This window comes from Notothenia rossii (genome assembly GCF_949606895.1).
Source record: "Notothenia rossii genome assembly, chromosome: 1".
Taxonomy (NCBI): domain Eukaryota; kingdom Metazoa; phylum Chordata; class Actinopteri; order Perciformes; family Nototheniidae; genus Notothenia; species Notothenia rossii.
In genome coordinates, this window is record NC_136912.1 from 32,301,190 (window position 1) to 32,369,993 (window position 68,804).

At 41.2% G+C, this 68,804-nt stretch overlaps 3 protein-coding genes and 2 long non-coding RNA genes across 8 annotated transcripts; 2 read left to right on the top strand and 3 right to left on the bottom strand.

Annotated features, from left to right (window-relative positions):
- Positions 1-959: 959 nt before the first annotated feature.
- LOC307020332 lies at positions 960-2,840 on the top strand. Its single transcript, XR_013802840.1, has 3 exons — positions 960-1,038; positions 1,605-1,710; positions 2,063-2,840. It is a non-coding gene; the product is annotated as an uncharacterized lncRNA (long non-coding RNA).
- A 10,133-nt stretch (positions 2,841-12,973) lies between these two features.
- LOC307043308 lies at positions 12,974-16,433 on the bottom strand. The gene is made up of 2 exons (XR_013809328.1): positions 13,672-16,433; positions 12,974-13,259 (listed from the first exon to the last, which is right to left on the bottom strand). It is a non-coding gene; the product is annotated as an uncharacterized lncRNA (long non-coding RNA).
- Positions 16,434-29,153: 12,720 nt separating this feature from the next.
- wiza (WIZ zinc finger a) lies at positions 29,154-42,950 on the bottom strand. 2 transcript variants are annotated; one of them, XM_079684291.1, is made up of 9 exons: positions 42,829-42,950; positions 40,264-40,336; positions 36,806-37,219; positions 35,483-36,205; positions 34,576-34,917; positions 32,411-32,625; positions 31,925-32,096; positions 31,666-31,825; positions 29,154-29,997 (listed from the first exon to the last, which is right to left on the bottom strand). In XM_079684291.1, the coding sequence occupies exons 2-9, from the start codon at positions 40,274-40,276 to the stop codon at positions 29,841-29,843; spliced, it is 2,196 nt and encodes a 731-aa protein (XP_079540417.1). In that variant the 5' UTR covers positions 40,277-40,336; positions 42,829-42,950; the 3' UTR covers positions 29,154-29,840. The 2 variants fall into 2 exon arrangements, with proteins under 2 accessions (XP_079540417.1, XP_079540416.1); XM_079684290.1 differs by lacking the exon at positions 42,829-42,950 and adding an exon at positions 41,761-42,817.
- Positions 42,951-43,855: 905 nt separating this feature from the next.
- On the top strand, positions 43,856-51,293 carry prdx2 (peroxiredoxin 2). Its single transcript, XM_079668841.1, has 6 exons — positions 43,856-43,981; positions 44,890-45,007; positions 48,302-48,455; positions 48,867-48,989; positions 49,961-50,091; positions 50,908-51,293. Exons 2-6 carry the CDS (start codon positions 44,905-44,907, stop codon positions 50,988-50,990), a joined length of 594 nt encoding a protein of 197 aa, XP_079524967.1. The 5' UTR covers positions 43,856-43,981; positions 44,890-44,904; the 3' UTR covers positions 50,991-51,293.
- A 935-nt stretch (positions 51,294-52,228) lies between these two features.
- LOC307031588 (transcription factor JunB-like) lies at positions 52,229-54,010 on the bottom strand. Of its 3 annotated transcripts, none has more exons than XM_079668817.1 (2): positions 53,758-54,008; positions 52,229-53,519 (listed from the first exon to the last, which is right to left on the bottom strand). In XM_079668817.1, the coding sequence occupies exon 2, from the start codon at positions 53,479-53,481 to the stop codon at positions 52,564-52,566; it is 918 nt and encodes a 305-aa protein (XP_079524943.1). In that variant the 5' UTR covers positions 53,482-53,519; positions 53,758-54,008; the 3' UTR covers positions 52,229-52,563. The 3 variants fall into 3 exon arrangements, with proteins under 3 accessions (XP_079524943.1, XP_079524942.1, XP_079524941.1); XM_079668816.1 differs by having other exon boundaries at positions 53,776-54,003; XM_079668815.1 differs by having other exon boundaries at positions 52,229-54,010.
- Between the last annotated feature and the right edge of the window lie 14,794 nt (positions 54,011-68,804).

Genomic DNA, 68,804 nt, shown 5'->3' on the forward strand with positions numbered 1-68,804 from the left:
GGGGTTGCCTATTGCGTGACAAGATAATGAAAAATCCAGCACTATCTTCATTCTTCTCGTCTTACCATTGTATCATCCAGTCTGCATCATTCCCACAGATGATCGATCTCATCAATTTAAGTAGCTTTTTGCCTTCATTTAGCCTCATTTATCTGTGCACATTTTACTGATTACTGATGGAAACAGTGTTGAGTCATTGATCTGCAGCAATATACTGAGCTGTGTCATAATAATATAAACTACAGTACCATGAATTGCAGAATTTCCCTTCTGACTTATTGTATTGGTTCTGCTGCAAAGACCTGTCTTTCTTCAGATGAAAGCTTTTTAGAAAGAAAAGGACAGAATCTTACAGCTTGATTTGCTTTAATTTGGCATTCATGCATGTGATTCATTCTTTACAGTAAATTAAGGGAGCAAAACACTTCAAGCTAACCTCCCTGTTATTTTTTTAAATTAATCCATTGCTTATGATTAAGTGTTATTTTGGGGGCTGATCTCTAAAGTTCAGAGTTTAATGATGTGACAACATTCCAAGTTAAACTGTGGGTGGGAACTCCTGGTATTATTTTCTATTTTTAACTTAACTTTCATGCTTTACTTGCAAGGGTCTTTGTTTTCTACGGTGGCCGGCAGGTGCAAACGAGGAACAACGGCCCAAAACCATAGACTGCTCAAAACGCATACATAAGCAGGAAACACCTGCAAATAATGAAATGAAAAACAAACAAACCCTGAAAACAAATACAACAGAAAAACGCTGCATTTACAGAAATGATGCAAACTAAATACAACACACAAACCCCAAAAACAAACGCAACAAAAAAACGTTGCAAATGCCAAAACGATATGCAAAGTCCAAAGCACGTACAAATCCCAAAACACATTAAAAAAAAAAACATCAGGAAGTGCTCCAGGCCTCTAGGGGGCACGTTACGTGGAACAGATTGATGTCTGACCAGACATAGAGAGAACGAACAAGAGTGATGGAAATCGGGAGGAAAGAAAGTTCATTTAAGTGGAGAAAGATATAAGAAGGTAAGTTTTGTTTTTATACATAGAGCGTCATATTTATATAGCTAGCGTTAGCTTTCCTGAACTACTACAACAGCTGAGGAGAGGAGAGCTTTACGTGAAGAGAAGATAAAGTGAGGGAAGAACATTATTAAAAGAGATGACAAATCAAGTGCAGGCAAATAACCTGGGCCATAGTGAGAACCGCGAAATAAGGACATTTTAATTCTTAGCAGTTCGTTTATATGTATGTATTTGTGTATAGATGTTGCAACTATACAGAGCTTTAGCAATTGCCTGTAACTATGGTCATGCTAATAAAGCTATTGAATTGAATTGAGAGAGAAAGAGAGAGAGAGAAGTGACAACATGTGAAGAGGGACAAAGTAATGACAGGATAGTAATGTGCATTAGACATGCTCAAGAACAAATATAGAGAAGATATTCAAGGAGAGAGAGAGAGACAAAACACAGATTCAACGGTAAACACAGATGTATCTTTCTATTTATTTAGCTAACCACTATTTAGACTATGTGTTTTTGATTGACTTGATTAAATGGATTTACTACATCAATGTATGTCTTTTCAGGCTGCCATGTTTTGTCCTTTCTGTGGCCAACATCTGGGGACAGTTCAAGTGTTCTGTTGCTCCTGTGGCAAACATGTACAGTTTTTGGCAGAAGTTGAACACAACAGTAAGTTCACTTTTTTTATTGTATCTGTTTCAAATGCAAGAAATAAGGATTCAACACACTACTCTGTTTAGAATACTAATTGGCAGATGCATACACTATTTATCAGCATGAAGGACACATTTTTTCATTGTCTGTTTATGTGAAATATGTAGAAGCCATCATTAAATTGTAGACCAATGCATGATTAAATACACAACACAGCTTATATTATACATTCATAATTGTGTATTAGTTCTATCTTAGAGAACATTATACATTTAGAATCAGATTTTGAGACAGTGAGCGGCTGGGAAAGTCACACCGCCATGGGGCACAAACAGTTGCTATGACATGGTGTTTTCTTCCTTCTCAGGCATTCCATAAGGAGGGTCAGGAACTCACGCTTGGGACCACCAGTGTCCACTCCATCCTCAGTTTGTCCCTCATCATCAGTGAACTTAACTGACATCTCATGAGAGGGGTCGAATGAGGCACCTTTGAAGCCGCGGATTGCTGCACACTTTGGCTCTATTAATATTGAACCTGCTGCAAGATGTATTTGTTCTTTTTGCAGAGAGTTCTGCAACAATGTCCTCCGCAGTCAGGTATCCTGTGCTGGGAAAGACAAAGTGATGTATTGTAATATTAAATGATGAAGCTAGTAATAAGATTTACAGTATAGAATACAAAAATTAAGTGGTAATTGTAACAATTAATACCGTTGCTCCATTTTGTCTTCTGGCTCAGACTGGCTATCAATAATGATAAGTGCATACCCATTTGTGTAGTTGCTGCAGTGAGAAGACAGTTGAATAATTATTTTCAAATACATAATATATGCATGACAGTCATATTGACAAAAGGATGTCGATCCTCTTCCTGTTTTTTTTCAATACATTGGGTTCTAAACTGACAACAGTAGTTTTGTCATACTCCTGCACAATCCTTGTAAACATTTTAAATGGATGCAACAAACAATATCTGATCTTTGAAAAATATTTGTGGGTGTTTTTTGTATCGTCTTCACTAAGATGTCAGATATTGTGAGTGTCATTTGGAAATGTATGAAAGTATAATTGTTCTGCTTCCTGGCAATGTTACCCACTGTGATTGGAGGCTATACAAACAAACAAATGTAAAATAAAGATACACACCACACAACTGTGTCACGATGCAACTGTCAACCTTGTTTACCTATAGAAGTGGTTCTGACCCGGGGCAGACTGGACCTCTTCCTGGAATGGGGTTGGTGCTCTATCCTATTTTTACACAGGAAATAAGTGCACACAAAGGTATTTATTGATTTCATGTTCACAAATTCAAACCTACATGGTATAATTACATTTTTAATTAGTCTTACCTGATCAGACGCTGGTTGTGGGTGCCTGAGAGGTCTGATAAAGGTAAACAACAAATATCTTCAAACTACTGTACTATTAAAACATTCTGCTTCTTGTGGCACAAAATAATATGTTGACAATGTTTTATTTTACCCTGGCAAACTGTTGTCCATTCGTGGAGTGCTCAGTTTTGGAACATTTGGAATTTCCCACACCTGCATACACACAAATGACTGACTGAAATCAAAATAAATTCACTTTAATTAAGAATAGATGCCACGATAAATCCAAACTGACCAAGGTAAATTATATTGTTGACCGTCCTTTAACTCTCACATTAGGATTTGCATTGGGGCACAATAAACCAACTCCTCTCTGCACCTAAAATATATCTATATGATGTCAAGAGTTACATTTAGGTGCACAGTGCTGTCTCTTGACTTGCAAACTCTTTTACCAAACAAGCTAACGCTAGCTGGGTAAATATGACGCTCTTTGTATCAAAACAAAACGTACCTTATATATCGACTTTTTCCACTTCGATCAACTTTGTTTCCTCCGGCTTCAATTTGCAGCACTCTTGTTCGTTCTCTCTCTTTTTTTGTTATTTGCCTGCACTTGATTTGTCATCTCTTTTAATAATGTTCTTCCCTCACTTTATCTTCTCTTCACGTAAAGCTCTCCTCTCCTCAGCTGGTGTAGTAGTTAGGAAAGCTAACGCTAGCTATATAAATATGACGCTCTATGTATAAAAACAAAACTTACCTTCTTATATCTTTCTCCACTTAAATGAACTTTCTTTCCTCCCGATTTCCATCACTCTTGTTCGTTCTCTCTATGTCTGGTCAGACATCAATCTGTTCCACGTAGCGTGCCCCCTAGAGGCCTGGAGCACTTCCGGAATGTTTTTAAAAAAATGTGTTTTGGGATTTGTACGTGCTTTAGACTTTGCATATCGTTTTGGCATTTGCAACGTTTTTTTGTTGCGTTTGTTTTCGGGGTTTGTGTTTTGTATTTAGTTTGCATCATTTCTGTAAATGCAGCGTTTTTTGGTTGTATTTGTTTTCAGGGTTTGATTGTTTTTCATTTCAGGATTTGCAGCTGTTCCCTGCTAATGTATGTGTTTTTGGCCGTTGTTCCGCGTTTGCACCTGCCGGCCACCATAGTTTTCGGCTGCAGCAGACAGCTTTTTTAAAGATTATTTTGACCAGATGGTTAACATAAAGGAGCATTAAGCAGTTAAAGAACCAGATAGTTAGTTAGTTAGGGTGCATTCACACCTAATAGTCCGCTCTCTGGTGCGCACCAGACCACAGTTTGTTACATTATTTCATTTTTCAAAAGGTTTGGTTTGCGTTCACACGGGCAAAACTCAAACGGACTATAAACTTTAAACACAAGTCATGTGCTCGGAAATGCTGTCCAACCATTGGTCAGACATTAAGGGGGTGAAAACGCAAATCCCAGCAATTTCTAGCGGAGCCTCCGCCATGGAGCATCGGCACTTTCGGCAGGTTATTTTCATGCTGCTGTTAATCTGCAGATCAACAGACACTAGCGGCCCGCGCATAATATATAATCAGACAACGTCCGTTAAAAAACATTATTACATGGCTTTGTTGAATACTCGATTCTGATTGGTCAATTCAGAACACGTGACACGTTGTTAATCCAGAACAGACAGACCGCTGTCAAGGATGTATTGACCGTTGTTAAGGACGCTCACATCTTCACAAAGAAGTCCGTTCGATTTAACTGTATACAGTTTGGCTTTCTAACTGACAAGACAAGAGCGACAAGAAAACAGCGGAGAAGTAACGGGCAGAAACCCTCCTTTTTACGCTGCGGTCCAGACATAGACATCAGACGGCGACACATATTCAGTTGCCAGTTACTTTGGCATTAGGGCAGGGATATCTAGATACTTTCCAAGGTTTGCCATAAAGAATTGTGCTACTTTTAAAGCAAGCAACGATGTTTTCAAATCTGTAATCAAAAAGCTCCTCAAAAACGCTATCGAAGCAGTTCCTGCCGTTGCTACGTTAGTTCAAACAGTAACAACGGACTATTTTTCTTAGCGGATACATGTCCATTTAAATCAATACATACAACTATTTTTTAAATCAATAAAATCATTTTCTAAATCCACAAAAGCATTTCAATTAATATTGGGAGTCATGTCGTTACTTTGTTGAGAATGTGGCAATGTAATAAGCGGGATCATGTGCAGCGACTTGGTCATTATGGGGAAAAGAACACCTTCATGCCGATCTAGATCGCTCCGCTTCGCGTCGGGCTCCTGATCAGCCTGTCTGTGTTCTTTTCCCCATAATGACCGCGCCGCTGCACATTATCCATGAGAGACGTTCTGCAGTAAGGAGGGGCGTTTCACCGACGACAGGTGTTCTTACTTTTATGTAGCTGACGGAGAATTTTTACTTTACACAACACTGTTCAACACTTAATTCTGCTTTACTCTTTAACTAAACAACCGCTGATGTCTTGAAAGACTCTTTCGCTAAAGATGTTTGAAGATATCCGCATTCTTGTGACACGTAAATACTGCGCTTCCTATGTTTCGGTGCGGATTGCGTTCACACCAGCAATGAACCGCTCCAGAGTTCGCAAGCAAGCGCTCCGAGACCACCTATTTTAGCGGACCATAGTCCGGTTGTTTAGTTCACTTAAGAGGTCTCGGACTGTGTTCACACCGACCCAAATGAACCGCACCAAGCGGCTAAACGCACCAGGGTTTGATTCAACCGGACTATACAAGGCAGGTGTGAACGCACTAGAGTTGGTGGAGACCAAAATGAGAGTTTAAAAAATTTGAAGATTGGTTACACGTTTTTATTATGTTCCTACATGTGTGCTGAACGTGTACAACAGTTTGATAATCACTTTGCCATATTAACCATGGATGTATTAAGAAAGCTTGTGTATGCTTTTCCCAAATCGTCAAATCAGCTACAGCTGGTTCTCTTTTCAGTATAGTCTATATATTCATATTAGAGCTCCGAATCTTAATATCCATTCATTACGGATGACGTGAGTGATACGTAATTGTCTATCAATATATAATTGGCAAGTGAAACCACTTTACAAAAAAGAAACTCTGGAGAAAAAAAACAAAGACCAAAGAGGTACTATCCTTGAACTAGTGCAGTAGCCTACTGCTCTACTCTCATATTTGCGGGACAATAAACCCAACAAAAACTAGAAAACAGAAAGGGAAAAGTACAGATGCACTGTGTGGGGGAATCTGTCCTCCTTAAGGGAATATTGTGAAGCCACAAGTCGTGTGATAAAAATCCATCTTTTGCCAAGCCCCTAAAGCCTACTATAAATCATTCCGGAGATGCTGGAAGGATTTAATTCCAGACACTGGGTCATAGACAAACTGGATGAAGGGAGAGAAAGCGTTGTTCCCTCTTTACCCATATGTACAACAAATCAAAAGTTATACAATTCATCCTTTACCTCTTTTCAAGGAAATAACTGAATATGATTGATGGCTGGATATCAGGAGGACTTTTTTGCCAAATATTTTAGCTTGAAATAGTTTAAAGTTATTAGGGTTTTCCACATATTGCTTTATGTAATTATGTCCGAAGAGATAATCTAGTTTAAGCGAGCAGTGATCAGAGTTCAGGATTAAACAAAGATTTAAATGGTATTGTGATCCGCATCTGTACTATGCATTTTGCCATATACCATAACTCAGTCTTAGTATCATTGATAAGCTATGAGGTATGATATATGAAATATTGCTCAGCTTTATGGAATAGCGAACTGTCGAGTATGTTTTCATATGATTGTGGGTAATAGTCACCGAAAATGTAATTTAATTTGATGAATGTATGAAATCACATCCAGGTTCAAGAGTTATGATACATTTGTTTGCTTTTTTCACAGGAATAAAAAAAAAATGTCCACATATTGTGCCTTGCACAAGAGATACATGAGAAATGTAGGTAAGGATTGGGGATTCAAATTTGGAAATGGTATCTTCCATATCAATGAATACGATAACATTTCAAGAGTATTGAGCAATTTTCTGAAATTCGATTGCCATGTAAACAGAATTCTGTTTTGATATTCCAACATATACCTGCAGCAAATTGACATGACATGACTTATGACATTTACACAGAGCTTTTGCTTCAATTTGTACAGTAATAACATAAATCAAACCAATGATGTAACATATTGGTTACTAAACCTCCCCTGTTATTTCCACCTTTTGGCCATTACTTTATTGCTCTTTTTTTTTAACTAGACTAGAATGTCACAGCTGGGCAATTAATGCAATGCAGCATTTAAGAGTGTTATTAACACACCTGTCTTAGAAAGGTTGTGCTATTCCACACCATCTCAAAAACCCTTTATAGTCAGACATTTAAAGACGTAATATTCAATTTTACGAGGTTCTTCTGCTAAAAACCATTAAAACCATGTGGGAAACCATTTTAAAACACCATATCAATTAACAACACATCCATTTCTTTAATAGCTTCTTAAAACCGATAAATGTCACTTTAATTCAACCATAATTAACGGGAAAGTTAATAGCATTTTCCGAGTTATACCGTTTCCAGGTGACAGCTCCACATTCAACCGTCCAGATTTGTCAAGAGTAGGCTAATAAGGATTGTGCTACAAGGATTGAATTGTTGTGCTTCCAGATTTAAAATCCATGGACCACAGTCAGAAACCCAGAGTTATTACACAAGATCTCCCTAATCCCACAGGCCTGGAAGACAGATGTGCTCCTAATGTGGGCTCTCACTTCAATGAGGGCTTTGGAATAGATGCCATGAGTCCCTTGTGTGTGTGATTAGACAATCAGGTGTTGAAAGCTGTGAGCAACAGCCTGCTCAGACAGGTGGGATCACTCGCCCACTAAATTCCTGGAGGCTTGCGCGCCAGCAGAGGAGCAGACATCAGATTTATCCATCAGTGACTGAAGGCCGGCTAAAACACTGCCCACTTCTCTTCAACAGTAAATTACAACAAGCGAGACTCCAGAGGTTGTCCCTGTGACGTAAAATTGAGACACAAAATTCTATTTTGTGAAACAGAAGAACAGCTAAATAAATGCAACAGCCTCCCAAGAAGAGCTCACCTCTCTCCAGTCATTTAAGTTAAAGTTGGTTATTGAACCTGAAGCTTGTTGCTTCTGCCCTCCTCGACTACGGTCTGGGAGCCGACAGAAAAGTTCAACACACAGATGGCCAGTCCGCCCCTTTGTAGCGTATTATTTCGATAACAGATGAGCAGATCGCCACTGGGCTTTCAACTAAATACACAGCCACTCAAAAACTGCGGTATTTGTACAGCTCCTTATGGGTACTGCAATTAGTGAAGTGCTTTATTCCTCTGTGGTGAAACGATCAGCACTGAACCACGGAGGAAAGCGGCAGAAAGTCACCTGGAGATAAAGAGAGCGGGGCTGCGTTGCATGCATGGCTTCCTTCTGCAGGTAACGGGGAGACGCGCTCTGGCGGCGGTCTCGTTCAGGATCGGAAAATACAATTTCAATATTTTGCACACTTATTCCACTTATTCCTAGTGTGCCACTGGTTACGGTGCCGCGTGCCAATGCTGGCACGCGTGCCAGGGGTTGCCGAACCCTGATCTAGATGAATGCACCTGCCAATTGCCTGGTCAAGTTAGATGCTGCGTATCACAGTGCACTGAGATTTGTGACAAACTGTAAAGCATTAACCCATCACTGTACCCTGTATGCAAGGGCTGGTTTGCCTTCACTAACTGTACAGAGGTTCAGTCACTGGTACATTTTTATATATAAAGCCATGTTAGGGAAACTTCCATCCTACATCTGCTCCCTGATCTCACGGCGAATTGTAAGTGATCGCATGCTTTAGTTTTATTAAATGTGCCAACTGCTAGGACTGTCTTATGGAAGATAGCATTTAGATGCACAGCTCCACTGTCTTGCAATAGTCATCATTTGAAATGGAAACTGAGCAATCTGGTGCCACTAAATGTTTTTAAAGCTTGGTTGAATGCTACTCAATCGGAAGCTGTTGGTACCTGTTCATGTGGATAGTTATGTAAATTGTAATCCCTGTAATGATGCTGTAAGATGTCCTTTTGTTGTTCTGTTTATGTTTTTTTATTTTTCATGTGGAACCTACTTGAGCAGGTCTCCCTTGAAAAAGAGATCAATGATCTCAATGGGATACACCTGGATAAATTAAGGTTTGAAATGAAATGAACAAGTCTCGAGTGAAAACATAGCTCAACTTCCAGGTCATCTTTTTGGCCTCAAGTTTGACGAATGCTTTCACTAGGTGGACATTTCACCATCTACTGTATTTATAACTCTAAAAAATAATATTTTAAAAACATATTATCTTGGTTTCTTCTTTTCTAAGGTTACTTGTTCTGTTGTCTTATATAATACCTGTTTTTCATATTTATTTTCTTATTAGCATTTATATGCATTGCAAAAGCACAAAGATGTCCTTTAGATTAAGACATAATTTCTTGTCTGAACAACAAGAAGAGCGGGGAGATGGAGATCTATAGGATTTCTGAAGTGTTGTTACAAGTATAGTCATACAAAAATGTAATAATAATGTTTTACAATGTTCTTAACAGTTTTTAAGGATGTTAAACTACTGTATATGATGTTTTGAGAGACTCTGCCCAGACAAAGGAGGCAGTTTGCTTTTTATTGTTGTGTGAAGAGTTAACCAATTTCGAATTTTCCTCTTCATCTCACTGAGGGATTCAGGCTCCATCTAAAGAGCAATAAAAGACGGAACGCAGAATCCATATGGGTACTCGGATTAATGACCCCTTGTCAGCACAACGATGACTGTAGCCCTTAAAAGTGGAGCACTTTACATTAAAAGCCACACTACCATTGTGGACACAAGGGAGAGCAGCTCAGAGATATTTTGCCATGAAGTCAAATCTCGACTTTTAGAGTCACCGATTGGAGTAAGAAACACTTATCAACAATACTTTTATGGACTCAGGAGCACGGAAACATATTTGTGTTCGGGGGGTTGTGGTTGACATGAACAATAATCCGTAAACATTAATATCCAGAATGTTTCCTTTTTTTTCTCTTACCGCTTTCCCCCATCCGAATAAGCGTCTGTGTGAAACCGAAATGTTATCTATGACTAGGAGCATGGCATTTCTAAACATAAGGGAGATCCTGTTTTAGTACAACAAAGCAGGGAAGAAAAAATACGCCTCAATGTTTACGGAATGTGTAAACAGAGGAACCTTTTCTAAGAACTATGGGCGCCATCAGAAGCAATCTGCTACAAAGCGTGTGAAGAAATACGGCCAATCAGGGTCGGCTCCAGAACAAATCGAATGGGGGGGCAATCATTTACCACGGGGGGGCACACACATGCTGTAAAGTCTCTTGTCTCTCACACACACACACACACGGACAGACGCACACACACAGTGGCGATCCACTAGCAAAACATACATCCAGTAGGCTATTAACCTTACTGTTTTTACTAACAGTAACCAACTAATAATTTTCATAAAGTGCATATTTATTCCAAATTCACAATATATATACAGGACTGTCTCAGAAAATTAGAATATTGTGATAAAGTTCTTTATTTTCTGTAATGCAATTAAAAAAACAAAAATGTCATACATTCTGGATTCATTACAAATCAACTGAAATATTGCAAGCCTTTTATTATTTTAATATTGCTGATTATGGCATACAGCTTAAGAAAACTCAAAAATCCTATCTCAAAAAATTAGAATAGTTCCTCAGACCAAGTAAAAAAAAAAGATTTATAACAGCAAAACACAATCAAACATTTGAAAATGTCCATTAATGCACTCAGTACTTGGTTGGGAATCCTTTTGCACGGATTACTGCATCAATGCGGCGTGGCATGGAGGCAATCAGCCTGTGGCATTGCTGAGGTGTTATGGATGCCCAGGATGCTTCAATAGCGGCCTTTAGCTCATTAGCATTGTTGGGTCTGGTGTCTTTCAGCTTCTTCTTCACAATACCCCACATATTCTCTATGGGGTTCAGGTCATGGGAATTTGCAGGCCAATGGAGGACAGTAATGCCATGGTCAGTACACCAGTTACTGGTAGTTTTGGCACTGTGGGCAGGTGCCAGATCATGCTGGAAAATGAATTCCTCATCTCCATAGAGCTTTTCAGCAGACGGAAGCATGTAGTGCTCTAAAATCTCTTGGTACACAGCTGCATTTACTCTGGGCTTGATGAAACACAGTGGACCAACACCAGCAGCTGACATGGCTCCCCAAACCATCGCTGACTGTGGGAACTTCACACTGGATTTCAAGCAACTTGGATTTTGCTCCTCTCCAGCCTTTCTCCAGACTCTGGCGCCTTGACTTCCAAATGAAATACAAAACTTGCTTTCGTCTGAAAAGAGGACTTTGGACCACTGTGCAACTGTCCAGTGCTTCTTTTCCTTAGCCCAAGTCAGACGCCTCTTCCGTTGTCTTGAGTTCAGAAGTGGCTTGACCATGGGAATACGGCTATTGTAGCCCATTTCCCGGACACGTCTGTGAACAGTGACTTTTGATACCTGGACTCCAGCTTCAGTCCACTGTCTTTGAAGCTCCCCCAAATTCTGGAAGCGACTCTTCTTCACAATGCTGTTAAGGCTGCGGTCATCTCTCTTGGTTGTGCAGCGTTTCCTGCCACATTTCCCCCTTCCAACAGACTTTTTGTGGATGTGCTTTGAAACTGCACTCTGTGAACAGCTTGCTCTTTGAGAAATTTCTTTTTGTGTCTTACCCTCCTGATGGAGGTTTTGAATGACGGTCCTCTGGACAGCAGTCAGATCAGCAGTCTTCCCCATACTTGTGATTTAGTTTACTGAACCAAGCTGAGTGTTTTTCAAGGCTCAGGAAACCCTTGCAGGTGTTTCGAGTTAATTAGACGATTCAAGTGATTCGTTGAACACCCTACTAGTATACTTTTTCATGATATTCTAATATTTAGAGATAGGATATTTGAGTTTTCTTAAGCTGTATGCCATAATCAGCAATATTAAAATAATAAAAGGCTTGCAATATTTCAGTTGATTTGTAATGAATCCAGAATGTATGACATTTTTGTTTTTTTTAAATTGCATTACAGAAAATAAAGAACTTTATCACAATATTCTAATTTTCTGAGACAGTCCTGTATATCCTTCCAGTAATAAAACATAATGCACAATGGTACACAGTATCCAAAGTCTTTAGGCACTGGTTAGAGGCATTCATGTAAAGCAGATCGCCAGAATCCAATACTGGTAAAAACGTTACAGAGATCAAATGTTTCCTTGTCTGAAAGGAGAAACCTAATTTTAAAACAACATTTTCAGTGTGTGACTTGAAAGATAAGTTCTGATCCATAATCAGTGATGCAAATTAGTCGCTTTTCGGCGCCTCCCGCTTTTTTAACGCTGCTTTGGGTGACTTGTGTAATTCATGGAGAACCGAAGAGTTTTCGTTGGGGGGGGGTCCGTTAGTCCGTCCGTCCGACTGACGGACAACTTCTCACTTCAAAGAAGAAGAAATCTAGATCGCAAAATAATTAAACAAGCGAGTGCGTGTTTTTCCTGGCCAAGGAAAGGTTCCTTGAACACAACACGAGCGTAACGTGTCTTCACGTGGTTATGTCTCGTCTGAAAGGAGTGTAGACTAGACTTAAATTCTTACGGAGAGCACCGGAACGCCGCTCCAGCTCTTCAAAAATTGCAGTACCCATAAGGAGCCGTACACATGCCGCAGTGTTTGCGTGGCTGTGTCTTTAGTTGTAAGCACAGTGGCGATCTGTTGTTATTAGCATCTGGTTAGCTAGCTATGCTAACGAAAACGAAGAGCTTTTCTACAACCAGGTGGAAGAGAGCTCTCTCCTGAGAGGCTCAAATAACCTCAGTTCAATCAGGAGAGACGTGATGTATGGAATACATGTTTATTATCGGGTCACATTATATAAATGAAACATAATGATGACAATTTATAACAAGTGAATGAAATGGTGTTTGGCGATTAGGCCCAGGTTTTGTAGGATGTCATTCGGGAAGGGAAGAACCGTTTCCGATGAACCCCCCTGGGTCTAGACACTGGTGGTGGTGATAAGTGGTTAGGTCCGGTTGGAAGGGAGAAGGTTGAGCTTGGCCCTGAGTTGGAAGCAGGAGGCGAAGGGGTGGAGGAGGGTTGCGCGTTGACACCTGGAAGACAGCTGATGGAAAAGGGGAGAGCATATATAGAGGGATTAATAGGTGCGATGATTAGGCTTGTGAATGGAGGGAAGTGATAGGTTAGCTGAGGAGTGGGGAGTGGCGCTCCCTATCCTTTAGTGAAGGGAGCGAGTATTGCCATGACGCGCAATACGAAGTGATAGGTCTTCCTGCCTGAACTTGCGCTGAGCTTCATTTCAATCAGGATAGACGTGATGTATGGAATACATGTTTATTATCGGGTCACATTATATAAATGAAACATAATGATGACAATTTATAACAAGTGAATGAAATGGTGTTTGGCGATTAGGCCCAGGTTTTGTAGGATGTCATTCGGGAAGGGAAGAACCGTTTCCGATGAACCCCCAAAAGAAGTGAAGGTATGAAGTACTGAACGTGATGAAATCTTACCTTGTGGGATGCAGTGGAAATCTATGGATGAAAAGAGAGGTTAGTACATGTGGGGATTTAGGCATCCTCCCTGGACGTACAGGGCTTCCTGGACGTACAGGGCATCCTGGACATACAGGGCGTCCTGGACGTACAGGGCTTCCCGGACGTACAGGGCTTCCCGGACGTACGGGGCATCCCGGACATACGGGGCTTCCCGGACATACGGGGCATCCCGGACATACGGGGCTTCCCGGACATACGGGGCATCCCGGACATACGGGGCATCCTGGACATACGGGGCGTCCTGGACATACAGGGCATCCTGGACGTACAGGGCATCCCGGACGTACGGGGCAACCTGACTTCGCAGGGACACATTTTATACAGACCCGAAGGTTACAACCTGGACGTACAGGGTTAGACATGCAAGGATAAACATGAGCCGCGGGGCGAATATACGTGCTGACATGCTAAGAACCACCACCAGTTATATGGATACGTACCAATTTGAAGGTTGGAGAGACCTTTGGATAGCCAGCACGGCACTGGCGTTCGGACGAATGTAGGATGAGAAGCGGTTGTTGTAGGGAAGAGGAACAATTACCTTGATTGCGGCAGGTTTGCTGCACCTATCCTGAACGAGCCCTGAAATGCTCTTAAGACACCACCACCAGTTATATGCATGTTTACCAGAGGTAAACTGGAGAGATCTTGGATAGCCGGCACGAGCCGATGCCCGGCGAAGAGGGAGATGTAGACAATGTAATGCGGCTGTTGGCTTGAGTACAATGATGCATGAATATCATGCCCTGCTTAACATAAGCCATGTGAGCATGAACCAAATATATGAGTGCAATATGAGCAGCATGAAATAATATTTGCTTAGGTAAATGCTGAGACATGACCCATGATATAGGCAGGGCTCAACGCTAACTTTTAAAAGTGGTTGCCAGGCTGGCAACCAGGCATCCGCTTTTGGTTGCCAACTGAAAATACGGTTGCCCTTTTTGATACCTTATATTTTAAATAATTAAGATGCTATACAGTTATACATCCGCTTAATAATGAACATGTGACACGAGAATGTTCAAATGCTTTACAATAAGTAATTAACGCACTTATTTGAACCTAAGTGGTAGTAAACTTGTCCACCCTCAATTGCTGGTATACAAAATACCAGTAGTGCTGCTGTTGTCCTGTCTTCATAGATCCCTCACAAATGAATTGAGCAAGTCACCAGTTTCTTGATCATCCGTTGTCTCCCTTTCAAATGTGGGTTTTCTTGACCTTTGTGCTGACCCCCACCATAGACCCATTGGCCCTTCAGCATGAAGTCTTGGATTGGCCAGACTAATACATTTCTAATGTTAAATAAATGAAAACCATTCATAGTTAAACATTTGATATTAATTATTGATGCTGTAAATTACCTTTAATATGTCTAACTATATTTAAAATGTGTTACCTTTTTATAGAGTGATTATAATTTAATGCAACCATTTTCTATGGTAAAGTTTCGTTTTGCACTTTTATTTTGTAGTAATAAGATCGGGACTCTTATTTTGAAGGAACTTTTACCGGAAGTGAATAGAAAACATTCCTCTTTGTTTTTCGTTCGGGTTTTACCTTACGCTCCATCAGTTGAATCACTTTGAACATTCATTGGAGAAGTTGAGGTGTTGGCTGAACTTTTATCACAGTCAAGCAACTTATTTTTGCTTCGCCATTTTGTTGTAAAACAAACACACGGCGCACCGCGCACGCGAGTAAACGTGCATCGCTTCTGGCTCTGTAATCACGCCAATGCACGTGCAATTTAAGTATCAGGTTCCGACTGGTCACAACAATTAAATATCACTCTTAAAAACGAATATGAACATTTATCTATTTTGGGGTGCACGTTTGCTGTCCTTATTTCTTATGTTAAAAACTGGTTGCCACTGATGGCAACCAAAGTCCAAGAAGTGGTTGACATTTCCAAATGGTTGCCAATGGCAACCGTTACTATCGAGCCCTGGTATAGGACTAGCTTAATTAGCAGTTTAATTACGCCACGGTGAGACGTAGATGCTGATGTGCTGGTTGGGTGATTAGACTGTCTTCTATCATCTTACATGAACATCTCTTTCTCCCTGAAAGAAACCCCCCAAAACCACGGATGGGCAGCATCCGTGGCTGTGTGAAGCTTGAAACTGCGGTACTTACTGAGCATTGTGACGGGTAGTAGTTACCCGAACTGCATAACTCCATGCTGTAACGCGTTACACCCGACACTGCCTGGAACTCACCTTAACCCTAAACTAAAGCAACGATATTCTCTCTTTTTTCCCCCTCTCCTTTTTCTTCTTCTCTTTCTCTCTTCTTCTTCGTTCTTCTCTTCTTTTGCTTTTCTCCTTCTTTCCTTTCTCTCTTTTCTTTCTTCTCTTTTCTTACCTGTTTTAGCGGTGAGGCGCAGGGAAAGGAGGCGAGCCTGCTGTGCGCTGAACCTGCTAGTAGTGATGTTACGTATTGCGCCGAGGCTTCGGAGCGTGTGTCGAGTAATCCCCAATCTTTTTGTGAAGCATGTATCGAGGCTTGTATCATTTTGGGCCAGTGACGTCATCGATGACAAGCAAACCTCGCTGCCTGTCGATACCACGTGACTGCTTCGGGAAGCGATTCATTTGAACCGTTGAGCCACAACGCTCATAATACCCATGGATGTATAACAAAACCATATTACCCCTCCTGTACCCGGGTCCGCTGGTGACACGATGGAATTAAAAGAGCTCAGACCCTCACTTATACAGGACTGTCTCAGAAAATTAGAATATTGTGATAAAGTTCTTTATTTTCTGTAATGCAATTAAAAAAACAAAAATGTCATACATTCTGGATTCATTACAAATCAACTGAAATATTGCAAGCCTTTTATTATTTTAATATTGCTGATTATGGCATACAGCTTAAGAAAACTCAAAAATCCTATCTCAAAAAATTAGAATAGTTCCTCAGACCAAGTAAAAAAAAAAGATTTATAACAGCAAAACACAATCAAACATTTGAAAATGTCCATTAATGCACTCAGTACTTGGTTGGGAATCCTTTTGCACGGATTACTGCATCAATGCGGCGTGGCATGGAGGCAATCAGCCTGTGGCATTGCTGAGGTGTTATGGATGCCCAGGATGCTTCAATAGCGGCCTTTAGCTCATTAGCATTGTTGGGTCTGGTGTCTTTCAGCTTCTTCTTCACAATACCCCACATATTCTCTATGGGGTTCAGGTCAGGGGAATTTGCAGGCCAATCGAGGACAGTAATGCCATGGTCAGTACACCAGTTACTGGTGGTTTTGGCACTGTGGGCAGGTGCCAGATCATGCTGGAAAATGAATTCCTCATCTCCATAGAGCTTTTCAGCAGACGGAAGCATGTAGTGCTCTAAAATCTCTTGGTACACAGCTGCATTTACTCTGGGCTTGATGAAACACAGTGGACCAACACCAGCAGCTGACATGGCTCCCCAAACCATCGCTGACTGTGGGAACTTCACACTGGATTTCAAGCAACTTGGATTTTGCTCCTCTCCAGCCTTTCTCCAGACTCTGGCGCCTTGACTTCCAAATGAAATACAAAACTTGCTTTCGTCTGAAAAGAGGACTTTGGACCACTGTGCAACTGTCCAGTGCTTCTTTTCCTTAGCCCAAGTCAGACGCCTCTTCCGTTGTCTTGAGTTCAGAAGTGGCTTGACCATGGGAATACGGCTATTGTAGCCCATTTCCCGGACACGTCTGTGAACAGTGACTTTTGATACCTGGACTCCAGCTTCAGTCCACTGTCTTTGAAGCTCCCCCAAATTCTGGAAGCGACTCTTCTTCACAATGCTGTTAAGGCTGCGGTCATCTCTCTTGGTTGTGCAGCGTTTCCTGCCACATTTCCCCCTTCCAACAGACTTTTTGTGGATGTGCTTTGAAACTGCACTCTGTGAACAGCTTGCTCTTTGAGACATTTCTTTTTGTGTCTTACCCTCCTGATGGAGGGTGTCAATGACAGTCCTCTGGACAGCAGTCAGATCAGCAGTCTTCCCCATACTTGTGATTTAGTTTACTGAACCAAGCTGATTGTTCTTCAAGGCTCAGGAAACCCTTGCAGGTGTTTCGAGTTAATTAGACGATTCAAGTGATTCGTTGAACACCCTACTAGTATACTTTTTCATGATATTCTAATATTTAGAGATAGGATATTTGAGTTTTCTTAAGCTGTATGCCATAATCAGCAATATTAAAATAATAAAAGGCTTGCAATATTTCAGTTGATTTGTAATGAAACCAGAATGTATGACATTTTTGTTTTTTTAAATTGCATTACAGAAAATAAAGAACTTTATCACAATATTCTAATTTTCTGAGACAGTCCTGTATAGAGGTCGGAAAATGTCATAAGTATAAATAGATACAAGCATAAATAAATGTAGGAATAAAACATGAATAAATAAATGCAGATAAGATATATCCAGTGGTTTTTTTTGGGTAGATTCAGCGTGTGGGCTGTGGCTCGCTGGAAAGCAGCCGACCCACGACCGCAGGGTTTGTTTATAGAAGCTACAGCTAAATGAGATAATGCAGTTAATAAATGTATTCCTGATATGGTTTAGCCTTCTCAGGCTACAACGTGGTTAAGTTTATGAATAATATTAAGGAATACGAATCCCTCTTTGCAATGTTTACCAGCCTCCTATAGGCTTTTCAATCACAATCGTTCAACTGGAATGAAAACAATATTGTTAACATGAAAATAGGATTTTATGTCCGTTGTTTAGAGTTATTCTAAGGCTTTACTCATTGGGAACTCGGTATGAGATAGAGCGCAACTGTTGAGATTTCCAATTTGCCTGTTTTACACGCTTTGACCAACAGGGGTTTATGTTCAAATGAAGCCCATGATGAAGCCTCATGACATGAACCCTTTGCGAACCAATTGCTGGAAAGCTTCAAAGCTTCATAAGGCTTCATCTCGCCATCACTACCTGCTTGCCACCTAAGACGCACTTAGAGACCAGTACTGCTACTGAGCCGGGAGGAGAAGTAGCTTCGATGAGATGTAGCTTGAGCCCTGCCTGCCTGCAAGAGGGGTTGTGGTTGAAGCCGGAAGTGGGTGAAGCTTCGCAAGCGATGAGGGCCCGTTCCGCGTGAAGGCCAGAAGCGCCGCATTTGAGCGGCCCTGATGCCAGTGATGCCCTCTCGAGAGACTGAAGGCGTGTGTCAATTGTTTGCCTGAAGTAGCCCATTTCCATTAAGCCGGAGGAACTTCCGTGGAGCTCAGTATCCTTGTCTTTTTCTTCCACATCCGGGTTTGCGGGGTGGCCGGCTAGAACCGCTAGCCAACTGGGGAACGCCCCCTGTAGCTTAATCCGCAAGACTGCGGAGCCGATGGATTAATACCCGGAGCTGGGACGAAGCCCTGCTGCTGCTTGCGCGTTGACACCTGGAAGACAGCTGATGGAAAAGGGGAGAGCATATATAGAGGGATTAACAGGTGCGATGATTAGGCTTGTGAATGGAGGGAAGTGATAGGTTAGCTGAGGAGTGGGGAGTGGCGCTCCCTATCCTTTAGTGAAGGGAGCGAGTATTGCCATGACGCGCAATACGAAGTGATAGGTCTTCCTGCCTGAATTTGCGCTGAGCTTCATCTCAGTGAGGTTAAGACACACCTTGATATGATCATTATAATTATTAATGAGACATTAGAAACTAAATGAAAAACAGGTATAAAATACTATATGACAGTAACAAAAAAGTTGTTAAAAATAACAAGAATAGAGTTTAAAAGGGGAGTGATTATTTGTAAAATATCCAGAAAGAAAAATCTGCTTACAGTTCTGTTTCAAATGGGTGTTGAAAGATGTACCCATAGATCTGCTCATGTTGTTCTCAAAGTGCACCAGATTGATGCTTTTAACTTCAATATTTAAAAAAAAAATCTTCCCGGGGGAGCATGTCCCCGGACCCCCCTAGAGAAGGTTAGGTCCCCCCCACTTAAATCATGTTCACATGGATACTAAGTACATTTGCGCACATCTTGTGTCCATATCTTTCTGTTTTGGTGGTCATGCTGCATGCACGAGTCATGGTAAGATATCTGGATTAAGAGGTTGCGTTTTCTTTGCACAGCATGAAAGAAAGGCCAAATGAATTGTCTGTGATTTTAGTTTTTTTAAGCAGAGGTTGAGTTCAATAATTTGTAGGGACCTCGGAAGATGTTGTAAAAACTGAAAGGAAAAAGGTTCCCCACCCCTGCTGTAAATAATAATAAAAACTCTTGATTTATAACTTAAAATATCTGTCTCCTATTGATCTGAGTATATTATAAATAATAGCCAGTTAATTGAAGCATTATATTACAGGCCTTTGTCAGATGGTATATTACGCTGTTTCTTTCTGCTTCGAATAGTTCTCTCTTTTTTCACCATACCCGTGTTTGCATCACTGCATAATAAAAAAAAGATATTTGTATGTAGTGACCCTTTCAATGTCAATGTCAGTCCCTTGAACAGTACAAATGTTGGGGAGAAAATAAGTTAACTTTTTGCCATTGGAAAATATAATGAGTTTGGATTTGTCTGCATTTAATACTAACTTGAGTTGAGATAAATTAGATGGAATAACATCAAAGGCGGACTGGAGGAAATCAAGACTTTGGTCTATAGAAGAGGATGAACAATAAATAACAGTATCATCTGCATAAAAATGGAAAGCAGCCTTTGATAAATTATTACAGAGATTATTTACATATATGGTGAAATTATTGGTTCCATCTACTTTCAGTGTTTAAAAGGAGTCTCCTATTTCCTCCACGATAGCCTAAGTCACCACATTGCTGAGTGTACTTATGAGTTCATTTTGCATTTCGTGACAAGTGTAAGTGGCGTTTCGAGGGATTGATTTCACTACATCAGCCAATTTGGGGTCTTTTTTATCGTATAGTCCAGCAGGGAGAGGAAAAGGCCACTGCCCCCCTCTGACATGTTATCAAAAGCCTCTATCTTCCCTCGTAAAGGCAGGTTTTCCACCAGAAATCAATAAGAGAGGAGATATAATACCTGTTTTTTTGTAGTAGGTCTGCGTTAACAAGTGTAGAAATCTCCTTTCCAGTGCTGGCATGCCTCTCTCGCTCCTTCCACATTGCATAGCAAGAGAGATGCTCCTTTGAATTTGCATGTTTCTGAAATCCCTTGTCTCTCTCCACCGCATTTTTCCAGTTACGGAAGCCAACAGACATAAATGCATCCATTCTCCGGGTTTTGCTAGACTGCCGACAGCAGAAACAAAATGCAGCATCGGCCTTGACACTGTATTCAAGCCAGTCTCGGTTGTGATACCAAGCAGAGACAAACAGTGAGGATGCTGTAAGGGTACTGTTTTAAGAAGATTTGTTTGGGCTGATCAGTTCCAAGATCATCTATGGGTTGTTGAATTCCAGCGCTAACGTTAGCTGCAGGAGGTGGATGGGCTTGGCTAGCAGGTTGGCTGGTCGAAGAGCACGGCTCCAGCTCTTCAGAGGTGGTGCCGCCGGCGATGCTGGAGATGGGTGCATTATTCCCTTCGTTTTCAGGAGTTGGAGGAGGCCGTGTAGCAGCTGCACCTTGCAGCCATTTACGTATATCCATTACTTTATTACTGTCCGACAGTCCGAGCATTAGCTTCGTCTCTCTGACTTGCTAATTAAGCGCGCATTTTTTAAATTAATAACAACAAATCAAAGGCCGGGGTCATTGGTCAAGAAACACACCAATCACCAGTGAGCACACCTCAGGCTGTGTTTTTTATTTATATTCTTTATTTCTGATTTATTTCACACAAAAAAGATTTAGTGGAAACGTTTTCACTTATAATATGATAAAAAAATAAATTAAAAAAACGGCAAAGTGGCAGGGCTTGCCTGGCCTGGCAGGGGGGGCACAGTGACTCATTTGGGGGGGCATGGCCCGCGAATGCCCACCCATGACGCCGACCCTACGGCCAATACAAACTCCTTTGAACTTATTCAACACAGTGCTGTTCCCACGTTCTTCCATCAGAGGGAATTATACTGCAGTGGGCTTGAAATAATAAGCCATCCTGAGACACAACAACAAAGATTTCACGAGTGGTCCGTTATATCTCTCACAGGCTCCGCCCTCTACTGGACTCTATGGGTACTACCTTATCATGCAAGCATTCTCCTACTGAGACTTCTATAGACGTAGCCTGCCCCGGGCGGGTCTACCTGAATGCGCGCGCATCACACCGTATAAAAGGAGGCCTCGCCTCCTGACTGTCATCCCTTTCTCTTCAGCGAGCAAGAAAAAACTAAGAAGAGAGACGAGAGTTTGAAAAGTTTGGAGAAGTTGAATCATGGACTCACCACTTTTGGAGCAACGGCCCTGCCCTTCGTGCCCAGGCTTGATTGCAGGTGCCGACCTCCACCTTCGAGTGCCTGGGGTGTGACCACACGGCGGCCGGCCTGGGCCAGTTTCCGTCCTGGGCCAGTTTCCGACCTGCAATGCCTGCCGCCCGATTCCGTGGCTCAGCCGCCGCCGCCTGGAGCACTTCCAGGAGCGGTATGTCGCGCTAGAAGAGACGGAGGACCAGGATCTCGACGTGGTTAAGATGGAGGAGCAGGATACCCCGTTCACCGAGGAGGAAGACGACGACGACACCTCGGCGTCTGATGTTTCCGGGGCCGGCCTCCAGGAGGGTCCACAGCACAGGTCTGTGCGGCGGGACTTCCCGGCGGTGATGACTATAGCGGCAGAGCGTGCAGGCTTTCCGCTCCCCCCACCGCTGCCACAGAGGCCGGTGAGCTGCCTCCGTGAGGGCTTCTGCGGCCCGGTCCGGCCCGTCCGGCGCAGCCAACCTTCGTTTCAAGGAGTCAGACATCTGGCCGTGTGTGGAGGCGACGTGGCGACAGCCACTGAAAACGAAGGCTCCGGTGGCAACATAGGCAAGGATTCTGAGGGTGCAGGGCCGCTCGGACACGGAGTGTCCCGGTGTGCCCCCCCTTGATGAAAGCTTTGCGGCCCATCTGCTTCCGCAGGCAGCTGGGTGGGCAGAGGGCAGGAAGCCTCTGCCCCCACGCAGATGGCCGCAGCGGCCAATAATTTTGGCTGTTGAGTGTGTCGCTGATTTCCCCTCAGCAGGAAATCCCCGCCTCCCCGCCTCCGGACGGGAGCGATTATTCGGACCACTGCACGGGCCAGGTGAATAATCTGGTCCACAGTATGGCTACCACAGCTGGACGTGTGATGTCCCTCGCCACAGTGGCGTCGCGTCACGTGTGGCTGGGTCTGACCTCACTGTCCAAGAAGAACCGGGATGATCTCCTTGGGGCCCCCGTATCCAAGGAAGGGCTCTTCGGGTCGATCACCTCGGTCGCCCAACGCTTCAGTCGCTTAGAGCAGGGGTGGGGAGCCTCCGGCCTCCGGGCTGTATACGGCCCGCGAGACCATTTGGTACGGCCCTCGAGGTCATTTATAAACACACGCAAAAAAGAAAAAAATGCAAGAAATCTAGACTGCAAAATAATTAAACAAGCTTGTTTTTCCTGGCCAAGTTCAGGGTCCTTGAACACAACACGAGCCTAACGTGTCATCACGTGGTATATGTCTCGTCTGACAGGAGTGTAGTTCTAACGGAGAGCACCAGAATGCGGCTCCGGGCCGGGACTTCACAAATTGCAGTACCCATAAGGAGCCGTACACATGCTGCAGTTTTTGCGTGGCTGTGTCTTTAGTTGTAAGCTGAAGGATTATTTGAATTATTTGAAGTATTAAAGTAACGGGGTATGACAGGAAAGTAAAATCTGGTATATTCATTTTGGTGTCACCTTATATATGTTCATGTGTGTTAAATTTGAAGGGACAAAGTATCTTTTCCCTCCCCCAATATATTGAGGTGAAGTCCTTGTGTATGGAGAGAGAGGTGAGAAGGGGACACCATATTTGGGAATAGTGCCAGACGCTGGAATGTTTCCCTCGTAAAAGAAGGGTGTGTTTACACAGGCTTGAAGCAGATGTGTGTGTGTGTTTTCATTGCAGTAAATAGATCTGCTACATGATTACTGGTCAACTATACCTCTGTTCTTATTCTTTCATGTGTGGGTACTAAATGGCTACAAACATTGTGGAGAAATTAGCTTAAACATCTTTTATTACTCTATATGAAATGGAAGCAGTTTTTTATGACAGGGACGAGAGAGGTGGGGGAGGTAGCGCATTCCGAGGAGTTTCAGCATGTCAATTGTCAGGGGAATCGACTTGTTTTCAATAGAGGTGTGTGGTTAGTTACTTTGTGTTAATAATAGCAGTATGTGTAAAGGAAGCTGGAAATATACAATGTGAAACCTTTTATTTGAAGTAAAGATGTGAACAATAGCTCAAACAAATGGAGGGGCTATAGGACAAATGAGTGTGTTCTCCATAGGTAAGCCTGTGTGAAGTTTGACTATTTGAAAAGCATCTCTAATACTGCTTAAGAGCATAGGTAATGTGTTCCTCGTTGTTATTGATATGAAAGTAATTAACATGTATTACGTATATTTAGCCAACTATAACAACTATATCTTAAAACATACTTTTAACTTGTGTGTGGCAGTCAGGAGGCGGGAAGATGGACACAGGGACAAAGGGCCATAAAGGAGATGTGTGTGTGCTGGCTACAAGCTGCTGTGTCGCACTGATTGGGTGCGACAGGCCATGTGTTGGTCTCTGCCAATAAGATGACCTCTGGAGGAAAGCACGTACACCTCCTCCTCCTGTGTTTTAGTATGAAAGCCTGTGTTTTCCTTTGGTTCGCGCTCTTGTTTTTCACCGGCCGTTCCTGAGACCTGTCTCACACGGTGGTAGAAACCTGAGCCCGGAGTACTCTGCAGAGTGCTTCGTGATTTCTTTGTATTTGTATCGTTACTGTATATCATTAAAGCGGGATTATTGTTTAACTTGTATTCTGGTGTTTCTTAATCCCTCCCTTCTCCCGAATTCACCCAGCTTGTCAAACGACACGCGGAGACGAGGTTGGTTTTCAACATCCTCTAAATCTCCAACAAAGCCCAGTGGCGATCTGTTCATCTGTCATACTGATCATACAGTCAATAACTTTGTTGTTATTAGCATCTGGTTAGCTAGCTATGCTAACGAATATAAGAAGCTTTTTCTCCAACCAGTGAGGTAAAGGCACATCTTTATATGATCATTATAGTTATAGAAAAATAAGAGATTAAAGTAAACAGGTATGTACTAATATGGCAGTAATACTAATATGGCAGTAAAAAAAAGTTGTTATTAATAAACAACAATACAGTTTAAAAGGGGAGTGATTTGTAAAATATCCATAAAGAAAAAAATCTGCTTACAGTTCTGTTTCATATGGGTGTTGAGAGATGTATCCATAGATCTCTTCATGTTGCTCTCAAAGTGCACCAGATTGATGCTTTTAACTTCAACATTTAAAAAAAAATATGATGATCCTACTGTGGTTACACGATCATCTTTTAAGTCAAATAAAAGTTATTGCTTGTATCCCAGTCTAAATGTCGTTTCTCTCCACAAATCCATCCACACTTCCACATAATGTTAACCGTACAGATTCCCCACTCGCTGCCCCAGTTTTAACTCCAGTAAAGGAGGCAGCTAGTGGGCATGCGCAGATGAGTGATAAACCGCGCTATGCGGGTCAGTGGGCATCTGACCCCCCTCCCCGGGCGTAATGCGCTTACGTTTTTTCCGGACTCGCTGGAGGGTCCCGGGGGATGTGGTGCGCACTGGGCCCTTACAGGGCTGGAGGGCTCGCCTCGCCTGGAGTGGAGTGGAGAGCCCTCCACACTATAGTCAACGCACATAAATATTAACTAGGCTAGGGGAAAAAAGGTAAGATAAACTTGTTGAGACCTAAAACTAGTCTTTGCTGCTGCCTCAAAGAGGAGCAGGGGGGAGAGGGAGACAGGTGAGGCTGATTCAGGAGCACAGACTCACTCACAACTATAAATGAACCAAAAACAAATAAATAAACAAGTTTCAATGTTTTTTTCATATCGGATATGGTGTGTTATTGGTTATGGCCATGTACTTATGATTGTATGATTATTTAAATGTATATAGTTCTGTTTCATATGGGTGTAGTCTCTTTATTTCCCCCTCAAAATGCACCAGATTGATGCACATTCAAGTCACGGACAAACAGACTCAAAAACAGTTTCTACCCCTGGGCCGTCAGGCTGCTCAACCACCACACATAATGCAATAACCGTAACCATTCTCACACATACACACACTTTTAATGCACTTTATATACTATTTTTATATCAATATTTTTAACTATTTATTCCCCCGTATGATAGTATGTTGTCTTGCCGTTTTTTTTACTGTTATGTATTTGTTTGTATTTTTTGCACACCGGGACAGAGTTGCACTCTGAATCTCGTTATACTCTGTGTATAATGACAATAAAAGGCTTTAACTTTAACTTTAACATTTAAGTCCAACATTTTTTTTTAAATCTTACCGGGGGAGCATGCCCCCAGACCTCCCTATAGGATTTGAGGTCCGCCCCCACTTAAAATATGTTCACATAGGTTCCTAAATCGATTTGCAATTTTTTTTAAATAGCAACCCATCTCCATATGTTTATTTTTGGGTTGTAGATTTAAACTAGAGGGCTATCACTATGGGCAGCAACGCTGTAAACATTGACAAATAAATCCAGCAAAATGGCACAAAAAACAGATAGTGGCCTGGCTGGGTGTATAATTCCCGGCTTGACTTATTGTCCCAGTCCGGCCCTGATTGACGCATGACAACACATATGCTCAGGGTACCTATGACGCGCCGCAGCGATAGACTAGAACGGAAAAGACATCGCATCCGCCCACTGTACCCATAGAGTCCAGTAGAGGGCGGAGCCTGTGAGAGATATAACGTTGGGTTACGTATTGTAACCCTTGTTATATAAGTACAGGCGGAGCCCTCTACTCGGGGCACTATCTGTCCTATACCGCTCGCTGAAGAGAGGTGTAGGATGACAGTCAGGAGACAAGGCCTCCTTTTATACGGTGAGATGCGCTCGCATTCAGGTAGGCCCGCCCCGGGGCCGGCTACGTCTATAGAAGTCTCAGTAGGAGAATGCTTGCATGATAAGGTAGTACCCATAGAGTCCAGTAGAGGTCTCCTCCTGTGCTTATATAACAAGGGTTACCATACGTAACCCTTCGTTTTGTAACATGAAACTGACACAGACAGTTTTACAACTAAACAAGCTTTTTTTATTTTTTATGTTTTGATTAAGTTAAACTTTGGTTAGAGAGCAGGGCCTCCACCACACCTATAATCACCTGCTACTAATACCGGTCAACACATCCAACCTTGTTTTTACCACAACCCACCCTCCATATTTCCCTTCTATTTCGTCCATTCCCCTGCCTACCCCATCCTTATCCTACATCCCTTCCTACATCCCTAAATCTATTCATCCCTCCTTACATTTCTTGATCCATTCATCCCTACATCCCTTCATCCATTAGTCCCTACCTACACCCATTCAACCCCTCCATACATCTCTTCATCCCTCCCTCCACCCCTCCCTACATCCCTTCAACCCTCCATACATCCCTTGATCCATTTATCCCTCCCTACATCCCTTCAACCCTCCATACATCCCTTGATCCATTTATCCCTCCCTACATTCCCTTAATATGTCTTTACAGACACAGCATGTGCCAAAGGTTTGGAAGGATGCTGTGGTAGTCCCTTTTCCCAAATCCAGAGGCCCCAAAACTCTGAATGATTTTAGACCAGTTACACTTACATCCATTCTAATGAAGACATTGGAAAAGCTAAACAGAGCAGAAATCTTAAGGAAGACTGAGCATGCACTCGATCCCATGCAGTTTGCTTTTAGGCCACACAGATAGTAGAGGATGCCACGTTCACCTTACTTAACTTACTTTTTAAACACTTGGAGGGAAATGGATCTCATGCATACTAGACTTTTATTTGTTGATTTTTCCTCTGCTTTTAACACAATTCAACCTCATATTTTAATTGGCAGACTTTTAGAACAGTTTGAAATAAGCAATAATCTTATGGGCTGGATTCTTGACTTTTTAAATAGAACACAAAGAGTGAGGGTGAATGGGACCTTATCTGATCAAGTCAGCTCCTCCACTGGCTCCCCACAAGGATGTGTCCTTTTGCCACTATTATTTATACTTTACACTAATATGTGTCAAAATAGGACTATTTTAAAAGTATGTAGATGACTCTGTAATTTTTAGGCTCCAGGACAATGAGACCAACCACGGCCCTGTCATTGACGACTTTGTCAGGTGGTGTGAGGAGTCCTATCTAAAACTGAACATAAGCAAAACCAAGGACATGATAATTGATTTTGGAAGACATCCCCACATACATGAAGTCTTAACAATCCAGAATCAGAAAGTAGAATTTGTGCAATCACACAAATATCTCGGGACAATTATTGACTCAAAATTGAGCTCTGATCCAAACTGTGAAGCTGTGTGCAAAAGGGGGCACCAGCGTTTGTAGTGTCTTAGGAAACTGTCCTTTTTTAACATTGACAAAACCATGATGATCATGTTTTATCGAGTCAATTATGTATTTTTCACTAATGTCATGGTTTGGTAACCTGATTTTAAAGAGTAGAACCTCTCTGAGTCAGATCATAAAGTAGTCCAGCAGACTGATTGGTGAGCCACAGCTAAACCTGGAGACCATGTACCTCAGGCAGTAGACAATGACTCCCACCCTCTGCACTCTGAATGTAAGCTTTTTCCTTCGGGCCGGAGGTTAATTGTCCCAAAGAGTAGAACGAAGCGGTATAAAAACTGTTTTATCCCAGCAGGTATTGCACAAATTAACACATCATAGGAGTGTCACAAAGATGCCTATTTATTTAATTATGAATTTTGAATGTCCATGTTTGTACTAGTGTTTTTCTTCTTAAATGTTCTTGAAATATTTTGAGATTTGACGGAGCAGGGTGTACTTGTACTTTTTACTAGTCCTTTTAATAGAGATGTGTCTTTTGTTTGTGTTTGAGTGTGTCAGGATGGATCCCTTGTCTTTTTCTCTGCAAACTAAATCTATCTACGGTTACAAATAAAGAACCTGAACCTGATCCCTCCCTACATCCCTTCAACCCTCCATACATCCCTTCATCCCTACCTACATCCCTTGATCCATTCATCCCTCCCTACATCCGTGACTCGGACTCGACTCGGACACTCCTTGGGTGACTCAGACTTGGACTAGACTACGACTCTCCCTTGGTGACTCGGACTTGGACTCAAAGAGTGGTGACTCGAGAGTGACTTGGACTCGTGAATTAGTGACTTGAACACAACACTGATTGGCGTTATTGAGCATGACTCTGGCAGCTGGTAGAGAACAGGATGTTTGTCACTGTACATTGTTGATTGATTTGTATTTGTCTTGAACTTGTGAAAAACAAGAAAAACCCATACACTTTATGGTTGATTACAAACGCACAGTTTAATAACATAGTGTTAGAAAAAAAACGTACATCTGAAGGAAATACTAGAAACACTGGGTCTCTATGGTCAAGACATTTGAGGCTTTCAGTACATTACATTTATAATAACCTTCAATATTTTCTTTTCACAAGTTACATTTTTGGGCCTCATTTTCAGTGTTTGGTTGTTCATAAAATATCCATTTGCGAAGAAACAAGTCTTCCGGATTTTATTGTAAAAAAATAAATGTGTAAAACAAGACTCAATTGAAAAGCACACTAAGGAGATAATATTTATCACAGTGAAATCAGGATTATTCTCTCAGTGTGGGAAATGACAAGTATTGAATCACATTCAAACACATTAACAACATCTTTACCAATGGTATGAATTATCAGCAGGAGGAAGAAAGCACAGCACATCAATAGGGATTCACCGGCCTTGGATATTTTGTCTAAAAAACATACGATAATGTGATCCAGTGGATTTCACCTGAGTTGACTATGTTCTGCTGCTATCCTCATAAGGCTCATGCCTGCCCTCTCTAGGACAAAAAAAATAAAATCTATTTTGCACTTTTTTAACTGTAAATGTATTGCCTCAAGTAGACATAAAGACTTCCTGACTCTGCCGTGACGTTTAAAAATGTTCACCTAGTTTAATGTGAATTTCATAAAGACTTTGGGACTACACAGCGACTGGATGGACGAGAGCTGGAGCTGCCAAAGGTGCAGCAGGTGGAGACGCTTTGCCTTTGTAGCCCAGGGACAGGATGTGTTTCTGCAGGTGTGTGATCCAGCGCTCCTGGACCGACAGAGGGCCATGAAACACTTCTTCACAGAACCTGAACATCAGCACAGAGAGAGGGATATGAGCTTAATTGCATATAATGAAGTGCAGCTTAGGCCAAGCAACATAAAAACAGTATATTCCTTGTCAATATCATTGCAAATGTATTGGGTTTCCACTTCAGTTACTTTAATGTTTGTTTAAATAATCTTATTCCACTTTAACAGTTTCATACTATTAAAGTGAATGAAATATTCAAACTTGCAATGGAAAATAAGGATTTGAATGAATTCCTCTCAAACGTTACACACATGTAAATGTAGACAGCACCACAGACATAGTGAAATGTAATCGCTGCATTTAATGTATACCATTATTATGAGCAGTGGGCGGCTATTATACAGCAACAGGTGAGCAGTGGGGGAGCTGGTGCATAGGAAGCAGATGGGACATCGCTAAGTACCGGTCTACTCTCTATACTTAGTTAGGCCCCATTTACAAGGGAACGCAAACGAAAATGAACCGAATTCGATATCAAAAAAGTCTTCCGTTCACACGCAATCAGCTCAATAAACGTGTCCGTTCACACGAGACCGCTCGATCCGCTGGAGACGCTGTAGTACATATGCCGGGCCTGTAAGTACTTCCGCCACAAAATACACCAAAAGCAGCGAAGAAGACCCCCCGAGCATGGTTGCCATGGTTGCCCTTCTGTTTATTCTCCGTGGTGGATTTAGCAACATGTAGTTCATGTAGTTCTCCATGTCCACTTGTTGCTTGTTGCTACTGACAGTAGCTACTGACCATGCTACAGCAGTGAGCAGCAGAGGTGGGGAGAGGCGGGGCTATGGCTTCATCGTTATCAGGAAAATGATCGTATAGGAGCACACAGAGCTGTTTGCCCCCCAGAGCGTTCCGTCCACAGATCTATCCACCTTGGGACCCGTTGTCGTTTGAGGGGTCAGTTTCCACGGTTCCGTTACGTCCTCTTGTGAACGAACGGACAGTACGAAAGAGAAAAGTAGCAGATACAACCCGAACAGTATCCATGTACACGGGGCCTTAGACTGTTCTGGGACTTGAAGCAGCAACCCCACGGTTCCTGAGCCAAGTCCCTACAGACTGAGCTCCATTTATTGTTTTCATGGAAATATCCTAGATGTCTTGTGCATAATTACATAATTCTTTCTCCAATATTCATATTTCGGGAAAATACACAAATAGGGATATTTGGTATCTTTGGACATTTTGGGATCTCCACAAGCCTTTAGAACAAAGCTCTGTGGGTTTGAGCAATATTGGCCTGTTTGGCATGAGTTTGTATACTCCAAGCAGGCTTACTCATTTCATCTCTATGTCACCCCGATCTCTATCTCAACTCATTTCCCATCACCTCTTTGCCTAATATTGCCATACATGCTCAAAAATACATATGTCCTTAAGCACTTAACAATACAATTTGCTGAAAATTATGCACAGTAGACTCAGTCTAATTTCAATATTAATAAACTGTTTGGTTTCCAGCTTGATTTGATTTATTTTATAAACCCTATGTTCCATTTCTATAACCCCTATTATTCAATTAATAAAACAAGGGAAGGTAGAATGGGATTCTATTCTAGTACAGAATATGGACATTTGAATAAATGTAAGCTGTCCAAAAAAAGATAGATACAAAATAATAAGGACTGTGATTATCTATATGTTGTTCTTTCCGACTGACCTGCACTTGAGCGAGTAGACTTTCCCCACCAGTTTGACCAGTGGTGTTAGTGGAGGTTTTGGCAGCATAGCAGGGATGCTGCCTGACCGTGGTGGCTGCTGGGAATTGGTGTCCCGATTTTCTCCTCCTGCAGGCACAACACGTCTTGGTGGATGGACCCCTGGAACCACACAGGAAGGTATTAGAGAAACATGCCAAATGTTGATGTTTCCTTTATTCAATTACAGTATTTCTGTATCCGGCTGTTTTGATTTCTCACCCCTTGGGAAGCGCTGGCCAGGGTCGCTGCGATGGGCCTTAGGAGTTCGTGTGTGGCTGTGTGAGTGTCTGGATAACCCCGCGTTCTCTCTGACCCCTGAAGGCCTCAGGCTGCTGCCGGGCACAGAGTCAGAGTCTGTGGAGAGAGAGGGCGAAGCAGCACCCTTCTGGGACTAAGAGTAACAAGAAGATTAAGTAAATAAGAATTCAAATTGCTAAAAACATTGACAGCTTTCCTAAAGACTCTTTTCAAACGCCAGAGCCGGATATTATTTAATAAAACTTTAAAAATATAGCTTACATTAGCTTACTTACTAACTTAATTTTTAACTCTTAACTCTAGCTTTTTAGCTTCTTTAAAAAAAGATATTTTCTGAGGCATATTAAAGGCTTTCACCTCACATCATAATCATCTGTTTCATGTATTATTATGAGAATGTATCCTGTAAAAGGAATTAATTAATTCATATTTTAGAGCACAGCCTACCTTCTTGATGAAAAAGTCTCCTGAACGATAGCGGCTGGTTAGAGCTGCAACCTTGGCCGGCTCCCTCCGGATCAACTCACTGAGGAGATCGATGGGCGAGCTCGCGCCGTCCGTCTTCCATTCCATGATCCCCAGCTGTCGGAGGTGGGCCCGCGAGTGACTGGCCAGGGCCTTTCGGTTCTCAAAGCGAAAGCCACAAAGCTCACAGGATGCGTCTAAAACAAAGAAAAGATACTCTGAAATAAAAACAAGTATCTAAACTACTGATGACAGATTTGAAATGTATCACCGGTCCAGTGAGTTTGAAAAATAGTCTTATGGCGTATTATTACTAACATTTTTGGTTTAATCCTATGTATCAAACCTGCTAAATCTACAGTGATTTCCTCTCATCCAACCAGACCTTTTTGTTCAAACCTGCCTTGAAATGTACTTGGATGTTACTGCGTGCAGTGCAGTAAGTGGTTAAAGGGACAGCAGAGCAATGCCAACAATGCTGAGAGTGTATCAAGGCAGTATTGCATTGTGTCATGAAAAGAATACATGGAAAAGAGGCTTATCTTAAGGCTAAAATGCTGAGTTTTAAAGGATAAGGCTGGTGAAATTTTATACTTTACTTATATGGAAAGAAAAAACTAACATATTTTGGTCTGACTCTCAATACTCTAAATTCTCTATCATGGCTGTTGCACTCGAACACATCAGTTCCAAATTCAGATGTGAATCTGGCCACCTCAGTGTTAACAAACAAGAGTAACTATTGTATTTGTTAAGGACCATTTTCAGCTGCGGATCAACACACATTTGGTGCAACAATTACTTGGCGGCGCACACAGACTTTTTTGTGCACCAGCGAATCCTAAAATTAAAGCAGAGTCAATCCCTTGTCAAATGTTTGTTGAAAAGACTTTGACACATTGTCCTCAGTGATTGTAATGAAATGTTCAAACTCTGTTTACCAATATCTTGTCTTAAATGGGGCCTAGTATGTTTTTATTTTTTATTTTGTGCCTCTACTGTGACATGTTTACATCAGGGTTTCCGTTAGCCGGTAATTACCGGTTTTTAGCTGGTAACATTTATTAAAAACCGGTAAATTCAAAACCTGCCGGTCAAAATGTTCGGTAATAATTAGGGATGCTCCGATCGATTGGTCGCCAGTCATTATTGGCCGATATTCACTCTTAATAGTTTGATCGGTGCTCTCTATAAAGACCGATCAGGAGAGCTGGAACTGATCGATATTGACATAAGCGAGGGAAGTATAACTGGACCCGAGAGAGAGATCAGAGATCAGATCAGCTGCTGAGTCTGACGGAGACAAGCAGCTCTGCATAATCACCTGAAGCCCCGCCCACTGTTTAGCGAGCTGCATGAGAAACTGACGGCCTGTCAGGAGAGAGAGGGAGGGAGAGGGGAAAAGAGAGGATCCGTTTCTCCCGTGTTATTATTCAAAGTTAATGTAAACTTTTGAATAATGTACTTCATCTACTACAAGTAGTTTGTTTGAATGTAATAATTATGTTGTTTGTTGTTTGTGGAATCATTTATTGAAAAATGAATCTGAATTTTTCGTATGTTACGATTATAAACTGAAGCAATATAAAAATGAGCCCCATTAACTGAGTTTTAAACATCAGCATATCCGATCCTAGTCCGGTAATTACCTGCTAACAATTATTATTATTATTATTACATTATTTTTCTCATACTGCCTGTGCTGCAGCACCTCTTTTCACCCTCTGTCTGAAACCAGAGCCCAGTCTTCTCGGATTGTTTAGCTGGCCGGCCCTACTGTGATTGGTCAACGTACGCATGTGTTAAAACTCTAGCCAATAGAAGCGCCAGTGTGTGGGAGAGAAACTTTGGGATTTTAGTCTTTGCAGACCATTTACAAAAAACGATATAACACACTACAGGAAAGGGAAAATCCCCCAAAAGCAGGATAGGGCCTCTTTAATAAATAAAGTGTTATCGTATTCCATATTATTCATGTGAATATTTATGGCCCTAGGACAGTTTGTTTAGGATTCACACAGTGTCGTTGTTCATCTTAGTTAAGAGGCATGTAGTACAACAGTGAGGCTCACCATATTAAAACAACATGGCTGTTACAGTGACATATTAAACCTAACAAGTGCTATGAAAGAGAGTTAAGGTCTAACCGTTGAGTGAGGCCCAGCTCCTGCCCGACGAGGATTTCTCTCTCATGGAGTAATCCACAGGTGAGGAGGAGGTGTGGGCTGCTTCCCCTGACTGGAGGCTGTCCAGGGACCGTCTGGAGCCCTGGGCGGTCCATGAGGGTTTGCCCGAGGAGGCGGCAGTCACTTTCTTTCCTTCTTCACCACGCATCATGATCTCTTGGAGGAGATCGATGGGAGAAGATTTGATGGACCAGGAGAACCCGAGCTGGCGCAGATGGGCGCGGCAGTGGCAGGACAGAGCTTTGCGGGTTTCAAACAGCTGGCCACAGTAATCACAGAGGACTGTGGGCGGAGATTCTACACCTGTGGAGGAGACTGACGTTAAATAAAAGAGGATGAATCCAAACTGCGTGCACAAACAAACAAAATGATACATTATAAACATAACTGGTGATAACTTATCAACTGTTCAAAGACATTTGTAACACAAAAATAAGGCTTTCAGCCTCTTGAATATGAATATTTTCTAATGTTGTCAGTTTTTTGTCATATATTAGTGAGTATATTTAGCTTTTGGACAGACAAAACAAGACATTTGAAGACATCACCTTGGACGTTAAGGTACTGGGATGGACATGTTTTGCTATTTATGTCTTACTGTGTGCATTATGTATACTTGTGTCTGTTGATTTTGTGTATATAGGTATATACATATTTGTATATATATTTGTAATTTGAATTTGAGATTGTGGGATACGGTATTTCGATCTCTCTGTCTGTACACACAAACTGAAAGATTGACAATAAAGTTGAATTAAAATAAGCAGATAAATCAAAGTTATTGTTGATTGCAGCCCTACCTGAGAGTATGAATCAAAAACTAAAAATGTTAAGTTGCCAACATTTAATTGAGATCAGTGGCCCTTACCTGTGATAAGAGTCTTTGGCAAAGCAGGTGTCTTCTGCGTGAAGGACTCGCTGTTAGTGCTGGATCTCTGCGCTTCAACAGACAATTCCACCTCCACGGGCTCCGGCTTGGGCTTCCTATGAAGGGGGTCCACCGCTAGCCGAAAGCCTTTCTTAGCCTTTGGGGCCATAGGAGTCCGAGGGTACTTTGCAGGGCTTGGGGAGAGGGATGTGGAGGGGAGGGACGCTGCAGACAAGCTGGTTGTACTGTTCCTTTGGAATTTGGCTTCTAGCATGCCGCTGCTGACCAGCTCCTGGATGGTGTCAATCGCAGAGCTTTTCCCCTGTAGGTCAACCACTCCCATCTGACGCAGGTGAGCGCGTGCGTGGATTCCCAGGCCTTTACGATTCTCAAACTCCTCCCCACACAGAATACAGGTAAAGTTCTCCGACGGTTTTAGCCGTTTGCTGGATGGAGGTGATTGAATAGAGGGCCGTTTGGAAGAGGTGGATGTGGAGGGGCTGTTTGAGGTGAGCTCCCCCGGTTTCCCCTCGCTGCTGATGGGCTTGAAGTCCTCCTCCTCCATAATCTGGTAAAGCAGATCAATTGGGCTTCCCTTGATGTCGCTCTCAGGGATTCCAATCTGGCGCAGATGGGTCCGAGCGTGACCCGACAAGCTTTTGCGTGTCCCGTACCAGCAGCCACAGAGTTGGCACACGTGGACCTCATTTTTGGTGTCAGAAGCTGCAACAACAATAAAAATGATAAGGGAAAGGATACCAGTCTCGAGACAAATATGTTGACGTTTTTCTCAATCGTTTTGACCGATTCTCTTAATTGTAAATTCACCTGTCCCAACTGTTTCATGGGACTTCAAACGTTTCTGGTTGCCTCGCCAATGTTTTTTGAAAGTTTTTTGGTTAGACGCCTGAAATAAGATCTGTGGTCAATACAAGCTAAAGAGATTTTCACGTTTACTTTTACGACATAAAATATGCCTATTTGTCAATGTCTTATTTTTTGCAATATTCTGAAATCACTCAGAGGGAGCCCTTGCAATGCTAACTTCCATCGGACAACAAAAAATGTCATTACTGGATTTATTAGGAACTGGGAAAGGCCGATACCCTCCAATAACGTAGTACACACAGAAACTATTTGTATGGTTATGTATACAGTTAATATATTTATCCAAGGTGCTATGTGAACTGCATACAGAAAATTCACATTTGATCATTAATGTAAACACGAAAAGGAAAATGTGTAAAAAATGACATCACTTAGAAATAATAAAAACACTTAAAGAAAATTGAAAATTGAAATAAATCCAGAACTCAGCCGTACCTAAGCTGATGGGAGCGTCCGTTGCCAGTGGTGCCCACTTTGGCTTGGTGGGGTTTTGTTGCCCTGACGATGAGCTGCTGCCTTCTCCTGCTCTGTGGTCCATTTTTTGAGTCATGACTCTGCTCCCTGATTTGGAGGAGTCACTGCTGTCCTCTGGTGCGGAAGGTGTCCCGGTCTCCTGCTTGGTTGTTTTTTGGGGTGGGGTCGCCCTGGTTTCAGAGGAGTCTGCTTTAAAACCTGGAAGAGAGCCTCCTCTCTCCTGCATGAGCTGGTAGAGGAGTTCGATGGGAGCACCGCTGCTTTCAGACAGCGTCACACCGAGCTGCCGTAGGTGGAGACGGGCGTGGCTGGAGAGCCCTTTACGAGTCTCAAAGTAAGTTCCACAGACCTCACACATGACTGACAGCTGGGTCACTGTGGGGAAGTTCAGATGGGAGTTTGTCATTATAAATTAAATGGAAGCACTTTAGTCAGTAACCCAGAAAATAAAAGTGTGATGTTTGTTAGGTTGTGGAAGAGAGTAGGGCTCCGGAGGAGCCCTGCGTGATGCACTGACTCTCGGTAAATGAGTGTTTAAAAAAAAACATTAAAAAACTCCATAAACATAGCCCTACAAAGACCTTATAAAAACCCTTTTGAAAGCATTATAAAAGCTCTGTGAGAACAAGACCGTTTTAAAAGACTTGAACGGGGCTGGACCACGGAACGGCGGGTGAGTATGTTAAAAAGTAGATCTCCCCAACCCAGGGTCTCTGGAGGGGGGCGTGTACGTGTTAGTGTGTTTGTGTGTGTGGGTGTGTAGGTGTGTATACGTGTGTGTATGCGTGTGCAGGTGTGTGTGTGTGCGTGTATGGAGCTCGTCCCAATGGAATCAGTAAAAGACCTTAAATGAGAAGGGGATCTAAAATGGTTAATTTCAAATGGATTCTAGTTCTGTTAGTTAAAACCATGCATAAAATACATTTAAAAGTGAAAGTGCAAGTATTAAAACACAAGTGCAATAATAAAATAAGTAGAATTAAAACAATCTCCCCAATAATAAAAATTAATTAATTGATTTTTAATCATTTTAAAAGTAAAAGGAGTGTTATAATTAAACTAATAATGATAAGAGTGATAATAAGTCAAAGAGGGAAGGGGGGCACACCGGGTTAGTAAAATCGTATAAAAATGAACTAGATGTCACTGGAAAATAAAAACCACTAAGATCAAGGTCGTTTAAAAGATTCCTCATAGGACAGGTGCTTAGTTTGCTCTGTTTATTTAAAAAGGTGGCAGGTCGGTGAAGAGTTTCTCTCTGCGGGTGGTTTTTCTGGCCTCCAGGTAATACAATAAATTAAAAATAAATATAAATAAATGAATAAAAAGATCACTCCTCATGTGGCTTTGATTACAATCATAAGGTAAACACATGCACATATATACATTAAAGGGATAAAACATGTAATAAGTTCAAAAAACATAAATATGAAAACCATTAAGATAAATAAGATAGTGCTAAAAACATGCGTTAAAAATGGAGCACACCAGTAAAAAAAGTCCAGATGGGGAGGATCACTGAAATTAATTGGTTTGGAATGAATATAAAAATCTCTATAAATAATTAATAAATATAAGTGCTTTGATATACGACGTGGAGGGTGGATTCAAACAGGCTGACGCACCCGCAGAGAAGGAGATTAAAATCACCGATCTGCAGGGGAGAGAAACTGGGGGGAGAGGAGATCATGCAGGTTGTTAAGGTTATTAAAACATGTTTGAGTGGTGGGAGGCGGACCCATCAGTTGTACTTTTCGTTTAATCCGCCCGGGTCAATGGTGCCCAGGCGATGGATCCACCTCCGCTCCACCGCTCGCCTCTGACCCGTGCTCCAGCCACTGCTGCTCTCCAGGCCCATAGACTGCACATTCTGGAGGCCATGGAGTTTAAAATGGTTGTATAAAACGCTTGAGCCGTCCCCGTCTCTGATTCTGTATCGGTGTTGTTTTATTCTGAGGCTGATCTCATTGCGCGTTTCCCCCACATAGAGTCTGTGGCAGGCCTTGCACCTAATTGCATAAACAGTGTTTTTTGTGTTAAATAGTGCTTTAGTTGAGGTTTGTGTGGACCAGAAGGTCCTGGAGATTCTTATTCCTCCAGTACGCGGAGATCAGCCGGCACGGCCGCAGCGCGTCACAGTCCCCCCTAGCCCCCTCAAAATTGGCCTTCAGTTTGCCCAAGAGGTTGCTTAGACTCCCTGAATAGGTTGTGATGAGGGGGACGAGGGTAGGGCCGGACGGCCGGGCGGAGGTGACTTTGTACCTGTCTATGAAGGTGCGGCTGACCTCCGCCTTATTGCTTCTAAGGAAGCGCCTCGAATAGCCCCTAGGTCTCAGCGCGCTAAAGAGGATTCTGGTAGCCTCCTCCACATCCTCCGCGAGGGTGCATATCCTGTGGAAACGGATCAGCTGGGATTGAATCAGACCTCTGTACGTGTGCCCAGGGTGATAGCTGGTTTTATGGAGGAGTGCGTGGCGATCTGTATCTTTGAAGAAAACCCTGGTGGTGAGTGTCTTGCTAAGGTCGCTGGAGCTGTGGAATAAGACCCCAGTGTCGAGGAACTCCACGGTATGTGTATTTAACTGATGTTTGAGTTTTATTTTAGGCTGATGTGTGTTGAGGATGTCTAAGAATGTGAGGAAGTCCTGTTCAGTTTGGTGCCAGAGGCCGAAGATGTCATCCAAATACCGGAAGTACAGAAGGGGTTAGCCTGCGTAGGCTGGAGCATATTTCTGGCCCATCGCACAACCACACAGCTGGAGGTAATGGTTATTGTTAAAAATGAAGTCATTTCGGGTGAGGGTGAGGTGGAGCAACTGAATGATTTGACTGTCTGGTCTGGATGGGTCTGGGTTTTTATTGAAGGAGTTCTGGATGGTGGCGAGGCCAAGTGGGGTTTCAATATTTGTGTACAGTGAAACTATATCTATTGAAAAAATGAGGGTATTGCTGGGTACTGTGAAGTTTTTTATTTTGTTAACAAAGTCATAAGTATCTCGAAGGTAACTGGGATGGAGTTTGGAAAGGGGATTAATAAAATTATCTATATATTCTGTTATGTTGTAGGATTCTGAACCACAGTCGCTGATGATGGGGCGGCCGACCGGAACCACAGGATTAGGGTTGTGGATAGGGTTGTAATGAGCCAATTCAGATATTGCCTTGACTTGAAAACCTTTAATTAACCTTTATGAAATTGAATACAATTGTCAATGTTTGCTTGCATTGTTTAATTTTGTTTTTAGGACATGAGTTCTGTTTAAAAAAAAAAATGATCAAGATTAAAATGTAAATGATATTACAATCAAAGTCTAATCATAATGATGACCACTGAAATATATGTACAAGCACCTGCAGTGACAATGAAGCATGACAAATGATGTAGTTATTGGTAGTTAATTTAAAACAACGTCTCCTACCTGGTGAATCCATGGCTGCTGATAATGTTATGGGTCTCTCTTCAAGGATGTGAACGTTGATTCTCTGTGGATGCTGTGAACATAAATGAAAGAGGATTATCTAACTGCACTTTCATTTACATTCAATTTAAAGGATCTGCATTTCAGAATAATACAATAAAAAAGCGACTATGAAAACCCTTTGCATTTAGTATGTCATGTTTGATTTGTCTTTGTGCTGATTAAGCACTCTGCCGGGATTTAATAGGTAACAGTTTAGTCCATATGAATAATGTGGAGTGCAATGAAGAGACCTATATGCTACCTTGTGTTGTTGATGGCAAACTGTTTAGTCTAGTCAAGTGCGCTGTATTCAAGGCAAGCACATTTTTAAAGGGCCTCTCAGAAAGTTTGTTAATTGCAAATTGCTTGTCCCGTAAAGAAAGGTTTAAGGTAACGCGTAAGATATGCCCAGAATTTAGGTTTAAATAAAAAAAAGTGAAAAAAGTTGATCAACAGTATGTAAAGAGGTTACATTGTTGACATCATATCAATGTATTGTTTCGCAGAGATATCCACTGAAAGGCTAAGGGACTAGCACCGGCCTGCCCTGTATTCCAACTTAACAATGCAAAAACCACACCATGGTCATAGTTTTATATTATTCAATGATATGAGAATATTGATGAGCAAATGATAAACCCCTCCAATATTGTGAATCATATCGCCATAGCTATCAGTCGCATGTAGTTATTTTTCCAAATCAAGCAACCCTAGTTGCGTGCAGTCAGTCCTTATTCCAACATTAATGACGGAGAAGTAGATCTCCCCCTAGGGCCTGTCAATCACGTTGAAGGTACGGGGTCCTTCCTACCACAAGGATGCCAATTCGTCAAAAGGAGAGAAGGCGGCAGCTCTAGGAGACGGACCTAAAGTTAGCAGTTAGCTTGACTTCGGGCAACGCAAACCAAACAGAAATCCTTAAGGTACAGGGAGGACGAAACAAAATCATAAATGGAGAACAATCTCAACAACTTGAGATTCAATCCAATGAAAAAAAGTACACTGAGCAAAACGAAAAGCAGGCTATGCTTTCTTAATGGCCAATGCCATACGCGAAAAGCAATGTTATTATTAAGATTGGCTTCGGAGTTTGAGCAGTTTGGAAACAATGTGCATATTCTTCACTTCTTCTAGTTCGCTTTTTCAAGTGATGAAGGTTAATTTGAATTGTATTGATCCAACAGTAGAGGTAAAATGCTGCCCCCTATATCTTTGGAACATGTGGCCAGAAATTATACTTTGGACCTTTAAATTAATGGCGAAGATGTGCGATGAACATTGATAGGCTAAAAATAATAGCTATTGTCAATCAAAATGTTACAACATTAACAGATGAGAGCGTTAATAGGAGGGGGGGTGAAGTGAATTGAGATTCGGGTGTAATGTAATAATGGATAATAGAGGTTCCTATCGTGCCATGGCAAGAAAGCTGGTTATTGAACTTGTTGGCAGTACCTCTCTCTGCTCAACCAGGCGGGCGAATCGTTGCGATTGTTCCTGACGGCTCGCAGCTACTTCATTGCTAGCAGGTTGGGTTGGATGGTCTGCACCCCCAAACACAGAGGGAGCAGCCTCTGACTTCAGTTTATTGGTCCGGCGAACCACCTTTACACCCAACTGAAAGGCCTTCTCCTTCACATAGTCCTCATCTACAAAGTGCTCGCTACAAACCCTAGCTCCAGGACGAACTGGAGTACTCTCTCGCTTCAGTGCAACTACCCAACGACGAAGAACTTCTTCGCGCTTAAATGGTATAGCATGAAAGTGGACAATTTTTCCTTGGGTTTTGACTCTATAAAAATTATTGTTGCATCCAGGGGCAATACAAAAGTGACCCCCCTTGCATCGCTTTATAGTTTTGGGTTCCTTCTTTTCCATTTAGTAAGTGGTTGTCAGTGCTGCTGTCACTTGTTATAAATGTGGACTAGATTTAAGAGTAACAGCTGATGATAAAACAGTAGACAACCAACAACATGACGTCACAGGTTGACAACCATCTCAAAATGAAGCTACAATTGTTAAAAAGGTGAAATTAGATGATCTAATATGTTAACCCAGTTTAAATTACTGTTAAATAAATACTGTTTTTTTAAGACAGAATGCAACCTATCAATTATGCTAACTACATCAACTGTTTTTTTGTTTACTAACGTGACACGGTTAAAACCTCGCAATAACTTGGTGTTGCCCGTTAATAAATATATGTAAAGCTGTGTATTGCGACTTGTAACGTTATTCCCTGTTAGAGAAAAGTCCCTATTTCGTATTACATTTGTAACATCTCTCAGGCCGACACTTAATAGACCAACTATAGCATTGTGTCTTAAGCATCATGTAGTTAGAGCTAACTTAGGACGGTGCTGTAACATCCATTGTTTTGTTCTGCAAGCATGCTAACATTAGCTGCATGCTATCTAAAAAATAAATGTCACTTTAGCGGAACAACGATTAGCAACACATCCTACACGCTAGACTGGAAACAAAACTACAGTTTTTTTCAATTATAGATCAAAGTAAATTTACCAAAACGCTTGATCAGACTGCCTCAGTAACGTTACATCAGTTTTTTTCCAGACACTGACAAGCTTAGCGGAAGTATTGGTGTCCTCCACACATTACCGGTGCTGTATGTTTTCAAAATAAAAGCTCAAAAGTTGCTTCAGGTTACCAAATGTAGCCTACTCCAATTGTGACAATCTAAAAAGAAAGCCAGGTGGTTTAATTATCGAACTTAAATGTAAGGAGAGTGACGATATCACAAGCCTGTTTTGACCTCAGAGCCAAGCAACTAATAAGGCTTTATATTTTTTCAATCTGAAAAAAATACACATTTATAGCTTTGGCTTTGCAGCTAGGTGTTTTTATTTACTTGATCTAGAGGAGTGCATGTATGGCTGTGTCTGTTAATATGCTAAAGAGACATTATCAAATAAGTTCAATAAAATACATCAAGTTCAAGCTGGTTCAAGATCATATATCTGTCTACTTCAAAGACACATGAAACAGCACAAATGAAAAACAAAATTGCACAAGAACACACTTACTCCTGTCTCATACTTACACACAATCACTCACACACATACAAGGTTTAATGAGGTATATTTTTGCACGAGTGTGTGTATGAGTTTTTGAATGATAGAGGGAGAGAAAGAGAGAGTGAAAGAGAAAGAGAGTTGAGAAAAAGGGCAACTTTCTGTAAACTAAATATTACACACACATTTATCAGCTGACACCACTGTTTTACATCCATACCAACACACCTCCATTATATTAGTTGCATATGAATGGCCAATTGGGTAGTACATTTGAGTGTGTTAATAAGGATCTAAGAACTTATTTGCTCTCTGGTATAGGCTGCTTAGTTACTTTTACCGCTTTTAAGTGTATGCAGTTCAATACACAAAGTTATATCTTTCTTATATTAATATAGTTTAATTAATTAATTAAAGTTAATGCACCCAATTGCAGTCTAATAAAAATGTATTTCTCTCCCTTGCCCACGAAATGACACAATCTGATCTCGACCTTTACTTTGAAATAAGTTATTTTAACTTCCGGAGTCCACAGCTGGACCCGCCTATTTCTTGCACTACGCAGTCCCTCCTTTGAGTGCTCTCGTCCTGCCAGCACCAGACGTCCGCTCAGCCGCTTTCTCTTCTGCTTTACGTACAGACAGGTGAGTCAGATATATTATGTGTTTCTCTTGGTCTTTCCTGTCAGAGGTTCACATTTTGTCTACAAAGCTGCGCAAGAGCAGCAACTGTATGTCATTGAACAAAGAGACAACAAAGTAACCAGCTAACTTCATGAAGCTAACGTTAAGCTAGCTGTGCAATGCGGCTTCCCTCCTTCAAGTATTTGGGCCTGTTTCTGGCTCTTTCTTTGTCCGTGTGCTGCGGCTAGCTTGCAGGAGAGACTGGTGAAAACCTCATCGCTTTGTTCCACATTAGTTGCTAACACCTCAATTGACGTTAAATTGTAAAACTTTGACCTACTGCCTTGAACTTTGAACATGCATGTATGCTACTCGTGATACATATCTATAAATTGAAGACGACAAAGGATAGTTTGCTTTTTACCCGATGTTGTATTGTGACATGGACAGTCAAATTAGGCCGGTTTCTGATACCATACAGTCATTTAAAAAGTAAACACCTCATGGGGCTGTTTAGGCTCAGTACTGTGTGAAATGTGTAGATAGTCAATCCTGCACTTTAATTGCAAGGTTTATTTAAAAAAAAAAAAACTCTTGTTACAAGCGTTTGAATCCCAATACTACTCTCCCATTGGTTTGTGCTTGTCATGGTTACGTAAGCTTCCTAATGGACTATTGTTCCCCACGGGTTGAACTGTTGCATGACTTGCATGTGACTTACCGTGTTTTTCTTACTGAACCAGCGGATGATCTTGTGCACCAATTATCAAGGAACGGCAAAACATGTCTGCCTGGTTAAAGCTCAGGGAGTCATTAGTTTAAGTGTTATGTTTGTTCTCCTGCACATGAGCTCCAGCCAGCTTAACTTGATCTACAACGGCCCATGAACATCAGGAATGTTCTGGTAATAAGTGCCATTTCTCCCTCAGTCATCTTCCACCACCATGTCAGCTGGAAATGCTCATATTGGCAAGCCTGCCCCTGCCTTCAAAGCCACAGCTGTAGTGGATGGACAGTTCAAGGACATCCAGCTGTCAGACTACAAAGGTAACTTTGTTATTTGACATTTGAGCACATCACTAGTAGATGACCAGGTATTTGCACATTTTTTACAAATTCTGAGGGTTATAAAGTACTAAATCTTACGAGAGTGTACTGTAGAAAATCCAAGTGGACCCGGTCCAGCTGGGCCTTACAGCACACTTCCAACACCTGCACTTTTTTTTTACATAATTTATGGTACAACAGTTTAAGCATCAAAATATTATTAATTTACCAAATGGCAACATTTAAAAAAACAAAACAATTCAACACTGAACATCTTCATTATTGTTTATTATTTTACTGAATTATATCTAGTGATCAATTAATGTTTAAATATGCAGATAGTGAAAAAGTGGCTGAATATTATAATTAGGGCTGGGACTCGATTAAAAAAAATTAATCTAATTAATTAGAGGTTTTGTAATTAATTAATCAAAATTAATCGCATTTTTAATCACATATAAATATTTGACCTGAAAACAGTGAGAAGATGTCAATAAAGTGTGCCGTCACACAGAGGTAATTTGAATTGCTTACCAAGGTCCAATGATCCCCAGTCAGGGCAACACATTCGGCTTTCTCCAATAAATTCTCTTTATCTTCCTTTTCATTGTCATAAAGCTGCTGGATTATTTTTGTCACTGTCTTTCTGCATGGCAGCTCATATGTTGTGTCAGACGATGCAATCTGTAGTACCTTTTGCAGCCCCTTATCTTCTACCACTCCAAGTGGTCTACAGTCGAGTGCAATCCAGTGAGCGGGTTATTTTTTCAGACGTGGCCTTAGTTATCCTGGCCCTGAAACCAGTCATCTGGTTGAGTGTGGGTTGGGTGTGGGTCATACTTGTCAACCCTCCCGATTTTTTGCGGGAGACTCCCGATTTCATTGCCCTCTCCCGGTTTCCTCCCGGGGTCATATTTCTCCCGATTTCTGACAAAATCAGATTTACACACGACTGTTTCCACTCTGACTTTAATACAGCTACACCATTGTTTGGTTTCCATGGTAACACGTCTCTTTAGTAGCGCGCGCAACTCAAAAGTCTGAGAGGGTGAGGCAGATATTCACAGAAAACAGAACAAGAATCGAAAAACTACCCTACTCTCTGCTCACTCCTTTCCTATAAAATGCAGGTCCAGTCCACACATATGCTCCATCAAGGACGGTGCTACAGGCCGCAAGGCAGTGCACTTACAATAAGCATGTTAATGTTAATCTAACAGCTCCGGCGATCCACTAGCACGCCCCCCCCCCCCCCCCCCCCCCCCCCCCCCAAATTTTTTGCATTTTGAAATGCTCCCGATTTCTGAGGGCAAGTATGGGGTGGGTCCTTGTACTCGTAGTCGGGCTAACTTCCACGCTAGCTTCCACGCTAGCTGCTATAGCTTTTGCATTGAGGTGATACTTGAGGCTTGATGTGCTGCGGTGATATGCGAATTCCTTTTTGCATAATTTGCAAACAACCGTGCTCTTATCGACGCTTCCATCCGTCCGTTTTTTAAAACAAAATGTCCCATCCACGGGCCCAACCAAAGCGGTCTCATCAGCTTCTTCGTTCATGTTTGACTATTGTTCACTGTGGTTTGTTGTTGTCTGAAGTCATGAACGTGCTCCAGTATAATCGGTACGCCTGAAACTCATCCAGTGAGAAACGTTCCGCAGGGCAAAAATAAGTGCGATTAAAATGCGTTAATTTTTTTAACGCGTTAATTAAGATTAATTAATTACACAAACATTAACGCGTTAAGTCCCGGCCCTAATTATAATTCATTAGTTGATCTACATTTTTTATTACAATATGACACTTTAAAGGAACCTATGTAGTTAGTAGGGGTGTAACGGTACCCGTACCGAAATTATTCGGTTACGGCCCTTCGGTTCGGTACACGTGTGTACCGAACGAATATAACGTTAAACGTAAAAAAATTGAGAACGTGAACAACTTTTTGGAAGTAATCTCAGGTGCTGCGTCGCAGCATTCAGAGTAATTTGCTCACATTGGGTTCAACGCGTCATAGAGCAAGTCATTTCATTGGACGAGAAGCATACTATGAGAGCTGGTCAGAGGGATGCGTTCAAATTTAGTCAGTAATTTGAGGAACTGTCGAAATGGCGACCGCAGATAAAGTTGAGCTCGAAAATCCTCCAGCATCATTGAAGTCTCCGGTTTGGGAACATTTTGGTTTCGCAGTTACGTACAAGGATGACGGACAAAGACCGGTGGACCGAACCAAAGCTGTTTGTTGGCATTGTTCAACTAAAATTGGTTACGCGGCTGGCAATACATCAAACTTGCACACTCATTTGAAAAGGCATCACCCGAACGTGAATATCACCGGTACCAAAAGACTGAAGTGCAAACCCAACTCCCGCTAGCATTTAAGCCTCCACCACTCGCAAAAAGTTCAGACCGAGTCAAAGCTATTACAAACGCCAAACATCCTTATGTTGCCATGTTAGCAAAGCGCTACCTGGCTGTATCTGCTACTTCTGTCCCTAGCAAGAGGGTGTCCTCCACAGCAGGAGACATTGTTAGTGCCAGCAGATCTGCCCTTTCGGCAAGCAATGTGGACAAGTTAATTTTTATTTAAAAAAACATGAAAATACAATGACAAGCAAGTCCTAATGTCAAACTGGCTGCTTAGGTACTATTACAGTATAAATATAGATTATTTCAGTTCATCGAAATGCTGCACCTTAATGTTTATTTTATAATATTTTGTATTTATTTGAGTGAATATTCAGTTTAATAATAATTAAAAACCCAAAACTAATAGTTTGTTTTGTGAGTACTAGTACAGTAACGTTCAAATACAGATTATTTCAGTTCATCGAAATGCTGCACCTTAATCTTTATTTTATTTTATATTTTGTATTTATTTGATTGAATACATTATTAATAGTTAAATAATAATTAAAAAAACCAAAATATATTTTATGTTTTGTGATAATTTTTTCTGCTGTACCGAACCGTGACCTAAAAACCGAGGTACGTACCGAACCGAAATGTTTGTGAACCGTTACACCCCTAGTAGTTAGTAAAAAAGTACAATATTTGCTTCCAAAAGGTTATGAAGTGTGAAATTAAAGTACTTGAGTAAGTGAACTTAGTTACTTTCTACTACTCCTAACTTTGACCGTGTTGCTATATCTGATTATTGTTTATGCAGTATATGTGAGTCCACTCTTTCTTGACCCTAGTTTTAAAGTTTGTTAATCGTAAAAATAAAATTAAGTCATCTTAATATGAGATGATCAGTGTTAACACGTGTCATCTTTTCCTCCCATGGTCCGCAGGGAAGTATGTAATCTTCTTCTTCTACCCCCTGGACTTCACATTTGTGTGTCCCACTGAGATCATCGCCTTCAGCGACAGGGCAGAGGAGTTCCGCAAACTCGGCTGCGAGGTTATCGGCTGCTCCGTAGACTCTCACTTCAGTCACTTGGCCTGGTGAGAATTTGTCCTAACTGAAAGTATAATGTGGCTTTAAAGCTCAACAGTAATCCACCTGATTGTATGCAGTGAAAATAACAGTTACGAAATATCATCCATGCAGTCAACACGGGGTAAGCAGAGTTGCTGTTTGCAGGTTGACTGTTATATACTTAATACAAAAAATGTCAAATTACTACATGACTAAGAAAAGGAGGTCCCTAATTTGCTAAATCTTATAAGTCTGTAATAACTGTTTTTGGCAGTCCTGTAGCAACACCCTCCCCAGTTTATCTCCTGTCACTGGGCTTCTCTGCACGGTGTTGATAAGTTCCGAGTTAACGGTCTCTGCCCTGGGTCTAAATTTGGAGTTCAATTTTTTAAATGTTTGTGGCCCATATTTGGGTTCTTTATATTTTCTCCCTACAGGATCAACACACCAAGGAAGCAGGGAGGTCTGGGTAACATGAAAATCCCCCTCGTGGCAGACCTCAACAAGACCATCTCCAAAGACTATGGTGTGCTGAAGCAGGACGATGGCATTGCATACAGGTCAGGAAAAAGGCTTAAATCTTTCAAACAAAAGGCCAGGGGACATTGTGCGAGGTGGCTTAGTCTAATAAAGTGGTGCAGGAGTGAGTCCTTAAGCCTTGAATGAGTTGACATTTTACCACTTCTGGTTCCCTTATCTCAAAGTAAACTATTGTTTTTTTTTAAAAAAGTGTTATAGGTTAGATGCCTGAATTTAGGACTTTGGTTAACAAAAGCTGAAAGGATTTTCACATTTCCCAATATGACATAAAATATGTTAATAATCACCCCACTGTCAATGTCCAAAGCTTCTATGTGTCATAAAAACAGCAGTTGCTAACAAGCGACTAGATAAGACGACCAAACGTCATCATGCTGAACATTAGCCGTCTTTAGCTTAGCATTGGTTATGCGCGGCCTTGCAAACGAGATGTAGTTTGATTATAGCCCAACATTAAATTTTTACTTCTACAGATTTACACTTAAAAATGATAAAAGTTATGTAAATATGTGGAAATGATCCTGCTGAACACAGCACATGTGTTTTTATAAATGTTTGTTTACCACAGATCTTATTTTGTTCTGCAAAATTCCTAAATCCAATTTGGAAAAATCCAGTACCTTTTTTGGGGGAGGGAGCCCTTGTGAGGCTAACTTTCGGGTCTGCCTACCAAGATTTGTCATCATTGCACCACTATTATAATACTAATGCTGTATAATGGCTCATAAGGACTTAAAGGGATGGTTTGCATTATTGGAAATGTATATCCATAGTCGTGACGGTTGCTAGCCCCCAGTTTGGAGGAAACTGACAGGAGAACTAACACGGATGTAAAACAATGTACTGAATTCGACAGGTACAGCAGCAACATTTTATTTTAGCCCCCATAAAAAAAGCATTTCTGCTTAAGTTTGGGCAGCTCGGGTCACAAGTTACCAAAGAACAGGAATATCTGCTGTGCTATACTTTAACCTCCTCTTACGCTTCTCAGGGGTCTGTTTGTGATCGACGACAAGGGCATCCTGAGGCAGATCACCATCAATGACCTGCCCGTGGGCCGCTCTGTGGACGAGACTCTGCGCCTGGTCCAGGCCTTCCAGCACACTGACAAACATGGAGAGGGTGAGAGCAGTCCCTGTGTAGTGTGTATATCCCCGTTTGATGTTATGGCATCAGTTAATGTTATTCTTTCACTCTAATATTGCATAGAAATATGCAGTCATGTTTGTAAAACAATGAATTGTACCTTACTTTATAAATAGCCTTGAAGGCTAACCATCAGCTCATAAAAATGTAATTAGTAACTGTTTTTCAGCAACATATATTTGGTTATGTTCTGTTTTAAGATTTTAGTTTTGTTCTCTTGTATTTCATTTAGAATCTAATAGAAATGTGTTTTTCACTAAATGTAAACATGTATTCAACTGTAGGGGAAAATTGGCTTTGTTACAGTTATGCTACAATAATGCTGCTCCCATTATTATAAGTTAATAATATAAAAGGTATATAAATCTAAGAACATGTTTTTTTACAAATATCTGCAATAGGCTAAAATATAAACAAATAATGAAAATGCGAGGGGAAACCGAAATTATATTTCTGTAAATAATAATGCTGAAAATAGGATCTAAAAGTAAGTTTTTAAAATGAAGGAATAGCATAAATATGAAAACGAGTTCATATTTACTATAAAATGCAGTATCAATGCATGAGTAAGAGATACTTTATTTAAACACTTTGTATGGCACATCTCACAGCTAGCATGTAACATCTTAGATTTTCTTTTAAGATAGGTAAACTGTAATCAGACAGGATGTTTGCCTTGCATTATTAGCCTAACCTCTGGGGTAATCACACATGTTCTTTGTCCTATACAAAGTTCAATGTCCATTTCTTACGCCTTGTGCTAAACTTTGTCCCTTCTCCCTTCCCCCGCAGTGTGCCCCGCTGGCTGGACACCCGGTAGCGACACCATCATCCCTGATGTGGAGAAAAGCAAAACCTACTTCTCCAAGCAGTAAACGGGAAGGTCTCCTCGCAGACTTCCTATCAAAGCACTTGCCTTCAGATGAGAGGTGTCCCTGTGAAGCAGTATTTCATGGCGTCCAAACTCATGTATTCAACAAAACGAGATTTCAAAACGTGTTGGATAAATCTTTTGCTTGCAAATCTTTATCTTTGTACGTCCAGTGTACAATAGGTGGGGATGACCTCATAGTCTCAAGCACTGAAAATATAGTTCCTTTTTCAGAAAAAAATATTATTTTTCTTTGCTGGAGTTTAATAATTTGCTGCCATCTTTATTAAAACTAGTGGGGAAACTATGACTTGTGTGTTTTTTCATTTTGTGAATGTAATTCCAATTGTGACCGCTGGGTAGTGCCAGATTTCTACCTGAATCTCTTCTATGGTGCCTACTTGTTTGGTGACTTTACAACTTGGAAGACAAATGCCAACAGACATTTCTGTGATTAACTTGTGATCAGTACTGGGCTCGGTGCGTGACTGAGGATCTGAGTACGTCACAAGCTGTGAAGTCTTGGTAAATGTTGGAGTTATTGTGTTTGACTCAGGAAACCACCCCCCACCGCATTGACAAATGGCTCTGTGGTGCATTAGGAAATATTGGATTTGGGGCCAGCGTCACTTCTGAGGATAAAATGAATCTTTCATAGTATGATAGCATCTATTTCTCATTCATGGAGGAGTTATATGGGATTTGAGTTTAGGCAGTAAGCTGTATCTACTAGATAAATTCCTTTTTTTTCTTACAACATTGGTTATTTATTTTTTTTACATTTAAACCTAGCTGTTAACCAGTCTACTCTGCTGTTTGTCTGGAACTTATCTTTCAACCATTTTCCTTGAGCTAGTGTTCTCAGGGCTTGTTTTGGGAAATTGAAAGCAGAATGGGGGGGGGAACTCCCTTAACTTTAATAAACCACCCATTGACAAACCTTCATTTAAACCCACACACTCACACGCACACACTGCGGTGTGAAGGGGAGAGCGCAGCTTTACTGACGGGCAGTGTAGGAGGGAGTTCCCGGAAACCTTCTCGGTCTGTGACGTTTGTCAGCAAAATTGACCATATATGGACTGACGTATGTACGTCAATGGGCAAACAATCCTACGCAGGGACGTTTCCAACGTCAAGCAACTGCTGCTGCTCTGAACTGAACTGCTGCCCAGAAAAAGACCATTGATAACAGTGAGATTACTGTTTTAAATAACCCCAATAAGAAACAACACCACATACTTCTTAGTTTCATAATTTCATTTACTTAAATATATACTGTACAAGTAAAAAAAAAAACACAGGCTCAACCTGAGGAACACAAATAAGTTACATAAGAATGTATCACAGATCGCAATTAAAGTAAAATGTAAACAGGCAAAGCCAAGACGACATCTTTAAAATAAAAAAGAGTATTTAAAAATGCCCCTAAGTGTTTTAGTCTTTAGATTTGTGCTGCTTCTCCATCAGCCATATAAACCATCATGGTCCAGTTCTTTCGTACAGAAAAGGTTGACATTGTCCATTGTCAGTGCAGTTTGTCCAGTGTTTTTTGTTGTTTAAAGTGCATTGTTTCTTCAATAGGACTTCACTTTGGGCGCCAACATGAGCTGGCAGCCACTGCTCACATGTGTCATGACTTTCTGTTTGAGCTGGGCCACCTGGTCCCTCAGTACTGACGCCGTGCTTGACAGTCCTGCGTTGTCAGTTTTCAGCACCTTCACCTTGTCCTCCAGGCGGGAGATGCGCTCCAGTTTGCGCCTCCGACACTTTGACGCTGCCAGCCGGTTCCTCAGCCGCTTGCGCTCCGTTTTCATGCGGTCCTGGTTCTCCATATCGATGGGAGACATTGGTGGAGAGCAATCGCTGCTCAGCATGTCAGGCACCGTCTGAGGCTCTTCTTTCAAGCCGCCGTACCGCTGCGAGTGGATGCCCGCGCCGGCCAGAGAGTGCTGGAAATGATGCGATGCGTGCGCCATGGCCTGGGGGTGCTGGTGGTGGTGGTACTGGTGGTGCGGTGGCAGGTAGCTGATGGTGGTGGAGGGATAGCTGCCTCCAGATGACAGACTGGGGTTCGTGGTGCAGCTGCTCAGTGTGGTGTACTCGAGCCCGTCCTGCTGCATGGATGAGCCGAACACCGAGGCTGGAGCCGAGCACACCACGCCGCCGGGGACGCCACAGGAGACGCCGCTGATTGAAACGTTTGGAGGAGCCATGTGGTTCATTTTGTGCAGGTCGTCCAAGGCTTTAACAAAACCTTCAGCGAAGCCTTCCTGCTCCTCTGTGATGCTGCGGTTGTAGAGGAACTGGGCAGGTGTCGGTGTGGTTGTGATCACCCCGTTGCTGTTTTGGATGATCAGGCGCTCCAGCTCCGGAGAGGCGAGCTTCAGCGAGCCCACGTCCGCTGACCCGGCCGAATAGAAATCACCGTCGTTGCGCAGGTGCTGCGACTTGAAGTTTGAGTTCCGATATGAATCGGAGAAGTTCAAGTTCATATTCTGCTTTAGCAGCTTGTAGTCTGGCAGGGCTGCGCCTGGATGGCCATAAGCAGAGAGAAACGAGTCGTCATAAAAAGGCTGTTCCATTATTGTGGACATATTTCAAATTCACACAGTCAAATACAAGAGTTCGCTGCAAAGTTGCTTGCTTGGACACCGAGGCTTTTAGTGTCCCAATAGATTCCAGCACAAAGTCCCGCTGTGTTATTATACTGAAGACCAAAGCTATCAAAAACAGAGCAAAACTTCCAAAATAGTGGAACTGTACTGTACCAAGTCGTCGTTTTGTACCTTAGGTTGAATTCAAAGCGGAGTCCAGTGACTAATTCAGATGTTTTGATTCCACTCGTGTGTAGGAGAGTCCCTTTGCTCTGAAACTGAGCTCCACTTGTGTTTCCTCTGTAATGACAGGCGCCCGTTGCGCTCCACTCTACTTATATCATCCAGCAAAGCCACACAGTGTAGGGCTGAACATGCGCTCCGCTCAGCTCTCTGATTGGCCTTTTCGTCTGTGACCCCGCCTCCGGGATGTCAGGCACACTTGATGACGTTGTTGCCAGGAACAAGGACTGTAAACAAGACGAGTGCTGCTTGGAGTGAGGGAAATTCAACCCAGGAAACATATACAGTTGATTCAAGTGCTCATCTACACTCATTACCATATATTAACAAGTCAGTCGGAATGTGTCTCAAAGCTCAAAACAATCAAAAAAAACAAAGCGTTTTTTTCTGGAACACCTAAAACACTTCAACAACCCTTATAGCTTTTTTATTCTTCACAACAATCCCAAGGTAAGGATAGGCTATATAGTCTGGTGCTGAGTCATGCGATCCAACCTGAGATCGGACAGTCCATATTTGGGTATCCTGGCGCACCAGTTCCTCCACACAGGAGCGGGAAGCCAATCCCATCCTGGCGCGCTTCCAGCTCTCCGGTATGAGGGAGGCGGAGGAGGCGCACTGCTGCTCCTCCGCCCTGCAGGCAGGGAGAGGATGGTAGGTGGCTAAACTCTTGGGCGTGATGTCTTCAAAAAAAGGCATGAAGCATAATGGGTGTCTGGCAAAGATAGACGTATGCTCGGGGTATCAGACAGAACTGTATTCATCTGATTAAATCTATGGTAGGCTACTATTAATAGATTGATGATCTTACCAGGCCAGTGCTGGAAGAAGTATAAAGATATTTTTCTCAAGAAGAGCCACACATGTAAAAAATACTTTGCCACAAGTCATACGTTAAAACTAACTCATGCAGACGAATAAAAGCATTATTATTATATAACTATTCATTATGCAGAACTGAACATTCTAAACATATAATAATAATAATAATAATATTCATTGCATTTATTTGTGCGCTTTTACAAGTGCTCAAAGCGCTTTACATTTCATATATCAGACATTTAATACATCAATACTGGGGACAAAACCCACAGGAGCACTTTAGGGTGAAGGGCCCAAGGACAATGGCGGTCAAGGTGGGATTGAACTGGTCTTCCCCAGCTCTAAATAGTATATACATATAATATAATATTACTGAATTGTGATAAGTGATGCAATAATAAGTGTTGAAGCTGGTACTAATTTGATTTGCGTCACACCGCTGGGTATCTTATCATATAGTTGTATTTATTAATTGAGTTATCATTTGTAGAAAGGATCTGAAACAGCAAAGTTATAATATATAGTGGTACCATATTTACATTCAATATGTGGTGGAGTACTCAATTACAGTACCTCACAATTGTGCTCAAGTTCAGTACTTAAATAAATGTACTCTTACATTCTACTATTGTACTAGTCTACAACTAAGGCCATAAAGTCTACACAAATAAACTGTACATTTTATTATTGTACATTACAAAGCTGTATTATTAAAAAACAAAAGGTAGTAGTAGCTAATGTCCTATTAGACTTCACTGTATGCTTTTCTTCCCTTCTGTTTTATTGTCTTGTTTTTATTTGGCAGACTGAACTGAATGGTTGCGGTAGAATTTAATAACAATTGATGGAGCCTTCAAGGTATGCGAGAGTACTGACATGTCCCCCTGGACTGAACACCTGTTTGATAGAAAGACGTCTTTGTGTTCTCAATATGGTAATGACCTCTGAATCACTTCCCAGAGGGCCATGCGCCTACGCACGTTCGCATCGTCTAGTTTGAGTTTCCAGCTTGCTGCTTGCACCTATCCTCAGGTCTCATGTGTTTGCGTTTTTTGTAATCTTTATTTTAGCACCTTATCCATCTTACGTAAATCTAGTACTTAAGTCATTATGTTCTCACTAGTCCTAAGACAAACAGATGTAACATTAAACATACTGGTACAACTTAAGCAATCCCAGACTTTTGCTCATAATAGGAGTATCACACTATTACTCTGTTGGAAAAACAACAATTTTAACTATATTTCCTCCTGTTTATTGCTCTGACACTGTGCGTTAATATGAACATATGACATGAGGTCTGTCAACGAACACATGCCGGGGATAATGAGGTAATGACTGGATTTTTGTTCTTACAGTGAGATTGTTTTGTGTAGAATTGGATTGACATTTTACAGTTTAATAATAAAAACTCTCAATCCAATGCTGAGAAATTTAGATGACATCACCATGACATCACCTGGGTTATTTTTCTCAGACTTGTGGAAGACTTAAGAGATTTTACAACTGTTTTCACAGGCTGAGCAGTATCTGTTTCCACTTATGGGTAATAAGTGGAAACAGATAACTGTTCACTAGCATTTTCAAATTGTATTGTTGTTGGTGCCACTGTCCCAAACACAACCAGATTTATTTCTGTTTTCCCCAGAGCTACTAACAACACAGGATGTACTGCATTGTTTCCAAACAAACTGCTCAACAGAGACCGTCCGTTGATCTTGATATAAACAAGAAGATCTTTTGACTAGCTCATAGAACTTTAGCATAATGGCTATGGCTAACTTTACTGTCCAAAGCGACAAACAACTAACAATTCCAAAGAACTAGGAATCAAATGCTCCGTGCTATCTCAGTGTAACCTAGCTCTCTAACAGATTTCTGGAGTTAACTTATCAGTATTTTTGCTGCCTTGAAATTGCTACTTTTGTTATTTTGTTGAGTTGCCTTTGGTAACTCTCTGGTAGGCCATGATGCAATCAGAGGCCTTTATTTTGAAAGATAGATTTCAACAGGGATGCTGACAGAAATGCATGCTTTATTGTGTATATGATGGTTACATTGCTTTGTAGTGATACATATCTCATCAGTATAATGAAATACTCTGTTTAAGATACAAGTAAACTATCATTGTAGTGAAAGTGAAAATGGGGATTTCCCTCATTGAGCATGTTGACCTTTTAGCCTTTGTCATCACTTTTGCACCAACGCACACCTTATGTGAAAAAATAAAGGATAAATAAATCAGGTTAACCAGTTACATTAGCTCTCACGACAGCTGCTGTATTCTTCTGTTCCTTCAAGCTAGTTTTTAAGAATATCTGAAGCAACATGAGCCACATCTTGTGCTCTTCCTCAGATTCTGGGAGCTGTACTGTAGGTTGAGCAGCTGTTATACAGCGGTCACTTTGGGCCGGGCTCCTCCCATTGAAACAGTGGTCTGATGTGCCGGTGTCAGTCAGAAGAAATATCAGGGGAAACAGAGAAACAGAAGTAGTTTCAGGGAAACAGAAAAAGTATCACGCAGTGGTCAGTTCCAGTTTCAGAGTGACCTCATCCACTTCACTAAAGGTCACTAAAGTAACAACCTCTTATCGCGTGTGGTTTGACAAAATTAGCTTCTGATTCTGATAAATGTGACTTTCCTATTTGAGACCCCTAATTGGCTCCGAGGCGCTGAACAATTATTTTTGCTCGCATGCACATGATTACATGCCGCTATGCACCAGAATACACAGTTCAAACGCCTCATACTTGCAATTTTGTCACTTTCTTTGAGTGCTGGTGTGATTCAGGTTGACAGTAGGGTAATAAAGCACAAAAGCTGCAACAAGAAAATAAAATAAAAATGCATGAAAACAATAGAGGAGGTGCAATCACCTACAGCGGGACAAAGAGCGCCTCTGGCTGAGACATTTAAAGACTCTTCTTCTGTTCTTCACTGGCTATTAGCACATCACTGGGGTGCGTGAAGGCTGCCGGCTGTGCCCAAGAGAGACAGACTGAAGGCAGGTGAAGTGCACTATGGGAGGAATAATTGAATTTGGCACATTGAACTGTAGTAGTGTGCCATTTATAAGACAGTCTATAATCTCAACAAAGCATGTGGCTGTTTTCAGTTATGATGAATCATCCTTTTTTACAGAGCATTCAATTATCTGGAACTGACCAGGACTGCTGACACAACGAGAGTAAGGTGTATTGCAAAATCAATTATCTTGTGGTCAGGATGAGTTAGTAAGAAGTAAGACATTTTTCAAAGAAAATAGTGATGTAAAACATTTGGATTTTTCTGTAATTGACGAAGTAATTAATTATAGCTTTCATTAATATTCAGAAAAATATCTTGTTTGTCCTTCAAAAAAGAAAGTCAGAAAAGGACAAAACTGAAGAACGCCTGAAAGCTGCTGATGTTCATTCGGCCTTCATAACGACTTTAACTCTTTCCTTTCTTTCTCGCCTGCCACCACATCTTCTACAGCTCATTCAGGCACTAAAACACTGTCCGGCTTTATTTAATGAACCAGAAGTAACGTATCTCCTGCGTCTTTGGCAAGGTCTTCTGCGGTGGAAGCTCGATGACCTGGAAGTGGCCTGTAGGTGTGGTGAGTCAGGTAGGGGTGTTCGTAAGGGCAGAGAGCTGGCTGTCCCCGGGAGGAGAGTGCAGCTCACACAACATATTAAGTCTAAGAAGACTGTTAGTCAGTCTTTAAAGACTGTGTGTGGGTAACTTAAATTAACGCTAACAAGCAGCCATAGTCAATTTACCCCCTCCTCTCCTCCGTGAACCCCATCCCCGCACCAAAAGCCTTCTCCGTCTTCTTCCCCCCTCATCATTATTTGGCTGCCCGTGGGAAATTGAACCGCCTTCTGCATGTAATCGCTTTAATGAAGGCATGTTTAATCAGCATATTCTTCGTCTGTAGCTCCCAGATAGTGCCAAGGAGCCTTGTAGCGACGAGAGACCTTTAGCACAAGACAGGATGATTGCTGGGGCCAAATGAGTGTGGCAGAAAAAGACAGTCGGACCCAGCTGTCCCCCCGGGCTGACTTAACGCATATGGAGCTGTCCTTCCCACTTCCCCTTCATCTACACGGATGCTTAAACTCCCTGTCACTCTGCCAGTCTGTAAAAAGAAGGCAACAGCAGGAAATGGGGGTTTAATTAGGTCTAATCTGATTTGCATGCCCATTTGGTTTATTAATTGAGCTGGCTCATGTTGCATTTTTTTTGTTGGAAAAATTAAGAAACGTAATTATGAGTGTGGGATGAGGTTGGATATTGTTTTTACAATATTTAAAAAAAGATGAGATTGAGGTGTCTTTTGACCGTCCTTCTGTCCTTTCACTTTCTATTTTGAGCGGATCACGGTGACAAGTAGGCTATGTTTTTGCGACTACCAGAATACAGTCAACATGTCGAGTGTGGAGTGTAATTCGTAAGTACCTCTATGCTGTTTGAAGGATAGAGGCCATTAGTATGTGTAATGTTTGATATTAACAGTCTGTTATAATGAATTGCCCTGAACGACAAATCTTCAAGCTAGCCAGCTATCTACTGCAGTAACTAGCTGCAGAAGCTAACTGCGTTGAATGTAACATTAGTTGCTGCAAAACAGCCGTTTTTTCTTTGAAACAACACTACCATGAGCCATGCTAGCGACTTTCTAAAGCTGCGCAGCAGTGCTTTGTCCCAAATGGGGATCACCAATATGGTTTGAGTGTCTTATGAACTTCTTGAAATAAACAAATACTGTAAAATCTATGTAAGAGCTATCGTCGCAGTTCTAACTATACATTTACGAGTAGATGCAATGTTATTTAAGGAAACAGCTTTTCTGATTGAGAAAATATAGACCAGTCCCACACACAGGCCATAGACTCGTGCTTGATGATAGTCAGATCCCAAAACAAATTGGTCTAAGTAAAAGCCAAACACTCCCTTTTCTGCAAACGCACCCAAACAAGACTCATCATAATTTGGTGTGAGACTACAAGGGCTGACAAACCGACTGACTACTAACTAAAAGGTTGCTCACAGCAATATATATAATTTATTTTATGCATGAAAAAATACAAAGAGAAGATATTTGAATGCTCCAAAATTATGTAATACCTTACTTAGAGGTAGAAGACAATCTTTTAAAAAAAAATGTTTAAATGACAGCTGAGAAGGTATTTATTTACTCTTTATGTAATTACGCTAATTCCTATTCACTCTTGTTTTACTAATTCTATCATTCATACTATTGTTCATAGTATTTTTTAAAGCCACAGCTCTGACATCAGGGTGCTAAATAACTACATAACGAATACTCATAATATGTATCTTATTAAGCAGAATAATGCCACGCTGTATTTGTTTTACAATTGAGGATAAGCCACTCAAAGTTGACAACTGGATTTTGTTCTAAAGTGGGGGATCAGGGAGAGAGGTGGGATTTAGGATTTAGGTTTGATTCCTCTGTTGGATGCAGGCTGAAACTTCCTCTTTGTGAGAAAATACGAGAAGTGAATGTAAGGTGGCAGGGGGCCAGGGGCGTGGAGGATTTGGGTACACCACATTTTCATTTCCTCAATAAGTTGCGGTAATGGGCCAGCTGTGGTGCCGGTGTGGTAACACAACCCAGGCTTGAAAAGATCCAAGTCAGGAATCATGCTAACGGTTGCACCAGACCTACAGAAAACAGGATGCTTTACCTCAGGTGTTAGATAAGATTTTAAAATGTACGCCACTGCTTCCCTGATTAACCTTGATAAGAAACACATTACTCATGGCTGTGGACACCTTGTTTGTTTAAAATTATTTTATAGTAGTTGTCTGCAGTGTGTTGGGTCGCTATGAACACTTCTTCCTAATTAGGGCTTCAACTGCATCAACACATGTTCATTACACAACTTTCAGAAGGAGTCTGAGTCACTCTCTTGTCTCTCACACACACAGTTTTAAGGGAATAGTTAAAAGAGAAGATCAATACCACACTCGTATCTGTCTGTTGAACAGGAAGCTGTAGCCAAGAGTTACGTTAGCTTAGTTTAGCATAAAGACTGGAAGCTAGCAAGGCACTGTTGAAAGGTAAAACAATACACCTACTGTATAAGCACCTTTTTAAAGCACATTAATAATATATATTCTTTTATCGATATAAGCTGAAGTTGTCTTGCGTCATAATTTGCAGACATTGTGAAATGGTATTGTTTTTGAACACACATGTCCAGTTGTGCAAAACCCAGACCTGCAAAGCTAAGAAGCTCTCCCTCAGTGATCTCCAAGGAAAATCCAGTTCCAACTCTTCCAGTTATAAAACACACAGGATACACAGACGCTAACTTTAAAGTGCTTTATTTTGTACCTATAAGGTTGAGTTCTATGATGTTAAACCACAAACCCAGCCAAGTTAAAATGTATTTCACAGGCTGTGCTCCGTGCCAGGATGGCAGCAATATCCTGACTTTCAAAATTCAAAATATTGTGCCAGCCTATTATGCTTTATAATATAAGCTGCATATATGTAAAATACAGCAAACTCATTTTCATTTCTGACTTCACAGATAAAACAACAGATAATTTATTTCAACCTGTGCAGTGAATTCACACAAATATATTTTGTACCTATTTCTGCAGGTATACATGACTTTGGTGGCGCGTCTATTTATACCTTTCTTTTTGTAAAGCCTAATAGTATGTTTTGACTCCATCTGGAGTGAATAGGGTAATCCGTGTATGCATGTGACGAGCTGTGTTGATGCATCATTTCAGTTTTCTTTTTTTTGTATTCATCCTTCCAACGAAGAGGCTTGGTTAAAGAGGAACTCCATAGATTCAACTCATTCCAAAGTGTGTTTACAGATCTTGGGGAGTACTACTGTATATGTGTAAAGAGTTGTATGACGTCCTTCTTTGGTTCCAGAGGGAGCTTGCAAAATCTTATAAGTCCTCAAGTGAATGTTTTCGGTACTACAACTTCCGTGTCAGTTCTTCACGTCATTGGGGCTAAAGGACATTTTCCCATTATCTATCATTGGGATAGAGATTTCTGTAAATCAGCCAATAATGTATTTTAACCATATCAACACTCAACTTTTTGGACTGTTATTGAGTGCACCGTGAGGACTTATAGTGCACTGCATCATTTCACATTAGGACACTAACGTGCAACATAGCTAATGTAAATCCATAAACTCAGACACAGCATGTGTTCCTCCTTCCTGCTTGGTATATCTGAAAATGTCTTCTTTACTAAACTCACCTTTCGTTTTAAATTCCAAATGGAACAGAAATACACACTGATCTGTGAGACAGAGCTCATTCACATCAGGGCAGATTGTAACATTAATCACAGTAGCTGGTAAATGACTTAGCTTATTTACTCTCGAAGTCTAAGATGAGAAGATGTGGTTTTGGTTTGAGGTTAGAGCCTTCCTTCGGCCTACACAATTTCCCAGCAGGTAATTTAAATGAGAGATGCTAGCTATGTTTATCTTTCATGCAGAGCGTAGTTGCTATTCATATAGATTATTCTGCTGATAAAAGAAAAAAATGGTTATAACCTTTTTATAGTAGGAGTTTGAACCCAAACAGCACACCAAGGAAATCAAACTTCCAAGAAATATTCTGTTCCTTTTTAGTTTATCACTAACACCCCTCTCTTCGTGTACTCACGAAGATTGATATCAATTGCTTGTATCAGCTTACTTAAATAACATTCTACCACATTAGTTTCTGTGTCTTGGGTCTATAAATCTTTCACTCTTCGTTGTTTTCTGTATGCATCTCTGCCAGCAATTGAGAGTGTCTGCCTTATGAGACATGTTTATCATAGAGACAGCGAGTACATACAGGGAAAGGCCAGTGAGTCTAATCACACGGTTACTGGCGAAATCAATGGTGCGAGTTGGGCTGAAACTGTGTAGGCGCATTCTGATGCTCTCACTGTCGCTAATGATCATTGAGACTCAGTACTCCTAGACCCCATTGCTTCCTGGAAATAAAGCACAGAGATGTGAGCAGAAGTGGATGTGAGAGCCCAAAAATAGTCAAAGTCTAGAAGACGAGGATGTGAGAGCTCTTGTTGATTTAAGCTGGGGAGCTGATTTATTATTTAACATCTGTGATCAAAACCACAGAGGAGTTCTTAAAAGGTAGTTTCCCACCCATTCATTCATTCATTTGAACAGTACAACATACTGTACTCCACAGAGTAATGCACATTTTGATAACGCAGCATCGTGACAATGCCCACACTGTCCCAGTTTACTGGTTTCATTTTATTCTGAGACATTCGGTCACACATTAAAAAGCTTAAAACTTCCTCTGCCTCAAGAAAAATGAACGTGTCCATTTGTGTGGCTTCGACTGATATGTCAATGCTATAATATAACCCACATAGCACAACACTATCATCATATTAATCTCATAATCAAATTGTCTCCAGTGAGAGGGAATACAGTCAAACTGTATCTCCTCTCCTCTCTCAACTTTCGTCTGATTTCGGCTTAATTATTTACTGTCTGTGTCATGGCAATGCGAAGCCCACTTCTATTTTATTTACCAGAAGTGGTTCACCAGCTTGGGTTTTCACACACACTCACACAAACACATTCTCACAGTGACAGGAACTTTCCTGTCAAAGGACAATTGTTCTCATACCAAGAAAACTAAGTGAGCGAGCATAAAGGCGGTCAAAGGCAATTGCTGCATATCTAGGTGCAATGAATGCCTCCTCTCAAAGCTAAAGGGGCTTCCTAGATCATTTCTACCAGTCTGTATACAAATATCAAGAAAGGCATCTCAGACCTTGAGCAAGCAGATATTGCTGACTGTATGTTTCATCATTTACTGTTTCTGCTTAAGCTTTTACTGACGTGTGTGTGTGTGTGTGTGTGTGTGTGTGTGTGTGTGTGTGTGTGTGTGTGTGTGTGTGTGTGTGTGTGTGTGTGTGTGTGTGTGTGTGTGTGTGTGTGTGTGTGTGTGTGTGTGTGTGTGTGTGTGTGTGGGGTTGATAATTTGATGTGAACCATTTGTGCAAAAGTGTATTTTATGTGACGGCTCGAAGATGTAAAAATAATTCTCTGATAACTCAAGACTGTACTTCATCCCACAGACCTTTTGTTGCAATAAAGGTGTAGAAGTTTACTATAAGTGGTATTGTCAGCATGCTACACAAATATATGCTAATTGCTCAATTACACAGCGAGCCACAACATCAGACAGCGCTTCTCACGAAGACAACAAACCACAGACACTTACACGAGACTCATTTGTGCCTTATGTACACTCTTTGTTCATTTCCCCCCGATACATGACACATGCGTTCACTCACTAACACTCTCACATGGGACATTTCGTAGATCTGTACTCTCCACAGTGGTCAGTCTTGTGAGGGGGTGAAACTGAAACATGAAAAAAAGAGCTTTAACCTTTAACCTTATTTCAAATACAGCTGGCTCTCACCTCTAACCGTAACTTTTTCATTTGTTTTGATATGAAAGTTTTTTTAAAGCAAACCTTTTTCAAGGAAAAATGTATTCAAACCATCCCTTACAGTTACAATGATATGCACTTTTTCTTTATTTAGCACACTCATTCCGGGTGGTTGGCTAACTTAGCTAACAAAATGTACATTCTGAAGTGTAACTTTAATTACTGATTAGGTGCTGCTGATTTCCTATTGTGCTACTGTTGCAGTATGCTTTAACAATTTTAATTCATCCCCACATTTGTACTATCCAGCCACAGTAGGCGCTTCCTGTTCAGGAAAAAGTGCATAAACCACTTAAAATCATCCTTAAGGCTTAATCTTGTTTGATACATTAATCAAAAGTTTTACATTTGTTTTAACACTGTTGTGTTGTATTCCACTGGCCCTACATTACTACTTGTACTACAACATTTGAATCATCAGTTCTTCCTCATTTTCCTCAATTGTAAATATTTTGTTTATTAAAATAATGATATTGTGGTCATTGTTAAAAAATGTCTGCTATTATTATGAGTATTATTATTTGTATAATGCACTTTCTGCCTTCCTCTCATTAGGAGTTAGAAATGTAATGGCTATGTAGTAGATTAGATTAGAACCTTCATTATCCTAAACTTCTGGGACCTTTCCCTATAGCCAATACCTTTATATTGTCTACTCTTCACTTACTTGTCAGCATAGGTCGGCATTGATGTACAGAGCCGACAGAAGGCCTTGTTTATATTGGCATCATATTGAGAGGGGCAGCGACGCATCATAAAACCAGGAAGTAAGCTGCTGGTTCCCTCGACAAAAAGGCAATGGGATTTCTCCACAGGGTTTTGGAAAATAGCTGGAAATAAGGTCTGTGGAAAAAAAAACTGTTTGATAAATGCACGTTTTGTTCAGCCGGATAATCTCCACATGTCTACCCTACTTTTATAATTTTCGAATTATAAATCTAATCGATAGATTATAAAAGGGTTTTAGGATGCGTCACTGCACCATAGAAGCCAACTCCATCGATCAAGCTGGCTGAAACTTTCTCTCCCTCTTCTTCTCATACTCCCTGTCACTCTCCTTTAACTCCTCCGGTGACTTTTTTTTATTTGAAGATAGTTTTTTGCCCGGCGCTTGGCCGGTTACCGCTGGTATTAAAAACATTTTGGCGAATGGTTAGGTGGCGCGATAGTCTGTAGTGAACGAAGGAGGAGGAGGAGCCTGCTCGCGCTGCGCTCTGCAGCAAACAGCTGTTTGCTTTTCACCCAACAACGACAAGCGACTCACGAACAATACCAATACCAACATTGCTCTTCAAAATACCAATACCACAGGAAACATTTTTTTTAAACAATATTTTTAGTGGCCCGAGCGGGCAAGTGGAAAGTACGTTATGCTGGCCCGGGGTGTCTAAATAGTGCTTCCGGGCCAGCGGGCCATTTAAAATGTCGAGACCATAGTCGAGACCGGTCGAGACAAGATAATTTAAATTGGTCCACATAAACAATAAACATATGCACAGACATGGTTAAAGCTAAAAGTAACTTTTTTATACAGCCAAAAACCATGGCATATTGCATCTCTTCTCTTTGCTGAGATTAATGTTTTTGTATGCATGGTCCTTCTATAAATACAAATACCAAGCAGAGCAAATTATATATTATGTCAATTTGAAATATGTTTTTTCTGTATTATTATGCAATTAACATCAAATTGAAGGGATCATTTATCAATTATTTTATGCTTTATTCATATTCGTTTTTTAAAATCAGGTCCAACTTTTTACTTTATTCTCTGGTCTTAATCTGTTTATGATCACATACATTTGTATCATATTTTCTCCCCATTCATTCCCATGAGAGTAAAGGGGAAAGAGAAACACCGAGATGGGGGAAAACGCAGACTCATTTTAGTCATAACATCTACAAAAAACATCCCCTCTGCACACAAGCACCGAGATCCAGAAGTGGTAAGCAGTTGTTTTTTTTGCATTTCGATAATGATGTAGTAAACCATATTTCTTATTTGACGTTTTATAAAAAACTTTTTCTTTAATTTCAGCTCTTAGTTATCCGACAGAAGACTAGATGCCTAGTCTAGGTGTTTGCTTAGCTTTCAGGTTGTGGTGGAGACAGGCGTGACTGGGAGAGGCCGAGTGGCACTTTCATCAATACTCATCATCGTGAAACTTTAGAGACCGAGAGAGAACGATTTTAGTCACACGACCACAACCAACTCAATTCTGTCTGGCAGTGAAACGGTTAAACTGCACTTTTGCTTTTTTTCTGCCTCCCAGCTGTCTGGTATTACTGGTAGAGTGTGGTGCCAAGAAATGAGGTGCAGGGTGTTATCGCTCAATCAGACGGGTATGATAGTAACCAACCATCATGCAATGTGTACAAATATTAATCTTTCTCCCAAAAAAACACTGCCTGCTTTTGTTCCTTGCATCTCATCTTCTCTTTTTATCTATCTGTCCGTCTTTCTTGGTATTTGTCTCCCTCCCACATAAGTGCATTATGTGCACTTTGCCTAGCATGCTGTTCGCCCTCGGGGTGTTTTTTATGTAGACATTCTTGGCACAAGCAGTGTATTCTGGCCAGGCAACACTTGACCCTTGTTTACTCTGCAGGAGCACATAGGTACACACATAATAATGATGAGATAAAATCATCTTTTCCCGTAGTTGCTCGATCAAGCCTTACATGCAGACGCTGTTGTTCTGCAGACGCTAGGCTAATTGACCGCTCGCTAGCCCTGCAGTTTACCTTGATAACAGTGGCAGATTCACAACTCATCATTGTATAAGTCTTTATCTTTAGTCAGAAGTGGACAAAAGCAGACTTCCTATTTCTTACTTCTATTTTTCAATTTTGAAATGACAACTGCAATTAACGGATTTCGTCTTCAGTAAGGTAATTAGCGCTAACTCTATTAAATTGGTCCAAAATGTTTCCAGCTAACTTGTAAATCCAACACAAACAGTCTTTACCATTTTGTTTTGATGTCCTTTTTTCACATGTAGAAGTTTATTGAGAACCATTGTTCGTGTGCTAATGGGTAAAACTTGTATGTATAAAGTGAAATTAAAATGTTATAGAGTGGTGTAGAAACACCTTCAAAAACGTAGCATTTGACCTCATCCGGTTCCCTTTTCTTGAACTCAACGTTTTTTGAATGTGTTTGTGGTTAGAAGCCTGAAATAAGGTCTGTGGTTTAAACAAGCAAGATATTTTCACGTTTTCGTCGATTGGACATGAAATACGGTAGTAAAACCCCCCTTGTAAATGTCAGAAGCTTAAAACTGGCAGTTGCTATTGTAACAAGTGACTACAAAGGACTACAAAACGTCATCACGCCAAACATTAGCCGCCTTTAGCTTAGCAGTGGTGACGCTCAGCCATTAGACTGTGATGTAGTTCGTTTATAGCCTAGCTGCTGTGTATTAGTAGGAGGAAAGCATACAAAAAGCAGAGGACAGAGGATACAGTTTTATGGCTCTCTGCTATAAACTCATATTTAGCAACAGCAGCTATAGCTTACACTTCTTCTCTTAAGATCTATCTGAATGTAGCAACATACCGCCCCCTTTGGGGGGAGTATATCTATTTTTGAGAACAGAACACTATAGTACAATTTTCTTCTGGCAATTTGTGTGTTAATAATATGTGGAGATTATCCTGCTGAAGTATACACTTCTGCATCATAAATGTGTGTATGCCAAAGAGCTTAATTTCTGCAATATACCAAAATCAAATTGGAAAATCCAATTGCTCTTTTTCAAGGGAGCCCTTGTGGTGCTAACTTCAGAGTTGGCCTACGAGAATATGTCATCACTGAACTGCTCTATTTGTTCTAACATTATCCCTTTTATAGAAAAATATACCTGGACAAGAAACAATGAATGAGTTCTCCAAGCATTTAGCCTGTTTTAATGTAACATTGTCTCTTTTTTATTGCATCGAGTAAATCATTCCTGCCATCTTGGCCTTTTTTGTTAACCCAGATCTTTATTCATCTGATGAGAGGGAGTACAGCTTCTCATATAAATATGATTACCACCGATTATAGAACTTCAAAAGTGCTGTGAGTGAGTGTGTGGTCCACAGTGAGAGTGACTCTCATTCATAATACACTGCAGCTCAACGAGTTACTAACCTCACATCCTGTGCCGCATGAAGCAGGAAATGCTTGATTTCCTGTAGTGTAGAAGTAGTAGGTGGGGGCTATTGTGTATTTGTGAGTGTGTGTGTGTGTGTCTGCGATTGTATGACACCTTGACAGTGCGTGTCTGTATATGTGTGTCAACATTTGATCTACATTTATAGATCTATTCATAGATCAATTTACAGGAGCTTCCTCTGAGAACATCCCTTAAATAAATACCATAAATTAGAACAAATCCTTTTTTTTTCAGCTCCCCATTAGCAATTATTAGGTTGCCACTGTTGAGTGAGGCTCATTACTGAGTTGGAAATTGCAGATACAGTAAGTGTGAAGTACCTTCTTATCAGCAAATCAAAAGCAGTGAATGCAGTGCGAATTATTTTTTCAAATCCTTCCAGATTTGCCGTTTGTACGTTGTTGCTGTCTCTTAATGACGTCAATGAATTTCTAAGTAATTATTAGATGATCCGAGAATAGATTTGACACATTGACGATGCTATGCGACCGTGTTGCAAAACAAATTCAAAACCC

Excerpts from the sequence above, each read along its gene's own strand:
- wiza (XM_079684290.1), bottom strand. The coding sequence starts at position 42,183 with ATGGAAAAGAAGGAACCCAAAACTATAAAGCGATGCAAGGGGGGTCAC. Across the intron at positions 34,918-35,482 it reads GCCAAAGACTCTTATCACAG|GTGTAGAATCTCCGCCCACA; the intron begins GTAAGGGCCACT and ends TCTCCTCCACAG. Across the intron at positions 31,826-31,924 it reads TGGCCAGCGCTTCCCAAGGG|GGGTCCATCCACCAAGACGT; the intron begins GTGAGAAATCAA and ends GTGTGGTTCCAG.
- prdx2 (XM_079668841.1), top strand. The coding sequence starts at position 44,905 with ATGTCAGCTGGAAATGCTCATATTGGCAAGCCTGCCCCTGCCTTCAAA. Across the intron at positions 45,008-48,301 it reads CCAGCTGTCAGACTACAAAG|GGAAGTATGTAATCTTCTTC; the intron begins GTAACTTTGTTA and ends CATGGTCCGCAG. Across the intron at positions 48,456-48,866 it reads CACTTCAGTCACTTGGCCTG|GATCAACACACCAAGGAAGC; the intron begins GTGAGAATTTGT and ends TTCTCCCTACAG.
- LOC307031588 (XM_079668815.1), bottom strand. The coding sequence starts at position 53,583 with ATGTCCACAATAATGGAACAGCCTTTTTATGACGACTCGTTTCTCTCT.